This window comes from Abrus precatorius, unplaced genomic scaffold (genome assembly GCF_003935025.1).
Source record: "Abrus precatorius isolate BTA unplaced genomic scaffold, Abrus_2018 Scaffold6, whole genome shotgun sequence".
NCBI lineage: Eukaryota > Viridiplantae > Streptophyta > Magnoliopsida > Fabales > Fabaceae > Abrus > Abrus precatorius.
The window spans coordinates 6045487-6117575 of record NW_020874406.1 but is presented as its reverse complement, the minus strand read 5'-3'; the positions used below and the strand labels follow the sequence as shown (position 1 = coordinate 6117575).

General features: G+C 28.9%; 1 protein-coding gene and 1 pseudogene across 1 annotated transcript; both read right to left on the bottom strand.

Moving 5' to 3' along the window:
* Positions 1–36877: 36877 nt before the first annotated feature.
* LOC113870070 lies at positions 36878–51962 on the bottom strand (annotated as a pseudogene).
* A 2975-nt stretch (positions 51963–54937) lies between these two features.
* Positions 54938–62108, bottom strand: LOC113870069. The gene is made up of 12 exons (XM_027506668.1): positions 62022–62108; positions 59390–61585; positions 59122–59239; positions 58920–59002; positions 57547–57791; positions 57310–57396; positions 57085–57184; positions 55885–56092; positions 55663–55786; positions 55235–55277; positions 55040–55125; positions 54938–54950 (listed from the first exon to the last, which is right to left on the bottom strand). Exons 1-12 carry the CDS (start codon positions 62106–62108, stop codon positions 54938–54940), a joined length of 3390 nt encoding a protein of 1129 aa, XP_027362469.1.
* Positions 62109–72089: the final 9981 nt, after the last annotated feature.

Below are 72089 nucleotides of genomic sequence, written 5' to 3'. Positions count from 1 at the left end.
AGGATAGATTCAGTCTAACTGTCACCTCGCTTAGGAGAGCTGGGATCTCACTCAGGCGAGATTTGTCGCTCAAGCGAGGACTCATAGGAAAAATATTTTGCTCTCTGGACGTTATCTCACTCAGGCGAAATGGAGCTCATTCAAGCGAATATATCAGAAAATATAAGGCGAGACCACTGCCTACATATCTTGCTCAAGCGACATATCCCTCGCTCAAGTGAGCTGTTTGTAACATCCTCATTTTTCTAAACAGTTAATTTGTTAATATAATTATAATTTAGATTATAATTCTTCAATTTTGGAAATAAAAATAAAAAATAAAATAATAATAAAAAAAAATAATTGCTCATTTATACCGGTTAAAATTGCTCTATGAGGAGAAAAATAACATTTTTAATTACGAAAAATTATTTTAAATAATAAAATTTATATTTTTAATTAGAAATAATATTTGGAGTGTAAAAATAATTATTTTGGTAATTATTGCTTATTTTTAGATTTTGGTTGATACTGTTTTATGTGTTAACAGGAACTGTGTGATTAGTTTTTTTTTCCTTTTTCTTTTTCTTTTTAAGTGATAACCAAGGAGATATTGATGTCAAAAATTATGTTATAATTATTTTAATTGTTTGGCATCAATTATTTTTATTTTTGAGTTTTATTCATAATTATTTTATTTAATTACATTAAAATAGCAAAATAATTGATTATTATATTATTATTTCTTTACCTATTTGACTAAATTGACCACTTTCTTACGTGAACCTTCTTCTTCTCCAAGTCCATAACCCCTTCTTCTCCCTTTCACCATTTTCATTTTCTTCCACTCATTTAAGCTTGTTTTAAGGTATGTTTTTAATATATATCCTTAATTAAGCTTAATTATTTGTTAATTATCATTTCATCCGATTAAAATTTTAATTTTTCCATGTTTTTTTGGCTGTCATGAACAGTAAAAATGGGTCTTACTTTGCTTCAAAATTATTGGTTTTAAACTTGCTTTCTTTTGTACTATATGTAGACTATGCATGGTTTATATTGTTTACATAATTAGTTTTTCAAAAATGTGATTAAAAAGCACTAAACCCTCACAAGGGTTGGCTGCCATGTGGTTTTAGAGAAGGTGAAGTGAGTGTTTTTCACTTCCATTTTATTCCTTTTATATTAGTTAGATGATAGAAACTAATTTTGTGTTAATCGGACTTTTATAGCAAAAGTTAGAAAATTTCAATTTTTACATATACATATAAGAGTATAAAATTAGCATCTCCTTAGTATTAATTATGTTTAGGCATGATTAATTGATTAGGTTGATCGTTTCGAAGATTGGATTGTTCGAGTTTTTCTAAAGAATCAGAAAAAAAAATAAAATTCATCCATACCTTCATCAAAGAACATCCGTAAGGTAAGGGGTGGGATGATTTTATTTCAATAGGTGGCATTAAGAACCATAAGGGAATAATTCTCTATTGTTCTAATCAAATAAAATGAATTTGGGTTGTTTTAGAGCTAACCCATAATTTTTAGAAGATTTTGTTATAGTACTGTACATGTATGAAAGGTTGCCTTAGACCAGGAAATTGATTGAACAAGGACTCTCCCTTATATGTGGTCCTTTGTGTATTTAAATTAATGTATTGGAATGATTTATGGTTGAAGTGCTGTATTGAATTATTTCTTTATAATTGGTTGAATTCTCATTATGTGTTTGTGTAGATATTCTTGTTGGTATGAATGCCATATAATGGTAAAGATTGGAAGTAATTTAGTTTTATGTGATGTGAGCATATAGATTGACATAATCAAAATGTCCATTCAGACTTGTTGGAGAGAAGAAAATATGTTTTTAAGGTATATATATATATATATATATATATGTATATATATATATATAATTATGTATTTTATATATAGTGCAAGTATCTTTTGACTTCTTTGGAAAATGGATTTAATAAAAATAAATAAATAAATTATATTACTGAGAAAGTAGTATTGGATATTTGGAAGGCTTGAATCATTTTTTTTTAAAAATGATTAAGTCCTCAATTTTTACGCATGAAAACATATTTAAAGAAAGAGGGGAAGATACGATTTTCTTGGATTTTGAGGTGATGGAGGTGGAATTTAATGAATTAGAAGTATTCTGGATTTTTTTCTGGTTGTTTTACAGGAAGAAGAAAATTTTGGAATATTTGATTTATAGAGGAGACTCTGTCGAATTTCATTGAGAAAAGAAAAAGTTAAGGATTGTACTTAACAAAAAAGAAAAATTAAAATTTTTCTCTAATTAAATTAATTAGGAATGAAGACATGCATCATGAACATGTGATAGTGTGATGAGTGGACAGGAAGTATAAGAAATCTAGGAGCAGCTCCAGGGTAGTCTTGGGGATAGTGACGTGTGATTGAATCTGACAGTGGCCAAGGCTCGCCACCTTGTGCTGTGGACTCTCACTGCAAAACTTTACTATCCTGACTGGTCCCGAGAGATTCTTGTATTAGTAGAGCTGTTACTATATTATGAGATTAACAAAGTTGGCAGTTAAGTAACAGTGAAACTCCTGATCCTTCCCTGAGTAAAAGAAACAGATTGATGGTTTTGGGCCCACATGCATGTGTCAAAATATACTAAGTTATAATAATAGACTTGCATCATTTCTCATTCATGGCATATGCATTTGCTTGGTAGATTATAGGTGTTGATAATTAATTGTGTGATTGAAACCCTTATATGTCTTTTGCTGCTGGAGATTGAATCGAATTGTCTCACCCTTTTATTGCTATGTGTGTTGTGTATGAATATGTTTATTAGGTAAGAACATTGATGGCTCGACCACCGTACCAATTCAGCGTCTCGATCAGATATGATCCCGAGAGAAGATGGGTGCACGACTGGGAGCAACAACGATTCACCCACACTGGATCTATTACCTTTTTGTTAGATAGAAATGGGCCAAGCCCACGAGCTTACCCTATCACCATCTGAGTACCCATGAGACTTACTTTTCCATTTCCTCCAGATGTACAGTTTGTGCGACCCCCTACCCCACCTCCTGTCCTTGTATTATCACCTCCGGTATTACCCCCAGGTTTTCTTAGACCTTTGCGTCCTTCTATACCATATTTACCACCTGTTGAACGGACTAGTTTAGTTGACACACTTTTAGCAAGACCTATCTCTATCTCATCCACTTCCTCTTCATCTTCCTCTAGTTCTTCAGACTCTCCTGATTCTTCTCACTGTTCAAACACCTCTACTGCTATCGGAAGAAAGAGGACTGCTTCTCAAGCAGGACTCCTTCCTAATTTTACCTCCTCTGAGTAGGAATCTAGTGGAAAAGGAGAGTAGGATAGAGTCGAGTAAGGAATAATCTATACATATACGTAGGTGTAAGTACTTTTGACTGAAAAGAAAAAGGGATATATAGGAAGCCTAACCTTACCGTTGTTGAATTTTGGGAGGAAATGGGCACTTTGGTGATCATGGATTCAGGGGAAAGCTCGTGAGGTCTTTGTTTTGGGTTGTCATCTCTGATATCGTGACCCCACTTTATTTCGTATGTAATTCAGTTATGTATATATTTAGATAACTGGATGATTGTATAAATTAACAGATGACGTGTATGTATGAAATGAAGACTTCTAGTAATGGTAATGTATTTAATTTCACTATATCTGAATAAATATATATATACCCATGCATGTGATGTTCTTACTGCTTAGTTATTTTATGATTGTATTTATATTTATTGCTTAGTAAGTAGTAAGGGTGTCACACTATTCCTCGCTCAAACAAGAACGCGCGGGGCTGATGAGTATTTAAAAGATTTCTAACATGAAAATTTCATTTCATTCCAAAATCACGTTCCTCCACTGTTTTCTCTAAACTCTCTTCTTTTTTCTAGAGAAAAGCTTCAAAAACTTCGATTACTCTTCAAATCTGAGCTTGGACGTTGAATCTAAACAATTCCAAGTAAGTTTCTCTAGATTAAATTTCATTTTCTCTGATCGTTTCTTGTATTTTTCATTCCTTACAGATATGTCTTGGTACTCAAGAGAACTTCCATCTTTGATCTCTAATCTCCTTCAATATCTCTCCGTAAACTTGTCTTTAAGGTAAGGAGAACTATATTTTATCATTATATTAAAATAGTTATTTTGTGCTCCTTAGAGCACTGTTACATGAACATTTCATAAAAATATGTAGTTGAAATATCTATTGTGTGAATAATGGATGAAAAGATGCTTGTTTGATTATTTAGACTGATTGGTTATTTGGACTGAATGGTTGTTACATGCTTATATTCATTATATGATGAGCACTTAATGTGAAATATTATTAAACTTGCTAAGTGATTATGATGTGATTTTATAGAACATGTCTAGATGAAATGGTATGATAAAGTGCGATACTGATATGACGGATTTAATAGTTGTAACTACATTAATAAGGGTATGAGTGGAATGAATTTAGTCTGGAAGTGTTTTACTAAGCACAATCTTATGAATGGAAAAAATGATAACTCTAAGAATGACTTTATGTCGAATATAGATTGGATCAGTGTGAATAGTTACAGAGATACACTGGGGGTATAGTGTCTGAAGACGATAAAAATTTGGGGAAACGTAGGGTGATGAGCGAAATTCGTGTATGTGTACACACTCTTTCTGAGAGCGAATGCAACACATGGCCTCACACTCATTTCCTGACTATGCCTTTGCTAAGGGGTCCAATTATTGTATATGTTATATCCGTGTGCATGGGCTAACCGACGACTATTTGCCTAGTTGAGTAAGACTTCAAGAAATGCTGGAGGCATCGAGATTTGTGATCACAGTGCACTGAGAGTGCGTATGGGAATGAGAAAATGGATAATGTATAATAAATTATTGAATGGGGTATGTGTGAATATGTTTGCAATATGAATAAGTGTAAAAATGAATATATTGTATTTATATTATAAACTATGATTCTATGATATAATGTTTTGTAAATGATAAAATAGACACTCATCCTTACTAATATTTTCAAGAAAACAAGATGACGGAGCCACAGGAAAGAGTTAGATTACTAGATAGCTCAGTATTTAATAGGCTTAATTATGTATTTAATGAATATCAAAGATTATGTTATTTTAAGTTTATTGTTCTTGTTGAAGATGTACCTAGGACTTTTGTAATGTTAGTGATGGATTTCTTTTACAGTATCCCTTTTGAGTTTCTTAGGAATAGAATACACCAGACCCTATGTATCTATATTTATAGTGGTAGTGTTAGAACTCCAGCAGCCCTCACTTATCTATTTACATACCACGATCACAACTATCTCGGAAGACCGACCAGATGGACCTTTGAGCGAGTGACTGGCACAGAGGTCATAGATGACTCAAGCGATCGTTACCTTGTATCAAATGATGATCTGGATTTTGAGGATTTGACTAAGATAGAGAACTAGCATGGAATCGACTAGTACTGAGTTCTCAAGGTTGGAATGTATTTTTGGGGACTGCTCTGGGACTTAAATCTTCATATATGTTATAATTATTTTGGTAATGTAAATATTATTAAGTCCTATATATTCTTATTATACTTGAAATATGAAATGCATGTTCAGCTTCTCAAATTAGAAATTTGATTATGGTTTATAATAGTTTTTAAATGTATTGTGGTTTTCATTAATATTGCACGTATAGGAAAATTTTGTTTACAACAAACCCATTTATAAAGTGACTTTTATTAACTTGTTGAAATAAGATTTATCATATGCGAAAATGGCATTTTTATCCAAATTGATAATAAAGAATGCAATTTTTATATTTTAAAATTTTAGGGTGTTATAGAGCATGCGGGCCTGGAAGGGTATTTAAGGAATCACAATGCAGAGAAACTTTCATTTCTCACCAGACAGTTTTCTTCTCTCATTTTCCCTTCGTTCTTTCACCTTTTTCCCTCAGAAAAGACCCTCTTAAGGCCGAACTCCTTCACAATCCAAATGAAAACCTCTACTTAGTGCGGATCTAGGTGAGTTTTAGGGCTTGGTTCCCTTATTTCATCCCTATTTTCTTGATTTCTCTTCTCAAGTGTCTTTATTTTGTGGTAATAGGAAGATTTGAGGACCTTGAGCTTTATTATCTCTTAGGAGCTCATGAAAGTTTTGATCTAAGAAATCTTGTTTCAAGTAAGGGGTGCTTACCTAAGCTAGCCTTTTCATTCACTAGATGTTGAGATATTTATATGTATAGTTTCGTTTTAGCTGGGATTGAGTTGATATAGAGACAAACCCTCAGGTACAACACCAACTATCTATGTGAAAGTTAGATTGTTGTGCTAAGACATGTAGGTTGAAATATCTAATAAAGACCGTGAAATATTTAACACATGTTATGAACCCAGTGTGCCAAAATGAATGTATGAGTGCTGATGTGACGCTATAATAAAAGTTATAAGTGTTGAGCTGTTAAATACATAATTGTGGTTGAGTTGTATTATCATGCTGATATTCATCATTCTAAGGCCTAGTTGAATATTTAGGTAGGATAGCATCCATTGATTAGATAACATATTGAGCTGTATTGTGCTGTATATTTGGATCCAAGTACCGGGATCGTGCTCCCAGACCGAAGAATTGTAGGTTCCTTATGAATTACTAGAGCTGTGAAACCAGTTGGAACTAAGCTATTGCATTTTGCATTAGATGGGTTGCATGGCTGTGTTAAGTGCTGAGAAAAAAAATAATGAAAGAATAAGTTGTATAAACATTTGTTTTCATATTCTACTTTTATAGCTATGGTACGTGAGCAAATGTGGCAGGTTCTGTAGCTACTTCTCAAGCTAGAAGATTTGGTTAAGCAACGTTGGAGTCAACATATTTTTGAGAGAAAATTGTAACCTTAATTATTTTTTCAATCTAAGTCTTAGTGATAGGTATAGACTGTTAAACTACAGTTTTCAAGAAATGTAATTATCATTCAAAAACTTGTATGTTAAGCTCCTCGCGGAGTAACTATTCTAAACATATATATATATATATATATATATATATATATGTAAATTTTTGGATTATATGAAAAAGCCCTCAGGGCTTTGTCATTCTATTGATTGAGATATTGAAGTTCAATTTCTGAAAAATTATATTTCCTATTCTATGCATGTACTATCTTATAAATGAATTTGAGTTAAAAACGGTAATGGTGGATGTCATTGATCCTTTATAAAAAACGGTCATGACACTCTACAAAAATGATTCTTGCATTCACTTATTCAAAACATGATTTATGCATTCATTCATATTTTCATATTTTGAAAATAATGTGTATTCACACAATATTTTAGAAGAATACTAAGCATTTTTCTTAATTCTTTTTTTCTTTTTAAAATTTACTTTTTGGAGTAAAAATATTTGAAGTTATTCAATGTTCTAGTACCAAATGAGAAATGTCAAAATTATGTTTTGAGTTTGATTTAGACAATGTCTATTGATGAACAGTAGTCTTTTGATTGAAAGTATATGGTGTTATACATATTACTACTAGATACACTTTATCTATTAAGAAGTGGATACTTCCTTAGAATAAGTCTCTAACCTAAGAGCAAACATACTTCTAGTCCTAGAATTTAGGAAACTTCTTTAAATAAAAATAAATGTCTTTTACCACTAGTTCCTTTCTTTTTTTCTGAAAAATATATAAAAAAAAATCAATTTCAAGTCTTACATTCTTACATAGTACGCTCACAAATTGTATGTCCTATTGAGACATAAGATATCTTTTCGGTCTATACTCTCACAATAGTTATTAACTTTTCAAACAACAACTCACCAACCACTTAACCACACTCTGCCTGTAACAACCTAGATTTTCAATTTCATATTTTTCATTTTCAAAATGGAAGATTTTTCTAAAAAAAAGATTTCCTAATTAAAAAAAATAGAGAATATCTCTTTTAGCCTAGGAGAATATTCCTTTTAGCTCAAGCGAAAATTTTTCACTCAAATAAGAATGGATCAAATTTTCTCAATTGTATTCTTGCTCAAGAGAAGATTTGCAATAGAATTGGGTAGTTCTCCGCCGTGTTTTCGCTCAAATGAAAATACTCTTGCTTGAGTGAAAATATCAACAGAAAATTAGCAACTTTTGTTTAGTTTTCTTGCTCAAGTTAGAATTCGCGAGTTTTAAAGGGTATTAAGAGATTTTCACTCTAAAACTTGTATCATGAGCCAAGGAACCTCTCAACCACTTCTTCCTCTATTCTCCCACTTCCTTTCTTCTGAGAAACCTCTCTTAAACTCCAAAGTACTTCCAAATCCAAACAAATATCTTTTCCTCTCAATTCTGAGTAAGTTCCCTAGAGCTTAATCCTTCAATCTCATTTCTATATTTCTCTATTTTCTCTTTTCTCAAAAGTACTCTACTTTGTATATATAGGAGAAACTTGGTCTTTCGACAAAATCTCCTTCAAAATGTTGTACTTTCCTCTAAATCCTAAGCAGATCTTGGTCATAGAAACATTGACTGTCATTCCTTTGGTTGTCAGAAACTCATTTCTAAGTAAAGGGAGTTGATCTCAAATCCTAACTCTTATTTTCTATTTTGTCTTAAAAAACTTTAATATCCTTGCTTTGAATAGTATAACCCTAATGTTTATTAAGATCTCAATGCTAAAAGGGGATTTTTTAGCATGAAAATCCAATGATCTATTTTTGAAAATACATAGATAAGAAAGTTTATGATTTTTTATATTAATATGTATGTATAGTTAATGTTGGATTATGACTCTGAATAATATGTGTTAAAAGATGCTAAACCTTAGGTTAGATGATTTTATTAAGATCGAGAGTGTAATCTTCGACAATATATTTATAAACCGTATGATTGGTTTGAGTCTGAAAGTGTCCGACTTTCGACACATTACATTTATTTATATGATGTGAAATTGATTGTACGACATTTTGTATTTTGAGAAACTTGTATGAAAGGTATCAAAATGTGTAGTATTAAATGATATGTTACAGTGATTTTGGATCTTTATATAAAAATTGATGCTTGTTTTAAAAGGTTAAATTCATGTTGTGATAAAAGAAAATTATAGAAAGAGAATTGATGAAAAATGTTTGACTGTCTTTGAAGAAAAATGCATTATTAGTGAAAAGTGATGAAAGGAAATAGACATGAATATTTGAGAAGTATTAAGGAAATATGTGCCATAAAAACTTACTAAATATATATTGTAACATCCTCGTTTTTGCTAAACGATTAATTTATTAATATAGTTCTAAGTTAATATATAATACTTGATTTTTTGGGAAAAAATTGGGATAGAATTAGCATGAGATGCTTTAGACAAAATTGTTAGGTATATTTTTAAGAAATTTTTGGTAATTTTTAATTTTAAAACTTTTAAGTTTCAAAAAGTGTCAATTTGTATTGGTTAAAATTGCTGTATAATGCTAAAAATAACATTTTATTTTAAAATAATAACAATAATAATAATAAAAATTATAAAAATTTATATTTTATTTATAAATATTATTTGGAATATAAAAATAATTTTTTTTTGTAATTAATGAGCATTTTTGGATTTTCTGGTTAATTTTATGTAAATTAGTTTATGCTCAAGCAGAAATTTCGTGTAAAAATTTTGGACACCAACTAAAGGATCAATAGTGTCAAAAATTATTTTATAATTATGTTTAATATATTTCATGATTATTTTTAAATTTTGGGATTTTTATCTAATTATTTCAATTAATTATTAAAAAATTAGTGAAAATTCTAATATTATATTATTATTTTTACTATTTAAGATAAGATCAATTCATCAATTCATCCAATTCACTCTTGGCTGCCGTAAGTGCTCTTCTTCTCCTTCCAAAAGCTTTGAAACTTCTTTGGCTCTAATCTTTTGATTTTCCAAGTAAGTTCATTAATTTTTTTTAATATTCCATCTATTTTCATCATTTTGAACACTTTTAACCGATTAATTTTTTATTTTCTTCCTCTTTTGGGTGCTGGAACAGTGGCATGAGGGTGAGATTTTGTCCAAAAATTTTATTTCTAAATTATGTTTTAATTAGCTTAATCTTTCTATATTTTATAATAAATAATTTTGGTGCTTTTTGTTTTGTTAAAAATACATATGGGGGTTTAAAACCCTTGGTCTAGAGGTGCTGTCCCAAGAGTGTTATGAAGGAAAAATAATTATTTTTAATCACCTTTAGGCTTATAGTATTCCATTTACATCATAGAAAACAATTGTAAGACCCGTAAGCCATTTTTGCGAAGATTAGAAAATGATAGTTTCAACTCACTAGTAGTGGGTTGGGTGATTAATGCCTCTTAACATTGATCATGATTATGTGTGATTATTTGGTTAGGATTATGGTTTGAGAAGTGGTGGAAAGAAGTCGTTGGTGAGAAAAAAAATCGGTATACACTTCAAGGTAAGGGGGGGACATATCTATTTTCACGGGTATAGTAGAAAAATGTTGAGAAATGGGTGTTTTATTCTTTGCTATGTATATATGAATTATTTGAAGGAATTTATAATTATTTCCATACTTAGTGTACAATTGTTTGATATTCCTTTTTGAAATTGATTTTATGTGTGATGATGTTTCTATGATAATTGTTTGTTGAATTCAGTATAAATAATTGATTACCTAAAATACTTGAGGAATGAACTATCATTCATGTGGAGTGAGCATATAGAAGGTCTGTTGAAAGTTGAAAAGAATTGGAGAATTGCAAAATAAAGATATTAAAAAAAAAATCTTCTTTAATTTCAAGTGGTTTGATCAAAATTTATTTAATAGTTTTTATATATTTAAAATATACCTATATACATATTTAAATAATTTAAAGGATTTTAATTCATTTTAAAGAATTGTTTTAAATGGGTATTTTGAAATGTGGTGATAATTGGAAAAAGGTATTTGAGAGCCATTGAAATGAAAGAAAAGTTGTGAAATGTGGTGGTAGTGAGGCTCTGCTTAAAATTCGAAGTGTATTGGAATTTTCTGGCTGTTTTGCAGAGAGAAGAAAATTTAGAAATATCTAAATTATAGAGGAAACTCTGCCGGATTGTCGGTAAAATTTTGAAATATATGTTGTTGATTAAAAAGAAATGTTTAATACCTAATTAAAAGACTGAAATTAGGTTCATGCATCATAAGCATGTAATGATGATGGTGTTGGATGGGAAGTATACGAAATCTAGGGGAGACTCCAGGTTAGTCTTGGGGATAGTTGGGTGTGATTGAGCCGGGCAAAGGCCAGGGCTCGCAACCCTGTGCTGTCGGTTCTCACTGCAAAACTGGACTATCCTGACAGAACCCGATGGATTATCAGAATCAGTTGAACTATATCTTTGAAACTATCTAATGAGATGGTTATGACCAAGAATGATTGGTGACAGTGAACTCCTGATCCTTCCCAGAAAGAAAGAAAGAGAAAAAAGAAAAAGAAAATGGTTTGGGCCCACATGCATGTGTCAGTATAGCAATTAACTAGGTGATGCACAGAATCATACATGGCATGTACATTGTGTGTTGAGTTGTTGCTAATTGCTATAATGATTGCAAATATCTTGACGTATTTTCTACTGTACTTTGGTTGAAATGGATTTGTCTCACCCTTTTAGCATATATGTGTGTTGTATGTGAATATGTTTAGTAGGTGAGGACACAAATGGCCTGACCACCATATCAGTTCAGCGTCACAGTCAGATATGATCCTGAAAGAAGATGGGCGCACGATTGGGAACGACAACAGTCCACCCATACTGGCACTATTACCTTTTTGTTAGATAGAAATGGAACAGGCCCACGGGCATACCCCATCCCTATCAGGGTACCCATGAGACTCACTTTTCCATTTACTCCTAGAGTACTGTTAACTTTTGGAGGAAATGGTATTTTTGATAATCATGGGTCTAGGGGAAAAGCTTGTGAGGTCATTTTTGTTGTTGTTGTCTCTGATATCGTGACCCCACTTTATTTTGTATGTAAATCAGCTATGTGTATATGTTTATATGACTGGATGACTGTATATTTTGACAGATGATTGCTATATACGTATTTGGATAACTGATGCAGATGGTGTATTTAGTTTCTATTAATGTGAACAAATGTAAACTAATACATGTGGCTTTCTTACTGCTTGGATTATTTTAATATTATATTTATATTGATGGCATAATAAGTAGTAAGGGTGTCACATATATCGATAGTTATAGAAATACACTGGGAGTATAGAATAATGAGCGATTTGGGAAATCTGGAGAAATGTAAGGTGGTGAATGGCATTCACTTATGGGTGCACAATCTAATTAGTATGAATTCATCACATGGCCTGATACTCATTTTTTTACTAGACTTTTAACTATACTTTTGCTAAGAAACCCTCTATTGTATACATTGTATTTGTGTGTGTAACACCTTAAATTTTAATTTTAGTAAGTAGTAATTTCACAAATTCAAAATAATAAATGTTTCATAAAGCATTTCAAAATAAGGGAAGGGTTACAAGTTTCACATCAAATCATTGCTACAAGACTAGTTCATTTACAACGTTTTTCAAATTAATTTCCTATGCCCTAGCAGTTCATCTGTCCCTTCACTGAGTCCGGTGCTGATCGTCTTGATTACCTGAAAAATGAATGTAAGGGTGAGTACTCTACACTACCAAAACACAATCAAACATAGAGTCTCACCTTTAACTCATTTCCAATGCATTTATACAGATATAACACAAACAACATCATTATCCAGTACATTTCAATTTAATATCAATGCACTCACGGCACCAACAACACTTCACATTCAAAATTATAATTAATAACAAATCTCGTGCACGCACACGCCAGCCACACTCACTGTGGCACTGTGATCACAGATTTACACCATGAATGATCGCCGGTTACCCCCGCCTCACGGATACCACGTGGGCAGTCACAAGTCGCTCAGCAAAGATAGTAGTCAGAGGTCTAGTTAGGAAGAGAGTGTGTGGACCGTGGTGCACCCATTCCATAGTCGGTGTCACCACCATTCCCTCTTCCCCAAGATATTTCTACCATTCTCATCTTCCACACCCTTAGTGTATCGCTAAATCATTCATAGCACATTACAACAGCGCTAATACGCCCCAGTCACGCATGCGATATTCATGCTTCACACGGCACGCCGCCCACATTTCATTCATAATATACGGCACTAGGCCCACATTTCATTTCACAGATCACAACACATAGCCTACAATTATCCATTCATATTACACGGCCCTCAGGCTCACATTTGTTCACAATATTCATTCTATCATGCAGCATCTAGCATGCAATTCACATTCATCCATTTCGGGTAAACACATACAATATTCACATCTCATGGCACATGGCCCTTATCACATTTCTGAACAATTTCCTACCCTCTAACTCAGTTACATCACAATATTCAATAATTAACAGCAAATCACACATAATAGAGTAGGATAGAGTCCCCCTTACCTTAGATTGAAGACCCACACTCGGATTCGACCACAGACGTGCTCCTTTCACAGATTGCGGCCTAAACACATGGAAGAACTCCATCAAAACCCAAGGAAACCCAGACACAGTGAAAAGGGGATGAGAAACGGAACCCTAACCATTAAAACTCACCTCCAAGCGTTTCTCACACAGATTCAACCTTCAATCAAGCTCCCGAACGACTTTGGAGGCAATTAATCGGTGGAATAGGGCTTTAGGTCGAGAGGATTGAAGAGATTTGGGAGGAAATTTGAGAAATAAATCTAAAATCCCTAAACCCCATTTTAAAACCCTTCTGATCACGACACTCTCGTTACAGCAAAATTTTCTTGCTGCAGCAACGCCTTCTGTCGCCATAGTGAAAATCTTAGACGAAACTGCACCCTAATTTCTACAGAATCTCGCTACAGTGAGATCCTCTCGCTACAGCGAGACTGCACCCAAAAATGCACTTTCCTCTATCGCTCTCTCGCCATAGCGAGGAATTCCCTTGCTACAGCGAGAACACCCTGCACCTAGGCACTTTGCCCATTTCCAGCTCAATCTAGTCATGCTTACACACATATATATACACATCCACACCATATATCCAAACAAACAAACACACACACACACACATATATATATATCAACGATTAATATTATCAAAAATTCAGGGCATTACAGTGTGCAATGGCTAACCGGAGACTAACTATACTTATGGAAGACCTCTAGGGATCCCAGGGATAATGATTGTGAATTGTGAGATGTGTCATTATAATAGGTGAGTTATTACAGATTGATTAGTATAATTATAATACATGTATTGTAATATATTAGTGGATGTAATTATAATGCATGTATCGTAATGCATTGATTAATATGGTTATAATCCCCTTATTATGACATGCTAATCTATGAAATAAATTAAGTGGTATGGAATTAAGGATGGAATGACTGAATTTGGTTATGTGTGAAATGTTACGTCTTGATATAAGAATATATGAAATGTCATGATGTGATTGTTATGATCCTTGATCTGTTGTACATTCATTAATATAGTACATGAGTTAGCATTATTTTGGTATATATATTCTATATTAAATAATGTTTTATGTATTACTTGATTTATTTATAAAATAAAAAATTTAGTAGGGCAAAAAATACTCACCCTTATTAATTATTTTCGAAAAGTGAAATTGAAGGAATTAAAGAAAAGTTGATCCGTTCTATAGTCATATCCTCAGTGAATTTTAGAAAGACTACTCTATTAGGATTTAAAAATTTATTTTGAAGGTTGTAATATTTTATAAAGTTTATATTTGAAATTGATAAGAACATGTAAATGTTTTAATGTCAATTTTAGACTTTATAATACTTGGTTAAATTTTGTTGTAACCAGTAATTTGAAGTATTTGTAATATTAATAGTTAATTATTTTGGTTCTAGTCTACATTAATTCACTTTGTAAGATACAATGTTGTTTATGTCTTAAGCCTATACGTGTATAATATGAATCAACTAATTTATTCAGATGGAAATCTTACAATAAATTAAAAATTTTGAAACTATTTCCTTTTAAAAGTTTTCAATATGGTTGAGTTTTCATAAATTGAATAATAAGAATACAAATTTTACTTTTCTTCAATTCTTTAAGCTATAAATATTCAAGAAATTCACTTATTTTCCATTTCTGATTATAAATCAATATCTATATTGAATAAGGAAATAACGATGTTACACTGTCCATCCATAAGACTTATCCTCAAATTTAACCTAAAAAAATAACCCATCTTTCCTTACCACTCCATTTCACCATATGTCATTTTCCTCATACATCATTCTAAGACACTTCATTCTCGTGGAGACTTACCAATAACAATCGAAAAATTTTCCTTTTTCCATCCCATTTCCACCAAGTTCCAAGGAAATTTCAACATAAAGGTGCAAATAATTTATTTTGAAAGTAATGGTGAAGAATAATAGAAGTCGACTAGATTAGATAATATAGAAGTTGTGATTGAAAATTCTCTTGATGCAATCTATTTGACATTTTTTTTCAAAAAATTTGAGTTGAGTCCCAAAATGAAATGTCTATTCCCAATATAGACATTTTTCTGTGCTTGTTTGCTAAATACAAAATTTAACAATTGAAAAATCATCAGTCTTCCTTTTGGTAAATACAAAATTCAACAATTGAGAAATCATCATCTTCCTTTGATTTTTAACTCAAGTAAAAAAGATTTAGTGCTTTACCCAAGGCCTTAGGATATTCTCCTTTCTAGAGTTGGACTAACATGCTTCCTTTTTTTATATGGATGTTAAAATGTGTTTTGAACTTTATTTCCTTACCCTTTCTTTTTTGTAATTTTAAGTTCACTTTCTCCATAATTTTTATCCCATGATATATTCCAGCACCCTTCATTCATCCTCCTCTTTCTAAGTCCAAACAATGCAACAATGGCAGTATCATACTAAATAACTTTGATTGTCTCATTATTCAAGCGAATGAGAAAAGTGAATGTATTTGGAACTTTCTTTTGAGATATGAATATTGGTGTAATGAATGGTCACAAAGATTGGATAGCAAATCCCAATTGGGACAATTGTTTTGGAGATAAAGAAAGAGGTTTGAATTAATATTATTATAAGAGAAGAATAGTTGCAATGGTATCATGTACACCCTTATTTTTATTTCCCTTGTTTTCAGAGAAAAATAGGAATTTTAGTAAAAGGTTTCTTGCTCAAGTGAGACATATATTTCTGAATTGGGTTCTGGAGGATTCTCACTTAGGCGAGATAAGTCTCACTCAAGCGAGAAGGGGTCTCACCTAAGCGGCCTTACAGGAAAAATTTAGGAACTCTCTAGAACCATTCTCGCTTAAGTGAGAATTGGTGAATCCACATTTTGTTAATATTTTACTTATCTTTTTTTATAGATTTTTAATGGAAAAATGGAGTCAAAATGTAAATACCATAAAAATTTTAATTATGTCATTAATTCCAACTTTCTTAATTTAGTTCAATTTGCATGAGTTTTTATAATTATCTTTTGTAATTTTGCTAAGTAGAATAATTGTGCAGGAATTTTTGAACAATAATCCATGGGATTTGAGCTCTAAAGAGAAAATTGGGTGAAAGTACTCACTAGCGCCCAAAGTAAACACTCTAGAGCCATTTTAGAGAGGTGAGGCAGCGCGTAATCACTTTCACCATTCATAATGATTACACGCAAACCTATTTAGTTGATGAAGCTTACGCATGTTTACTCCCATCATTCATAGTGATTACGCGCGCTCTACATAATCACTCCCAACACTAAAAATGATCACTTAAGAGAGGAAGTAGTGCAATGGACTTGCGTGTAATCACTTTCACCATTCATAGTGATTATGCCAAGAAACATTAAATTTACTATAAATACATTTTCACTTATAAGATAGGGATCTTTTTGCCATTTTATTGTACTTTTCATTTTTATACACTTCCAAAGGATTAGGTTAGAGCTCTGGGCTACCAAGAGCTTATTTTAGGGTTCTTATTTCTTCTCTCATCTCTTTACTTTGATTTTCTAGTTTTGCTGAATATTTAATACTTGCAATGTTGAACCACATCTATATAGAAGGCTAGTTTTTGCATATTAATTCCTAGCAAGTTCATAATGGTTCTTGAAATCTTGGTTTAATTGCTAATACAAATTTCCTTCTTATGAATTTCATTTCCCTAATTTCTTGAGAATTAAATTAAGAATTGAATGAGGATTGTTGCTTAATCAATCTACATTCCTTTCTTAATAAGGGTTTCAACACTCAGTTTACTTAATTCTAAGGACCAGAAATTAGAGCTTATGCAAGTAACTTAATCTCGCATGGGAGATTAGGGTTAATTGACGCTTGTTCCAATTAACTAAATTTTGTGAAGGGAATAGTTACTAATTATTGGTGGATTAATGATTGAACCAATATGGATGAACTAGGGATTAATACGTTTTATTAACTAATTTTTCCAACTTAAACCAACAAACCCCTCCTTTTTGTTTTCTTAAACTTGATGCACATTTTGTGTTTGATGTTTAGTGTCTCAACTAATGTCACAGTCTCTCAACTAATGTTCACAAGAGGACGACCTAGGTTAGCTTAGCCTAGTACACATTTAATTTAATTATACTTTGATAGAGGTATCGATAATCCATTCTTCAAGAATATCAAAAAAGGGTAGAAAACCATTATCTGGCTTTCTCGCTTAAGCGAGAAAGAGCTCGCTCAAGTGAAAGCTCATTCGCTCAAGCGAGAACGCGCAAGATTGAAGGGTATTTAAGGGAGTTCGCATTGAGAAAATTCATTTTTCTCCAAAACCACTTCTTACTCTCGATGCTCTTCATTTTCTCCCTCTCCCTTTTCAGAGAAAGCCTTTTATAACTCAAAATCCCTCTCGAATCTGAGCTCCAATATATATTTCACTCAAATCCAAGTAAATTTTTGGAGCTCAGCTCTTGGATCTCGTTTCTATTTCTCTGTTTCTTCTTTTTATAATAGTACTTTACCCTATGATGTTAGGAAGAATCTAGTCTTTGGGTAGTATTTCTGGTCAAAGCGTGGAACTTCTCTAGAGAACTCACGAAGAACTTAGCCTTAAAGATCTATTTACAGGTAAGGGAAGTTGGCCTTCAATCCTAAGTTCTAATTGTATATTTAGCTTGAGAAATTTGAAATATCTATTTTGAAAGGTAAATCTTAAGTGTTTTTCTTAGAAGTATAGTATAAAGAAAATGGATTTAAGGATGTGTAAAACATATATGTATTTTTATTACTATTTGAGTAAAGTTTTATAGAAAGAATTATGAAAGGAACCTATTTTTTAGAAGTTCCATAATTTATTTAATGATGATTATGCATGAACTGTTTCAGAGTGTGAATTAGTATTAAAAATAATAAGTTTACTAGGAAAAGATTAAACCTCAAGATAGACAATTTTTATTAAGACCGAGAGATTGTGATATCTAGTAAAATACTTATGAACTGCATGACTGGTCTGAGTTTAGAGGTATCCAACCTTTGACGCATTGTATTGCTCTTGTAATGGTGTGTTTTCCTGTTTTATAATTGTATGTTTGATTCAAAAGTTGATTGTTTGTGAAATTGATATAAATGGTTTGACAGTCTTTGCATGATAAAAGATATTGAATTACATATGTGTGAATTGGATGAAGTATGAATGCATGTACTTTAGACATGAGTCAATCAAATGAACAAGGTAAAAGAGATGAAGGAAACTTGATTGATTATTAATAAGATTGATGTGAATATTTGTGAAATGTTGAGAAAATGCAAGAAAAAGAGAAAAAAGTAGTTTATAAGATCTTCCTACATCTATAAATAAATGCTGGTTTCTCAAGAATACGCAAGAAAAGCATTTTGAATTGTTGATTCATTGCCAGAGATGGCTTAGAACCAATAGTTCATTATCTAATGGATTTTTCTGTTCTAATACTCTATCTGAGAGTTATCAATATTTATCAAATTTGTTCCTATCTAACGGAATGCTATTGGATCAAATGACAAAGACATTGTTGAGAAAAAGATGGCTTTTCCCAGATGAGATGGTTTTTGCTATCTACTCCAATAACGAATCATTGGTTTAACTGAATAACTCAAAAAAATGGATTGACCTTTCTTTCTCTTCGTCTCAGGTCGATGGATCTTCTCAATTGAAAGATCCCCTATATCGATAATACACATTCCAGTTTACCGAGCCTAATTCTAATTGTTTTGTTCCGAAGCAAAGAGATCTACAGGGCGGTTTGTCCTATTCAGATATTCATGACCAAGAAGTACTGAATTCTCTTTCTTTTCGGATAGGTCCCGAAAGGAGAAGGAAGGTTTGAATGCCAACAGGCGTCTAATATTGAATTCACCCGACCTGAGAGTACAGTACCCATTTTGGGAACGTCCGGTGCCAAAGTCATTGAATGGATAAGCCGCCAATCCCTAAAATGGACTATGTAATGTACTTTATCCGCTGGGTTACGGGTGGGCATTTTACCAAATGTTTTTATTGTATCAATCTACCCCTGTGTGATTCTTCTCCCCAGATTTTGAAACGATATATTGATTTATTAATATGAATGTATGTGAATTGCTATGTGTGTGTGTGTGTGTTTAAGTTATGTGATGATGATGTGTATCGAATTATGGTGTGAATACATGTGTGTGAATATATGTGGATAAATATGTGAGTATAAATGTGAATGTTGATTTTGAGTTAAGATTGGACATGTTTGACTTGTGGTTGGTTTGGATTGATTGAGAAAAATAGGCTAAATGTGTGTGATGCAATGGCATTCTCGTTGTAGCAAGAAGGCCCTGGGCGTGGGGCATGATTCGTTGCGTTCTCACTGTAGTAAAATTCCCCTCGCTGTAGCGAGAGGACAATAGAGGAGAATGCATTCTCACTGTAACAAAAATGTCTCGCTATAGCGAGATTCTGTAGAAACCACAATACAGAATTGTTTGAGAATTTCCCTATAGCGAGAGTGTCGTGACTCATAGGGTATTTGAGGGATTTAGGGTTTGGGAAATTTATTTCTCACTCCTCTCTTCAAAACCTCTTCGATTTTCTCAACCCTATTTCACCATTTAAATTACCTCCAAAGTCATTTGGGTGTAAGGTTAAAGGTTGGAATCACGTTTTGAGTGTTTGGAGGACTAGGTCTACGTGGGGAGCCTTTTCTTTATGCCTATAATTCGTTTATGTGGTTATGTTTCTGAATGTGAATGATTGGAACGTTGAAACATGTGTATTTTAAATGAAAGTGATTGGTTGTAGTGATATTGTGATAGATGTTAAATAGTGTGTGTGATGAAATGAATGATTGTAGGGAGATTGTGATAAAAATTGTGATTGAATATTGTATGGTGGAATATGGGTGTATGTGCCTTTGATAGAGAATGAATAATATACAATAAATGAAATATATGTGTGGAAAGCATGATGAATTGTGAATGTGAATATGTTTGAAATGGTCAAAAACTATGAATGGTTCAGTGATAGACTGGGGTGTGGAAGATGGGGGTGGTAGAAATATCTTGGAGAAAAGAGGGTGGTGGTGACACTAACAGTGAGCGTGGGTGCACCACAGGCTACACACTCTCCTCATGACTCGACCTTTGACTAACACCTTTGTTTGGGTGCTCAGTACCGCACACATTGTATACGTGGAACGGAGAGCTATTCGACGACCATCTATGGTATGAAACTATGTAAATCCCTGAGATTGAGGGCATCAGGAATCTGTGATCACAGTGCCACAGTGAGCATGACTACATGCAGTGAGCGCACGTGCGTGTAGATTGTCTGATGGTGCAGTGAGCGCACCCGTGTGTGAATGAGAATGGATTGATGAAATTATTACCTTATACTAGTGGATGCATGTGTCACGACCCCTTTTATAAGGAACTGAGAACATTATTTCTACACCACATACTTATTTAAGATAGATAAATAATAGAGAATATAAGTATAAAATTCACTTCTCATTCAAAAAAAATAAAATAAAGTTTCTTACAACAAATATCCAATAGAACAACATAATATTACATTTAGTTTATAATATTCATAATATATAAAATTATACTACGTAACTCCCTCTACATGAGGTCTCAAAATATAAAGAAAAATGACTTTGATGCAAAATTACTCGACTCCAGTTTCTAACATTTTTCTACTGGCCCCTCAGCCTGTGAAGTAGATGAAACACTTGCTACATCTGCTCACGTACCACCGTACGATCATCATAGTACACACGCACACAACGACATAGACAAAAATGCAAGGGTGAGCTTACCAAAAATAAAATAAAATCATATATAGAGAGCAAAATATTTCTCACAGCAATAGCCCCATGCATTTCCAGCCCAACTAATGCACAACATGAAAATGGTTTCTAACTGGTTTCACAGCCTAAGTAATCTATAAGGAACTGAGCCAGTCCAGGAATGACCCATTCCGGTATCTGCATCTAGACAGCACAGCACAACAGCTCAGCATGAACTTACCATTACACGTCTACCCACCTAAACATGTAACTCGGCTTTATAATGATGCAAAACATATATCTCAGCATGATGCAACACCACTAAAATTGTTTTAACAGCTCAGCTAAAATAAGTTTATGATAGATCAGTCAAAATCTCAGCATTTTAATCAATTAACAGCAGTTACAGCTTAGAAAATAGCTTTTATTCAACAGATCTAACAAAATCATATCAAAACATCTTGAAATAGCATATTAAACTGTTCAAAACATAGTTCATAGGTTAAAGTAAGCTCCCCTTACCTCAAAACGATGATTCACACTATATCTACCGAATATTACTTGTTTTAATGCAAGATTTAGCTTTAGAACAGATTTTTTCCTAAGATATCATCAACTATCTATAAGAAAGAGAAGAAGAAGAGAAACAAACAGTAAATCTAACTTCAAACTTATAGAAACATACTTCAAATCCCTTAGAATGGACGCAGAATCACAGATCTGGAGAGAAATCTAAGTTTAGGAGGTTTAATATGAAAGAAAATGGTGGTATATGGCCTTGGAACCTTTACGAACCTTGGATAGGAGTGAAGAAATGAAAATTTCGTGCGAAGCCCCCTTTTTATAGAAATTTTTTGAAATTTACTGTTCATCGCCTTACTGTTCACGCTGAAAACACTATTCAGGATACTATTTAAGCCAAAAATATTGTACACGCGTACTGTACATGGATTTTGATGTCAGGATGACGTCATGGTATGTCACTGTTCACTGACATTGTTCACGTCACTGTCACTGTTTTTTTAAAATAAATAATTTCAAACTTTATCTAAATCTATTCCAATAGCAAATAATTCTTCAATTAACATTAGCAAGTATGAAATATTATAGATTACTCAATAATAGATTACAAGCCTGACAACATGACTTAAATTATGTTAGAAAATGTGTGGAATGGGCAAGGTGAGACTCTGTGCTTGTGTATGTGTGTATGATAGCGTAGAATACTCACCCTTACATTTATTTTTCAGGTGACTAAGACGATCAGCACCAGGCCTAGTGAAGGGATGAATGACACTGCTATAGGGCCTAGAATATTTATGTTTGGAACTGAAATGTATTAATTAAGTCCTATAGCAATGATTGATTCAAATTTGTAATTCATCCTTATTTTGAAATACTTTAATGAAATTATGCAATGGGAACTATTTGAATGAATTTTATTATTCCCATTTATTGTGAAATTGATTTATTTTAGAAAATTAAAATTTAGGTGTTATATAGCTAATATATGTGTCACAAAGACACTAATTGATGCGATTATAGTATATAGTTGTAATACATCGATGAGTGAGATTATAACACATACTTTGTAGTACATTGATTAGTGTGATTGTAACAAGTGTATTGGAATATTATGATTGTGATGTGCCATGGTTGAGTTACCGTATAGATAGTTCAGAGATACATTGGGAGTATAGAATCCAGAGACAATTTGGGAAATCTAAAAGAAATAGTTTATTTGTACACAAATGGTAGCAAAAGCATTAAGAAGGCCTCACACTTATTTCTTGAATGATCTCCTAACTATACCTTTGTTATGAATGCCTAATAAAGCACACATTGTATTTGTGTGTGGTGGCAAACGGCAACTATCCATACTGGCGTAAGTTCATCATAACTAGAAAGAGTATATTTGCAGCCAATTAGGAGCCCGTGAGTACCTAGAGTACTATTATTTTATGAATATTTCAGAATTGGGATGATTAAAGTGGCATGAGTTAAGAAATTGAATGATTGTGTTGATAAACGAAAAATGGATTTTATTTGAGTAAGTAATGAATGATGTGTGTGAATGCTCTCTATTTGATTAAGATGATTTTGTAAATAAAATTTAATTTGACGCATAATGTACTAGAAAATATTTTCAATGTTATTGAAAGTATAAACTCACCCTTATAAACATTTTTACGTAACAGAAGAATTTAGAGAAGATGGATCTATTTATGGGTCATACTTGCATGGGACTGTAAGGAAAGGAACAGTTCTGTTAGGATTAGTTATTCTAAGAATTGTAATCATATTAATTTAGTTCCTATTTAGAACTTATGACATTTCAATGAATCCTATTGTAACGATGGTTCGAGTTTTATGTGTAATATTCAATAATTAATTGTTTGTATTTTTATTTTATATTCAGTTCTGTCATAACATCATTTTATTGAAGTTAGTTTGTTTTTATCATGAATTCAAAATATGTGTTACAAAATAAAATGTAAAATTTTAGCTTTCATTTTATCCATAAAATTTGAGTTATGAAACATATTTTATTTTGTCATGAATGAAATTTTATGTAGATAAAGTTTCTTTTAAATTTTGCTGATTTTTGTCAATCTATATTTATATATCTACACAATGTTCCAAACTATCCAAATCTTTTACAAATCCCATTAAGTTTTATTCAAAATAACATAAATTAAGGTAAACTATTGGAATTGTATTAAAGATGTTACATATCATACTTTTGTACACATCAAAATTGGGGCAACTTTGTATGGATATAAAATCATTTTTGTCGAGGAAGACAAAATCTTGTTATTAAGAGTACAAATGGAAATAAGGTTTGAAAATAAAGAATATGTTCATACTCATGAATTAGACTTCATTTGGACAATAAAGATTAAATACATCGTGCCACAAGGACATTTTAGCAAGACTTTATATATCACAGATATGGATGGTGGAGACCCCTTTAAACAAAAAAAAAGAAAGGAAAAAAAAGTTTGCTAGGTTGGAAACTCAAAAGAGTAATCTAAGCAAAATTTAGGACAAAAAAGGGAGATTTGATTGCTAGATTTGAAAAAAAATACAAAATACAAAAGAAAAATGTTTTATGAAATGAAAAAAAAAAAAAAAAGTTACCGAAAAGAATAAATGTTGATGAAAAGCATGATAGAAGCTTAAGTTTGCCCAATTGACATGTTGAAATTCAAACAGGGGTAATCAATATGTTTTAGACCCTAAATTGGACTAAAGGGTGTTCCAAGCTTTCCAACTGGGAAACTAGGGCAATTGATGAATTTAAGTTGGAAAAAATGAAGTGGCATGAATGTAAATTGGGGCAAAAGGTTTCACAAAATAAAAAAAAATTGCCAAAAAGAATCATAAATGTTAGGGCAATTGATGTGTTGTAATTCTTCAAGTAGGGCAAATGGCATGACATAGATTCAAACAAGGGCAATTGATATGTTTTAGACACTAAAGGATGTTTCAAGCTTTCAAACTAGGACAATTAATGAATTTAAGTTGGGAAAAATGAAGTGGCATGGATGCAAGATGGGGTAAAAGAAAGACAATCAATGTGCCTAAAGTTTTTGAGACAATCAATATATGCAAGACCTTAAATTGAGATAATTGATGTATCCAAGATTTCAAACTTGGTCAGTTTACTTTCTTTGAAGCTTGTTAATGAATGGTCAAGGTTACTGACATGTGCTACTAGCATTGTTCAAAAAAAATACTCAAGTATCATTATAATCACTCATGTTACATTTTGATTCTATCTACTTTAAAGTATATACATTTTATTCTCACCCACCATACATTAGCCCTCTTTACAATGTGTTTCATCTCTCTCTTAAATAAATTGTTGATTTTCTTTGTTCTATTAGTAATTCATTTTGCCTTTTGGTAAACATATATTGAAAGGAAACATATGTACATATAAAAAAAATGAACATTGCGATTATTTTGATTTGTCTTGAGAGTCATAGTAAGCTCATTGATTTCTTCACAAATACAACATGGCAAAATAAACATCATCATTTAAGCTCATTAAATGTTAGCAAAAGCTAATTTGAAGGCACATTGGCCAAGCGTTTAGTCATAAGTCAAGCAAAGAAACCACAAATTCTTACTCATATTTGATTCATAAAGTGCATAACTTTGTAAGGATGATAGGCTTCAAACTATTTGAAAATGAAAATAATTTGTTTTGCATCATATTTTCACATCATCTTGACTACTTATATTTGATTCATAGAGTATATAACTTTGTAAGGGTGACAGGCTTCAAACTATTTCAAAATGAAAATAATTTCTTAATGTTCATTTTGCATTTTTTGTTTTTTACATTTTGCATCATCGTGACATCCTGCATTGTTGGCATTATCATACATCAATTAATTCAACAAGATTGCATTTCATGTTGTTTATTGATGGTCTTGATCTATTAGCCATCCATAGTTTTAGCTTCATACATCATCGTGCTTGCTACATATGTTAAACATTCGTGTCAGTTTCATTTCACAGACTCACTTTTGTTGCACATCATAAGATTTCATGTTGTTCAAGTCTTTGTGCCCACTTCCTATCGAGGATACCGATGACTCCTAGTTCAAAGAGTTGCATCTCATAAGCCTTTGTTATTAACCGTTGGAAGGTCTTTTTCCTACTTCATCCCATAGCACCTTGTGCTTATTTCTTCTTAATGACTCATGTGCTTGCCACACCCCAAGCTTCGCACCTCTCATCTTATTGGCCTTTATACATGTTTTTTCTCATAGGTTGTCATATTTTCTTAATCTTATAGGTCTCTGTGTTTTGTTGCTGCATCTGACAAGCTCTAATTAGCCTTTTATGCAACGCTTGTTAACCACAGAGGACCATGTGCCTACTTCATATGATAGATTTTAATGTCAACTTTTTCTTAGGCTCATGTAGTTGTTTATCTTATAAGCCCCGTGGCTATTGCATTTCATAGGCCCATATATCTATCTAATCTTATGAGCTCTAGTGTCCACTAATCTCAAGTTGTTGTGCATACTTCTTCTCATAGGTTCTTGTACATTCTTCATCCCACATACTTATGTACCTACCCATCTCATAGGTTCCAAGTAGGGATGGGAATAGGCTAGGATAGACTAGGCTTTGCATAAATAAGCCTATCCTGTCTATTAATTTTGAAGCCTAGGTCTAACCTATTACCTGTCATAGGCTTTTAATTAAGTCTAGACTACCCTTTTTAAAAGTTTGACCTATTAATCTTTTTAATGGCCTGTTTCGTATCAAGACATTCAATAGGTCATTAAGCTTCCTCATAGATAAACTATTAAATCATCCAAGATTTATATCTAAATAAACTATTAAAACAAGTATTCAATACCTTGAATATGTATAATAAATAAGTAAATCACTACACATACAAAAAATACATTGAAATAAACATCAATTTATAAATCATTAAGCAAATTTAGTAGCATAAAGTCTTGCAAATTCAATTAACAAACACAATATAAATAAATAAGTTTTAGACTTAAAGTTAGCAAATGCAAGAAACAAATAACAATATTTTTTCATATAAGATATGCAAAAAAAACTCTAGCAAGGTGGACTCTCTCTCTCTTAGAGTGTATGTAGTAGAGATATTTTTCAACTCTAACGAAAAAAATTAAGATTTTTTATTTAAGATTTTTTTATTTTAAAATTTAATTGATATAATATATTATTATATTATAATTTTTATCTAAAATTATTTAATATGTTATTATAAATTTTATGAATTTTAAATAGGCTATTCTAATAGACCTAATAGACTTTTTCTTAAACTCAAGCTTAGCCTATTTAATTAATAAAGTTTTTTTAAAAGACTAAATTAAGATTATTAATTAAATAGGTTAGGTGGGACTAGGCTTTAAAAAGGTTAGGCCATAGGCCCCTGTCGAACAGTCTGACCTATTTCCATTCCTAGTTCCAAGGTTATCTCATTTCACGAACCCATGTGCTTACCTCATCTTATGAGCTTTGATGTCAACTAATCTCGAGCTCTTGTACTTGTTTCTTCTCATAGGTTATTGTGCATTATTCATCTCACATACTTATATACCTACCCATCTCATATGTCCAATGGCTATCTCATTTCACGGGTCTATGTGCCTGTTTCACCTTATAAGCTTCGATGTCAGCTAATCTCAAGCCTTTATGCTTGCTTCATCTTATAGGTTCTCATGCCTTCTTCATCTCACAGGCTTTTGTACTTACACACTTTCTAGGCTTTCATGGTTTATACTCTCATAAGTCTATATCTTGTCTATCTTGTAGCCCTTTTTGCGCCTACATAGGACCCATGCCTAATTAGGTCTCTGTGCTTATGCATTCCTAAGCTTGCACACTTCATTAGTTAGAGTGCTTGTTCTAATATTTTTCGTGCTTACACCACTTGATACAGGTCACACTTGCTCACCTCATAGCCCTTATACCTAGTATGCCTCACAAGATATCATGCTTACTTCATAAACCTTCATGCTTGCTACATCTCACAAGCTTTCACACCTACTCACCTTATAGCCTCATACTTGTTATAGGTCATAAGCTAGCATGCCTGTACTTGTTCACTTAAGAGGATCACATGCCTATATCATTTTATAGGCTCTGATGTTAAGTTCCCATGCTTACTTTAATTCATAGGTCTCTGAACCTTCTTCATATTTTGTACTCACATTTGTAGCCTTATTGCGTCTTCCAAAATATCTTTCCTTCTTTATTTATTTCATTTAGCATGTTTTTCCATTTCTTGCATTAAATTGGAGTTTTCATGAATACTTGTTATCATTACGTTATATTTCATATTTTCGCTATTATGACCTTTATCCACTATTTCAACCATAACTTTTTCTATAGATATCTTTTTTGGCTGATTCTTTTTGCAATGGATTCCTGACTTTCTGGGCTTCAATTTGGACGTATGGATCATGTTGTTTGGAGTTTGAAGCTATTTTCTATTAATTTTTGAAGTTCAGACTTAAAACATACCTTTTATATTTAGGGCTTTTATTATAATTACTTGTAGAGGCCTTGGCCCATTTATTTTCGTTTTCATTTAAGATCAGTATATATAGAGGTCAAAAGGTTGATTTTGTATCTCTCTTTTTCCTTTCATAATTTTGTTTTTCTGTAAAGACTTTTTCCCGTTTTGAGAGAAAACCTTTTTCATTCCATTCACGTGCCTCTTTTTGAATTTTGCTACATTCTCGATTATTATTTTCTCACAAATCATCTCGTCTCAAGCGTGGATTGTAAGATCGATTGATCGCTCCAAGTTTGTCTTTTTTACTTTTTTACAAATCTTGATTAAGATTAGTGCATGCATAATTTGATTGAATTTGATTTTATTCTTGAGTGAAATATTGATTGATTGAATGCTTTTACATTTAAGATTTAAGCAAATTTGGTATAGTAATCCTAGTTTGTATCTATGATTCGTGATTTCAATTTATGGTTTTAATTCTCGTTTTCGTTTTCTAATTTGTTTTGCATTTTGTTTTCGTTTTCTTTCATTTTGTTTTTTGTTTTCATTTTTGTTTTGTTTTTCATTTTCATTTTCATTTTCATTTTGTTTTCAATTTGTTTTTTTGGGGTTAAATTAAATTCCTTTTTATTTTTAAATTCTTTTTTATTTTTTAGATCTGTTTTCAAATTTCAAATTTGTTTTCAGTTTTTAGATCCGTTTTCAAATTTTAAATTTGTTTTCAGTTTTGGATCTGTTTTCATTTAAATTCATTTAAATTACTTTCATTTTTAATTCATCTTTAAATCACAAAACCCCCCCAAATTAACCACCATTGCATGTTTAAAATTGAAGACAAAATAAATTTGTGTCTGTGTGAGATGACCTAGGTTTGCTCTCTATATTACAAAATTAATTGAAAAATCTAGTTTCATTTGACACCATTACGACGTGGTTGTCACTTCTCTATCTCACAAACTTTATGTTTCTACATAAACCTTATTGGTTCTCGTGCTTTGTTAATCTTATAGGTCTTTATTTCTCGTGACATCTAACATACTCCTACTTACTCACCTTATAGGCTTTCATGCTTGGTGCTTTCAAAAATCTATCTCTTGCCTATCATGCAAGCCTTCGTGCATACATAAGTCCTATGCTTACTACATTTCTTTGACCTTTATGAACTCCTAAGCTCATCGTACCTCATAAGTTAGCACGCTCGTTCTTATAAGCCTCATTCGCTTACCAACTAAACCCTCACGCAAGTTTATCTCATAGGTCTCTATGTGCGCTTCATCTCCAAAGTCTTAATGCCTATTTTAATTTTAGGCCTAGTGCCTATTTTACTTCGTAGGCTTTTGTGTTAGCTCATTTTAAAAGGTATAGTGCCTATTCATCTTACAAGTGCCCATGTTCACACATCCCTGAGGCCTAACACCTTTTACACCTCATAGGCCAACACGTGTGCTTATTCATAAGCTTTGTGCATTTTGTGCATCAAAGAATCTTGTGTGCATCTCACAAGTCTCATGCTTCACATTTCAGGAGCACTTGTACCTATTTTTCTTAAAGGCCCACATGCTCATCCCATCACTTATGCCTCTTATATCTCATAAACCTCTACTCTCATTCTAGTTGGATCTAGCAAGGCTTAATATCTACATTGTCTCACATGTCTATGTTCTATTCTCATCTTATAGCCATGCATGTTTGATTCATCTTATGAGCCTCATACATGTCTCATTTTGTAAGCCTTGTACTTATTCATTTCATATGCTCTCATGCTTAGCGTGTCTCATGGATCCTTGTTCCTACTCCTTTCCAAAGCTCTCATCCATTGCTTCATACAAAAAGTCAAGACTTGATCAGCCTCTCTATTCCATTTTTGGTTAAGGCATGAAATCTTATCAGCCCTTTTACTTTCTATCAAAGATTGGAATCTGACCAGCTTCTCTTTACTTTCTTATTAAAGCTTATTAGCTTCTACACTTTCCTCCGAAATCGGTTCACCTTTACTTTATGTCAAAAGTTCAGAACTTGACTGGCACATTTACTTTATGTCAAAAGTCTAGAACCTAATTAACACCTTTACTTTTATCACAAGTCCAGAACTTGATTGATACCTTTACTTTTATCAAAAGTCCAAAAGCTGACTGCACCTTTACTTTTATCAAAAGCTCATAAGCTAATTAGCCGCTATACTTTCCTCTGAAATCTGACTAATACTTTACCATTCTCAAAGTCCAAAATTTGACTGACACCTTTATGTTGTCAAAGTCTGGAATCTGACCAGTCTTTTTTTAATTTTCTAACAAAGCCTGGAAGCTAACCAGCACCTTTATTTTCAGTCAAAACCTAGAGTCTAAAATTGAAACCCACCATCACCTGACTCTACATGTAATGCACTCTTTATCTTTAGATTATGTGTTTCATATCAGACCACAAATAAAATTGATTCACTTCTTTACCAATTTGTTACCATAATAATATAAAAAATCTTATTATTCATATTATTTTTTAAGAAATAAATAAAGAGGGACAACTATGAATACCCAATTTTATTCGAGTCTCATCTAAATAAAATTTTGAAACATAAAATAAAAAAACAAAATTAAATAAAATAAAAATTAGATAGGATTTTCAATTTTAGATCTATAAGAGGTTAGGATGTTAAATTTAAATTTTAAATAGGTAAACATTTTGGTTAGTGAAAAAAAAAAACAATCGAAGGGTAGATTTTAGGAAAAGTGAATGATACGGTTGAAACAAAAAAGTGATGGGTGGTCATCGAGAAATAAGGAATCATGGGGAGTTGGAGTCTTTTATCTAAATTAAAAAATAAATAAATAGGGAACTAGAGTTTTAGAAAGTGCCTATAAATAGGAAATTTAGGTCTCCAGTAAAGAGACTTTTTGAAGACAGTGAAACAAAAAAAGAGACAACTAAATCCTTTTGGAGAGCACGGAAAGAGAGAAAATTCAAGAAAGAGAATCCAAAAAACAAAGACGAAGAGAAGGAGACCAAAGGAAACCACAGCTTTGAGAGTAATTGAACTAAGAGAGAGGAGACAGTCATAGAGAAATCAACATTCAAAGAGTGTTAAAGCACATTCCTAGAGGTCAATTAGAAGGAATAGATCTAGAAGGCTAAAGGAGAAATCCAATCAAGAACTTCGGGTCATCATAAAAGAATCAACAAAAGAATAGAATCAACTTATCTTAATCTTTCGATAAGAACTATTATTCTTTTTGTTGTTCCTTTTTACTTTTGATCCTCTTTATTTATTCTTTATGTGTTTTCTATTTTGTTCGTCTTAATAATTTCACTTCTTTGTAAAACCTAGTTTTTTCTAACCCAAAAATACTTTCTTTTCTTGTAAACTTAGAACCCTAATTTTCTTTTTAACCCTAAAATTTTCGTATTTGTAAACCTAATTTTTTCTAACCCAAAAATACTTTCTTTTCTTGTAAACCTAGAACCCTAATTATTTTCAACCCTAAATTTTTTCTATTTGCAAAACCCTATTTTTTTCTTACCTAAAAATTCTTTTTTTTCTTCTAAACATAGAATCCTAATTTTCTTTCTAACCCAAAAATCTATCCTTTTTGCAAAAAACCTAAAAGACTAATTTTTTTTTTACCCTAAAAATCATTCTTTTTGCAAAACCCTAAAATACTTAAATTTTTTCCCAAAAATCTTTTTTACAAATCCTTAAAAATATTTGTTTTCTTGCAAACACTAAAAAATCTATTTTTTTTCCTAACCATAAAAATATTCCCCTTTCGCAAACCCTAAAAGCCTAATCTTTTTTTTAACCCTAAAAAAGTCTATTTTTTTGCAAACCCTAAAAAATCCTTTTTGAAAAACCCTAAATCCTAATTTTTAAACCCTAAAAATATGTCTTTTTTATAAATAAAAAATTGCTAATTTCTTTGCAAAACCTAATAAAAAAAAATCTAATTCCTAACTCAAGTAAGAGTTATTTTCTCTTATTTTGTTTGATTTTGTTTTTGTTCTTTTTTTCATATGCTTCTCTTTTGTTTCCTCTTTACATGCAAAAATCTAATACTAATACGTACATAAATCATTTGTTATCTAAAAAACAAATTGTTTGAATCTACACAACGGTACATCAATCTTTTGTTATCTATAAAAAAAATCTTTTAAATTTAAACGACGGCTAAATAATTTTAATAAAGTGGTGGATCTATCTTTAATGTTGCTTGAATCGTAAAAGTTTATTAAGTAGTTGTGTGCTAACCTAAACCCCGTATAAGAGTGGATTTACTTAAAAAAATAATAATAAAATAAAAATCAAATTTAAAAAAAAAATCTTTAAAACTTACCTTAAAACCCGATTTTCAATAGAAAAAAATCAAGTTTTACTTTTAAAAAAAAATCAAACTTTCTGAAAAAAAAAAAAACAAAGAAAGAAAGAGGTTTGAAACTTATCCAAAATCTAATTTAAAAAAAATTACATGACTTTGATTTCTCCGTTATACACTCAGATACTTAGCGGAAACGTGACCTATCAAATTCAAAATCTTTTTAATTTTTTTAGATCTAAAATAATTTTGAAAATTTTTAAACTGGTAGTAATCTCAAGCACTTCTTCTTTATAAAAAAAAATAAAGAAATGAAATTATTATATATATTTTTTATTTCAAAAAATTAAAAAAATAATAAAGTATCAAGATAAGTTGTTTTTTAAGTAATATTTCTTTAATACAAATGAATATTGATTCTCACTATAAAATGGAATGAATACAAAATGCTGCAATGCTTCATTACTTAAAAATGTTACATTTTATTAATTGATTCACTATCTAATCTGTTCACTGTGTTCAGATAAAACGAGAAGAAAGACGAATTGAGAAATTGTGCTAAGGAGGGCCTTTGATGATGAAGAGCATCCTTACCTGCCAAAGGAACACTTATTTGTTTCAATGTTTGTATACTGCAGTATGTAGAGCTATGCAAAATTAATTTATTAAACTAACATCTAATAATTTAATATCATGCAGCACATTTTATATTGACAGAAATAACAATTTAGTGATGGAGTTGGCTATGGTAGGATTGATGGCCTAAAAGCCCATGCTGCAAAACATGTAAACATCTTCATGCATGATATTTCATTAAAACTTATCATTTCATTATTAGCAAACATGAAAATTAGTATTTATCAATTTCTTGTAAGTTTATTGACAAAATGATGCTCAATGCTGCTCACATTTTATCTTTGAGAAGTTCTTTCCTAGGTAACTTAATCAAATCAACTATAGATTTGGAACCAGGAGTAGGGATGGAAATAGGTTAAGTCAGGTCAGGCTTTACTTTAAACAGGTTTGTTCTGTAAACATAATTATTAGGCCTGAGCCTAACTTATTACGTATTAAAGACTTTATTTTCAACTTGGTCTGGTATGAAGTCTGTTAACAAAACTTGCTACAAAAAAAAAATATTTTAACATTAATGAAAATATAAATATTTTATTATCAAATTAGTTTACATATTTTTTTACTTTTCACTGTGTTATTGATAATTATTAAATAATTGTAATAATTTTTATATAATTTTATAAATAATTTTTAAAATATTATTTCAACACTAATTATAAATGTTTCATATTAAATAATTTTTTATTTTTTATTTTTCTTGATTTATTTTTAAAAATTATAAAGTATTAAAGATTTTAGTTTGTTATAGGATCATATTTTATTTGTTTAAAGACATCTTATATTTAATAAATAAAGTTATAGTAAACACATAAAATTGATCATTAAAAATAACATTCACACAATTTGTTGAATCAACTGAAAGAAAATTATTATATTTTAAAAAATAAATAAATTTAAATTTAATGTAATATATATATATATATATATATATATAATGATGATAATAATAATAATAATAATAATAAGTATTAAATTAAAAGAAAAATAAAATAATTATAAAATATTTAATTTTATTTATTTCATTAATTTGTTATTTTAAATTAACAAATACACGTAAAATTAACAACATTATAACATTAATGTAATATAGAAAAATATTACTGATATAATAAATTAAAATATATACTTATATATAAAATATAAATTGATAAACTATCCAATAATTTAATTTTTTATTTATTTAAATATTTGAAAATTATTAAATTTCAAATGTATGTTAATAACTATAATTAAAGTATTAAAGATTTTAACTATTTTTTTATGATAATTATATTTTGTTTGTGTAAAGACATCTTATATTCAATAAATAAAATCACAATAAACACATAAAATTGATTACAAAAAATAATACTCACAAAATTTGTTGAATCACCTAAAATAAAATTATTATATTTAAAAAAGTAAATAAATGGTCATTGTAAAATTATAGATAAAAAAATATTTATATTATAAAATTCAAGGATAAAGAAAAATAACATATGAGCATAGTAAGAATTAATAAAATTTATATTTAAATTAAAATAATTTATATTTCTAAACTTTTATCTTAATCAAAAAATATATAATAAAACTTTATATATATATATATATATATATATATAATGACAACAATAATAACTATTAAATTAAAAAATAATTAAAAAAATATTTTATTTTATTTATTTTATTTATTTTATTAATTTTTATTTTAAATTAATAAATAGATATAAAAATTAACTACACTATAATATTAATATAATATAGAAAATATTACTCATACAATACATTAATATATATTATAAATTAATAAATTAATTAATAATTTAATTTTTTATTTATATTTTTTATATAAATATTTATTAATTATTAAATTTTGAATGTATATTAACAATTATATTTTTTAAGAAAAAATCTATTTATATTTATGTCAAAATCATGAAAAATAATTATTTAAAATTTGACATATTTATAATTAAGTGTGTTGTTGTGTGCTATGTATCTAATATATAAAATTTTTTTATAGGTACTTTATTCAAAAAATTTATACTAATAAAAATAAAATACATATTAAGTTACAAAAAATATTATTATATGTAATTTATTTAAAATTATATTATTTATATTATTTACTATATAGTCCTATTATATATATATATATATTTATTTATTTATTTATTTATTGTATATGAAATTTTTTATTTTATTTTCTATATTTTTTTATAAAATTTTGGTTTCGAATAACATATAATTTATATTTAAAGAAATTTTATTTATTATAAAAAAGAATTAAACATAATATATTAATATAATAATTAAATAGTGATAATAATAAAATTAAAAATATAAAAAAAATATTAATATAATATTATTATTTTAGTTTTTTATTTTATTTTATTCAGTTTTGATTGCGTTTTGTTACTATTTAAAGATTTAACCACTCTTTAACTTATTTAAATGTAATAAATATGATAATTTATTATTAAATAAATTTATTATTTAAAAAGTGTAATCGTGTATAAATATTTTTAATAGAATATAATTTCTATTTATTATAATTATAAATAAAATAATTATAATATAATATATTAATTTAATATAATAAAATAAAAAATATATTATTAAATAATTTTATTATTTAAACATATTTTGACAATTCTATTTTTAAATTATACACACACACACACACACATATATATATATATATATATATATATACAGGCAGGTTTGTCAGGCTTAATAGACTTTGAAAACAGCTCGGGCCGGACTTGTTTACTTAAACAGACCTTAAAAAAAAGCTTAAGTCTTATTTATTTATTAAAAATGTCAGGTCAGGACAGGACTAAGCTACAGGCCCCTGTCAAGCGGCCTAACCTGTTTTCATCCATAATCAAGAGACATCATAATTCCTTTATAGATTTAGAAAATGATATCCTCATTTTTCAACCTAGAAAATTATGTCCAATGTGCAATTGTCTCTTTTATGAAGAGAGATAGAAATGAAAAAAAAAAATTTCTGCTTATTTGGATGGGTAAAAGTGAGAGTAAAATGAAATAAAAAATATATATAAAAAAATGTTTTTACATTAATTTAAAATTTGAACTTAACAAAAATAATAATAATATTTTTTACAATATACATTTTTATTACATTAAATTTTTTAATTATTTTCCATAATTTTTTCATAAAATATTTTATCAACCTTCCAGAGAAAGAACATAGCGCAGAATAAGGATCCCTTTTATTCACATAAAGAAATAAGATGAGTTAAAAGATACGAACAATGTAAGCGAGCAAAATTTGTATGTCACTCCCATGTCCAATCAAATATTAATCTCTCCAAAACCATTCAAAAACAACATTTCACAACTTACCAATCAAATTCACAAGTAGACACACACACTGTATATGTGCCTCCATCACAGAACAATTGACCTCGCTCAAATCTAACTTTTCTATTTACAAACTAAATGAAAACAAAATGTGCAACCGTGTTGTAAAATTATGCATGGCATGAACACCAAATAAGTCACCCCTTTATGCTGCTATTCTTGCTTTGTACACAAACTGATGGAGAATTAATCATCTTCCCTGTGCTTACTAATTTAGTTCCCTCCAATGCAAGTTCATAATGACATTCTAAACCCTTCACATGTTTTTCCCACTTTCCTTCTGCTGTAGTATTTACACAAGCCATTATACCTGTTACCAGCTTGGTTTTCAAGAGAAAACTGTGAGCTGGTTCCATTCTGGCACTGTTGATGATCTCTAGGACTTGGTTGCTTCTCCTAAGAACCAATAAAAATATCAGTCTTAACTGAAACAAGAAACTATGCAATAAAAGAAATAAGGCAATAAGAGGGGAACAAAATGTTACACATTAAAACAATTAAGAGAAGTACCATGGTGATGGGGTCAATAGCACCATAACCATGATGACCACAGCTGCCAGCACAAGCACAGAAAAAATATCACATCCATTAGATACAATATTGCCATCACTTCCCAACAAAATCTCTGAACAACATAGGTACACTGACAAATAGCATATCAATAACATTCTACTATGAAATTGATATATATAGGATATTAGGACAATACTGGTGCACAAGTTTCACTCTTGGGCATGAGGAGAGTGTTACAAGAAGGAAAACAAAGTATACCATACTAAGCTACTAAGACTACCTAATTGGATATGTATAACTTTTTACTACCTACTTGCATGAAATTGCAACTATGAAACGAATACACACCCCCTAAACACCAAATAGTTCAATCATAATTTGTTTTCAAAAAAATGTTTAGGATTAAATGGACAAAGAATAAAAGATAATAGACATACCTTCCCATTTGTTGGTTCAGCATGCCTCCTTTGTTAATATCCTCTTCTTGGTATACTTCAGATATTTGACTAGACTTATCGTAGTTAGCACTGCAACTTCCAGAGAAAACATCACATTTTTGTTGTGAATCTGCAAAAGGAAACATTGAAGTTGTAATAAACTTTGTGTGGCAGAAACTTATTTACTTGTCTCCTTTACAAAAACAAGAATCATAAAATTTACAAACCTATTAAACATACGGAATCTGGAGATTGAATCTTCATCAACAGCTTCTGGCACATGATGGTACCCTGAAAATCTAAGAAAGTATAGTCCAGAAATTGAGATCTCTCAGAACTTGTCATCTTTGCAAAGCCAAAAGATCCAGTCCATGTTTCTAGCATGCTAGGTATAGCAGGCAAAACACACCTAACTGCATGAGCTTCTGCAGAAAGAAAAATACAAGGTAGAAAATGAAAACATAAAAAATAAGTGTAACTGTAGGACTTATCTTAAGAAAAAAAAAACAATGTGTTAGAACTAATTCAATATAGATGGAAAAACAAAACCACAGATTGTATTTATTCACAGGAATGCCCCCGATCAAGGTGACCAAGAAACAAACATGTTACATTATTCACAGGGTATTCAAGAGACCCTGGACTCTCCCCAACCTTACAATGATCTTTTTCCCTTCTCCCTTCCATCCTGTCATATTTCCTTTTATATACAATCTCTTACTAACCACCTCCAACTAATTTAGTTAGTTGGGTTCTGACCCCCTACCCCTCTTTTACTTCTTTTAACATATACTTGCTTTATTATAGGTTTGCTATCACAATGATGTTGTAAATTTGTAATTATTTACACCTTTTATCTACCCTTATCACTTACAAACAAATTCAACATCAGAACTGAATACAGACTCCAAAATCATTATGCGTTACTACATACAGGTTGCCATATTGGTAAACTTTTTAAAAGTAGCCAAATGAGTTTCCATAAATGAGAAATTGAAACAAAGGACCATAGAAAACAAATTAACTAATCCATTTCCTTATCAGACATGTAAAGTTTGATGAAATAATCAATGTTCAATTATGTCAGAAATGTAGCTCTAGCTACGAACTAAAACCAAAATTTGGACCATTCATCAACATGGGACATATTTGATTGTGATAACAAAATATTATAACTATTAATTTCTTTGATTATAGTCAACATTGGAAGTGATTAAGATATAAAGTAAGAATACAAGTTTTCTAGGCCAATATACATGTTACATCATATATTATTATGATAAAGATGTACTGATTATTATTGCTTAAAGCCAAAGTTTCTTTGAGGATTGAAGTTTTCACACAAAAATATTTGAACGAAAAGTTAATACCACCTAACACATTGCTTTGTCCTGAAATCGCAGTATCATTTTAAGGACACCATTACCTTTTCAAGCTCATTCATTAAAATGCTACACATTCCATGTCGACGATACTGTAATCTGGTACCAACAAGGGGTACTTCTGTTACCTTCTTCCCATAGACCCTAAAAAATTGAGAAAGGAAATGAATATGACCAAAACACAAAACTGCACAAAAATCCTTAGAACATGCAACCATAGAATCAAACAAATCCTAGTACTTGATGGTAACAAATCCTATACTCACCTAATAATTGCCACACTAATTAGTTCTTCATTTCTCTCAAGTAGTACAGTATAGAAACCCTGGAAATTTAATCGGTTAAGCTCTGACCTACAAAGTTCCAAAGTAAAGATATTAGGTATAGACCAAGAGATATAACAATAATGCAGCACAATAGATACCATGATCATGTACAAAGTAAATATAGTAGATATTGCCATAATACATTATGGCAATATCTTGAAGGATAACAATTCTGACCAACTGCTGAACATAACATCTTCCATGAGATCTTTGCTAGTGAAAGGTTCCTTTAGGGGCTCAAAACATTCATGCATCAGAGATAGAGCAAGATTGAGTTTGCTGAAACTTTCTGCCGCTAAGTGACTTTCAGTACTACCAAGATCACAACTCTCGGAGTTGATGAACTTCACCAATGTCCATGTTAAATTGTCCACACCCACTGAAACAGGAACTCCTAGTAGTTTATGAAGGCCTTCATATATCTGCAAAATATAGACACAATAATGTAGGGTAAAACCAGTGTTCTAAAAGACCCTCAATGAAGAGACGGCCTAATATGCTACTCTGAAACTAAATTCGTATCTTGTTTGCTTGTCAAGTCATAATCAAGTACCAGAATGAAACAATATTCTATGAAATCTCATGATGATTAACTGTTGACCAGAAACATATATGTAAAGGTATATTGACAATAAATATACTTTTTATATATTATTAAAGTATCACAGGATAAAACTTAGTTGTTGTTATTGTTAATAATTAAAGTAATGTCAAATAAATATTTAAGTACTAATTAAATGAGTTAATATTTGTTTTTTAAGTAAGTTTTAATATTTTATTAATTTAAATATATACTTAACATTAGAAAAAACATTTAATATTATTAACAAAACAGCAAAAATTATTAATATAAAATAATCTAAATACAATACTAAAGATATCTTTTACTAGACTTGTCGTGACATTATTTTCTTTTTTTTTTTTGTTATCTTTTTATTTATATGAAACTCTATTTTTTTAACCGGATTAAATTTTTAATTTTTCTCTTATTATTATATATTTATAATTTCAATCATTAAAATAATATTATAACAATTTTAGGTAATAAATAAACAACTTAATATTTCTTTTGTTAGTAAATTTTAATATTTTTATCAAAAAATATATACTTAACATAAATAAAAAAAATATTTAATATAATTAATAATACAATATGAACTACTAATAATAAAAAAAAAAAAATATTAAATGTATTATAAACCAGTTCATCGCACATGTCTTACTGTAATACGTTCCAATGAAAGTAAGAGCAAAATAAATTTAAAGAGAGAGAAAGAGAGTTAGAGCTTGCAGGCAAACAAATAGAAACAAGCAATTTTTCAATAAAATTATGGCTATATTTTTCTTAAAAGATGAAAAAAAAAGGGTAATAGTTTTTTTTTGTTCCTTTTCACAGTCTTTACCACAGAACCAGGTTTTCCGATATCTTGATATATATGCAGCTCCATTTTTAAGGCACCTAACGTGATCTACATAAATTTGACAAAGTTGACACCAAATTTAAATATGTACACAAATGCACACTAAGAAGATATCAAGGCATGGATGAAATATTAAAGTAAAAACACATAATAGCTTGCATTTATGTTCACACTGAGCACAAGTACGGAAATGATCATCCTCGTCTTCATGGATTTTATTTTGGCCATAAATCCTACAACAAGAAGATGGACAAACCCAAACCCAAAAGGGACATTCTATACAGAAACAATAAGACAAGGCAAAGGAAACAATTCAAATTCAAGATCACATATTGGTATGAAAATACTGAATTGAAGTAATATAATGAGTCAAAATAATATAGTAGTAGCACAAAATATAGCATGATTGAGAAGGAAAATTGTAATACCTTCAAACCAAGGCACATATTATGGAATAAAGATGGACATTGATCACATAAAATAAGTTCACCACCATCATGGCAAACAGAGCAAATGTAGTCATTGTCTCCTTGACACAACTCACTGAATGGTTTTTCACTAGTTTGGCTTGTTTTATGATATTGCATTATTTGCATTTGGCAGTCCAAGAGTGATCTACCATCTTCCAAAAAGATACTAGAAGATGGCCTGCAAGTACTAATGCCACTAGCATGATGTTCAAAGCCAACAAGACTGTATATTTTCATGCAACAGTTACACTTGATTCCATCGCGAGTTATTTTCCCTACAGCAATTGTATAAATCGTACGCTGCCTTCCTTTTGCCTTATAATAAACCTTAGACCTTGGTAAGACTACGTTGCTGTCTATCAACCAAGACATAACATTTAGAGGTTTATGTTGTGATGGACAAGGAACAGACACATTTTGAACCCTCTTATTTGATCTTAGCATCCTTAGAGGCAATCCATTGCTTTGACACTCAGGTAGATTGGATTTTGAATTCCTCGAGCATATCCTCTTTCGATTTGAAGTTGATCTATTTGAAGGAGCACCATCCATAGCATGTAACTCAGGGTGTTTTGGAAGAAATTGGGATACTCTATGTGATAAGTCACCACTCCAAAGCTGATAAACATTTTCCTCATTAGTGCCAGAGACATTTGAAGGCTTCATATCAGATATAGCCCATTCAGGAATACCCTCTTCAATACAAAATCTGCATGCTGCATGAAGTGTTGTGAATCTCTTATTTTGTGGAGACACGTATCTTATTCCCCTTTTTTTATTAGTTGGAGATGGATATTCAAAATTCCATCCTTCTGCTAACAGGTGATTCTTTGCTTTCAGTATCAACTTTTTTTTATCAACCTTATTATTGTTGGATTGATGTGCATAATAATATTCCACAACAGCTTGATGACAAAACTCTGGTTCAACTTCACTGGGAGGAAGGATATTTAGATCCTGATTTTTTTGGGATAGATTAGGAATCACATTGGAAAGATGAGAGTCAACTGTAAGATGCATTCTACTCTTTTGGGACTGCAAAGAGTTGTTCTTGTTGGGGTCCTCTAGCATACTTTTACAAACTTCAACCAGTGACAAGTAAACCTTTTGGCCCAGTTCATCAGGCGATTTATACCTGTAACGACTGATATTAAATCTATATGACCACTCAATTTCCCATCCAAGATATGCAAGATGCTTTTGTAATCTTTCCTTCCAAAGTTCCCTACTTCTCTTGCTTGAGACAAATGCATATTGCCTAACAGCATCAGGACATAATTCAACTTCAGAAAACGTCAGAGGTGTCCAATATGTGGACCTTAAATGGGTTGAGGATCTACGTTTTCTTTTCCTTCCAAAACAACTAGCACCTGAAACTATTTCTTCCAAAACAAATGCAAATTTAAAAAATTGTTTTAAAATAATTTTTTTAAAAGTAAAATACAATAGAAATAAACAAATCCTAAATTCACTTTATTTTTTTAGTCAAATTTATATTGAATCTCGTTTAATAAATTCTGATTTTATTTATAAAACTGGTTTATTTGGAGAAATAATAAGTATAGATAAATAATTACTTTTTACTAATAAATATATTTGTGCGTTGCACGGATTTATTTTATTTTTATTAAATTAATTTATTTTAAAATATAAAATATATAATTTAAATATAAAAATTAAATAAATATTATAAAAATTTTATTTGTTAAAATAAATTATTATTTAAAATATATTTAATTTAGTATTTTTTTATATAAAAAATAGCATAAAATATTTAATTTTTAAAATATACAAATAAAATTTATATTGTTTCATAAGACCATGAGTCATTCATCATTATAAAATTTTAAATAAATAATTATAATAATAATTATAAATAAGATTACTTTTATTTTTATTTTTTTATTAGTTTTTTAAAATAATTTTTAAAAAAATAAAATAAAATAAAAATAAAAAATCCTAAATTCACTCTATTTTTTTAAGTCAAATTTATATTGAATCTCGTTTAATAAATTCTGTTTTTATAAAAACTGGTTTATTTGGAGAAATAATAAGTATAGATAAACAATTATTTTTTACTAATAAATATGTCCGTGCGTTGCACGGATTTGTTTTTTTTTTATTAAATTAATTTATTTTAAAATATAAAATATATAATTTAAATATAAAAAGTAAATAAATATTATAAAAATTTATTTGTTAAAATAAATTATTATTTAAAATAAATTTAATTTAGTATTTCTTAGTATAAAAAATAGCATAAAATATTTTATTTTTAAAATATAAACATAAAATTTATATTGTTTTATGGTAACATAAATCATTCATTATTATAAAATTTGAAATAAATAATTATAATAATAAATTATAAATATAATAAATTTTTAATATAAATTATAAAATTTAAATAAAAGGCTTTAGAATTTTTATTTATGTATTTGTTTATATTTGATGAATTAAATTTATATGATAAACTATTTATTTATAATTATAATTTAAAATTATTAAAAAAAATTACTATATAATTATTTAAGCATGATATCATATTTTTAAAAATAATTTATCAGACTAATATAAACAAAAATAAAGTTGTATTTATTCAACCAATATATGAAATTTTAAAATTATGTTTTCAACATCAATATATACAAAATTATATGTTAATATTTAAAATAAAAATATATTAAATTTTTTATATATAAATAAAGCTACCATACAAAGTTATTATAAATAAAAATTCATAATAATATAATATAATATAATATATATTCCAAATTAAAAGTTTACTTTTTAGTAAAAAAAAAATATAGAATTGAGATTTTTAAAATGATTAAATTATTCTATATTTTTTATAACTTAACAGAATTAATATTGATTGACATTATAAATAAATTAATTTTATTTAATAATTAAGTATAATAAAATTATATTTTTTGGGTCATAAAATTAAAATAATAAATTTATTAAATTTTTTATATAATTTTTTAATTTTTAAAAATAATTAATACGGTTTGTTTATTATTTATCATTTTAATTAAGAATCAATAAAAATAAATATATCTATAAATTAATTTAATAATGAAATAATATTTTAAAAAATTTATTAAAAGAACAAATATTAATTTAAATAAAATTTAAAAAATGAATTTAAAATACTATATAAAAGGAAACATGTAGATTGAATTAAAAATAAGTAAAAAAAAAGTATATTATTATTAGGTTTGTAATTATTTTAAAGGTATATAAATATAACTTAAATATAAATATATTAAAATATTTATCACCATTAAAAAAATAGATGTGTTCTAACCACTTTGCCGTAGATCTAGTGAATTTGAGATTTTATTTTTACTTTTAGATATATATTTTTTGTCTATTTCTTTGATACATTACCTAGTTCTAAAAAAAAATGTCAATATTCAATGAACTTGATTTAAATATTTTTTAAATTAAAAAATGTATAATTTTAAGAATATAACATAATAAATAATTATATTAATAAAAAAATATTTGTGGTGATTTCATATTTTTATGTATAATATCTGTATTTTGATTTATATTTTGGAAACTAATTGTAAGTCTACAAAATGTCTGAATTTTTATATTAGGCAGCACTGTTCTTTGCTTTTGTAATTGAATGCTATCAAGAAAATTTTCAAATTAAAAACTCTAAACCCTAAACTTATATTTCAATCTAAAAATTTTGAATAATCATATAGTTAGAATATGAAATTCTAATAAATAAATATAATTTGATAATTTAATATAAAAAAAATTATAACATTTTAAACATTAACATCTATCTTTCTCAGATTGGTGATAGTTATAATAATTTAAACTTTATATTCATAAAATCTTAAAAGTACGTAAAGAGAAATGTTTGTTAACTTTTAAAACAAATGATATATATAGAAATTAAATATTACATTTAAACTTAATTCAGAGTTAAAATTTTATATTTTTTTTACTTATTCATTCATTATAATATAAAATTATTAAATATAGAAATAGAATGATTAAATCATATTCATTTTCATTGTTATGATATTTAATAATATTTAATTTATTTCAATTATTATAATTAATTAGTTTTAATTAGAGAATTTTGAATTTATTATTATTATTATAATATTTTATAAAAAATATTGCAACAAATTATTAAGTAGAAAATTTGTTAATTTTTTAATTTAAGAAAAATTAAATTTGTCATCATAATTATTATAATATAAAATATAAAAATATTATCTACATTGATAAGTTATACATAATTATGATATATCAATTCCTATTAAATTATTTTTTAGAAAAATTAAAATAATAGAAGAAAAGAAAAATTTAGGTAAAAACTAAAAGAGAAGAATAATTGTGTTTAATATAAAAATTAATCTTCATATCAATTAAAATTACGGATGTTGATATAATATAAAATTTATAAATTGCATATAAGATTTGTCTAAGAAGAAAGTCAATACATAATATATATAATAATAAAGTAAGAGAGATATATAATAAAATAACAAAATTATTTTATAAATGACTTAAATATTTGGTGACATTTTACTTTTCAAATTCTATACAATATTAAAAGTATTTATACAATACCGCAATAAAAATATCTTTTAAATTTTCTATTGTTGTTCTTTGTTCACCATTTTTTGCTTGTCTTCCTCAAGTTGCAACATAAAAGAAAATATCAAATATAAATTACTGCATGAGTTAAGAAATTTAAATAATACATTATAAAATTATAATTTATACATTAATTTTTCTTTTTTTTTGATAAATTTGGTGTTGTCACAATTGGAGATATAGGTGAACAACTTATTGCTAAGTCATTTTCTTTTGTTTTTGCATTTGTATTGTCTAAACTTTCTTTATTCTCAATCTATATATATCAAACAATGAAAATAAAGTTATTCATCATTGTATTATAAACATTATAAATGAAAGTAATAAAACTCCAATTTAACCTCCTATATTACTTTCACTGTTGGCTTCACAATTTTTTTTGCAGTGAAATTTTGTCTTTTACAACTTTTAAAGTAAATACTCATTTTTATTTGAAAAATATGTGAAGTGTCAATAATCTTTAAAAGTTATGGAGGCAACTTTAACCCTTCATCATCACCCTTAAAAAAAATTATCACATAAAAAAAGTTATATGTTTTAATATATTTTATTATATAATCAATTATTAAATTTTTTAATAAGTTAGAACTTAACACATTTGCTTACAATTTCAAATGTTGCAATAAGATCTTTTAACTTTACTTGTACTAATTGTTCAACAACTTCATCAAATAAGACAAATATAGTTAAATCCGTGAAATCTTTAACATTAAGTTCAAGACAAAATATGTAATATATATAAATTAAGATAATAATATATAATTCAGTTTATTTTAATATGAAAATTTAAAAATTAGAATACATAGTGATGAATTAAGTACCTTGTTATTAGACATTTAACGTTTTTATAACATGATTCACATTTAAAATTTGTAGTTGTGAAAGAAACTTCTTGTAATTGGAGCAAGAAATATAATACCAATCATTTTTATTTTTAAGTAATATATTATTTATAGTTGCAATACAACCAATTACAGCATTCTAAAAATTAATTAAAAAATTAGTTTAAAAATTAAATAAGAATAATAAAGTATAAGAGAAATTAAATTTAACATATCACTCTTTGATTTTGCTATTGTCAAAAGTTCAGATATGTTTGTGAAATTTTCTAATTTAGGAAGAGTCATAGATCTTGTGTATTATCAACATTATGAGAAATATACATATCATTAAAATCCCTACAATAATGTGATAATGAATAATTGAAAATGTAATTAAGATAAAAAATAAAGAATTAGCAATAATTAACGTAATAGAGGATTTTAAATAATTTTAATATTTGAATAAATCTACAAAGTGAGTAACTTCTGGTATGTCAATATTGATATAAATCTTTGTTGATCATGACATGGAAATAGAAATATATATCTATAATGCATATATTCATACTTTTATAATTAAATATGAAACATATATATATATATATATATATATATATAATTTATCTAAATAAAATATTTTAAAAATATAATAATACAATTACCTTAAATTCTTTTACAACAATGGATGTGAATATTGTAACATTGATTTTTGAATTCTTAGATACATTATCTTTTATTATTTTTTCAAACAGTGCAATATAATCATCTCACGACGTTACTTTCACTCTATTTTCCCTACAAATGATTTAACCAAAATTATAATATTTTTTAATTAATAATAACTTTAAAATAATTATTTATACCTCATGTTTTGTAATTGAAGCGTCATGGCATTAACCTTTCTTAAAGAAGTTGTTTTTTTTCTTTAAGAGAACTTTTGTGCATGACCACTTGAGTCACATCTATTCATAAAATAAATAATTTTAAGAAACTAATTGATAAATTAAATATAAATTATATACCAAATTTTAGTAAAGTTTCACTGCAAAACACTTATTAAGACATTATTTTCACAACGACTTTTCAAATCTTCAAAGTTCACAAACTTAAATATATGGAAAGAAATTATGTTATTATCATTTGATTCCTTAATAATAGTTGTTGTATAGAATTACAATATAAAATGATTGTTTTGAACTACAACAAATCTATCTTTATTCTTTGTCACTAAAAAAATTGTTATGAAGTATATTTTTTCATCCTTTAATATACCTTTGAAACTGTAAGAAATACCCGTACTATAAAAGCATGTATGTAATTGTTCTATAGAAAAGAAAATTAATTAATTAGAAACTTTAAAAATAAATTAAGTTAGTTATCATATAACAACATATAAAAGACAATATAATTATAATTTATTAAAAATAATAAATTTTTAATAAAAAAATTCAAATCTAATACTTTTTCATCAATTAGTACCACATCAGTACTAATTAACTCTTTATTGCGATATATATTTAATGTATCTCACAGTTGTGATATTTGCATTTTTATTTTTCAATTATCTATTGTTAAATTCAGATCGTTAAGAAAAGTCTATTTTTCTTTGTTGAAACTTGTTGTTCTCCTACAAAAGTATGGAAAACATAAAAATAAATAATTACTTGTGATAAATATAAGAAAATAATAATAGATTTGATACAAATTAATCAGTTAAAAATAAAATTCAATACATAATATAATTTAAACATAGTACAACTTTATGCTTACTTAAAAAAATAAATTAAAATATATAACACAATTTAGTGAAACAAAATAAAAAATATCAAACTTGAAAACACATGTACTTATGTGGACAGATAATTCTTGACTGCTAACATGATTGCAAAATACAAAGAAAAAAATGACAATAGAAAAAACGGTGATAAATATAAGAAAATAATAATAGATTTGATACAAATTAATTAGTTAAAAATAAAATTCAATACATAATATAATTTAAACATAGTACAACTTTATGCTTACTTAAAAAAATAAATTGAAATATATAACACAATTTAGTGAAACAAAATAAAAAATATCAAACTTGAAAACACATGTACTTATGTAAATAGATAATTCTTGACTGCTAACATGATTGTAAAATACAAAGAAAAAAATGACAATAGAAAGAACGGTGAACAAATTTTCAAAATTTATGTAAAAATGACTTATACAAATAGAGATGAAGTCCTACTTGGAGATATATGAAAAGTTAAAAATAAAAAAATTAATATAATAAAAGTTATCTTTTCATTTGTATTATAATTTACTTGTCTTTTCATTAAAAATTTAATTTAATAATATATAATATAAAACAATAATTAACATTCAAATGTCAATTTTTATTTTTAATTAAAAGATAACTTGAGAACTTCATCAAATTTTTTTAAAAATATTTTTATACAATTTAATCGATATTTTTTATTATTTTTAATATTTGACATAGAAAATATTGAAATTATTTTATTTATAATAAATTATAATAAATTCTTCTTAAATATATTTTATAACAATAAGAAGTAAATATAATTTTAATTTATAAATTATAAAAAATATTATAATTAATTTTAATAATTGATAATGTAAGGTAATTTATAATATGAATATTTACGTCACTGTTTATAACATAATATAATAATCAATTATAATAAACTTTCTTTAAATACAATTTAAAAATAATAAGTATAAAAAAATATAATTTCAATTCATAAGGTATATGTTTTGAATTTTAATGCATAATGAAACAAGTAAGCGCAGTCAATAAGAGTGACTTTATATGTTTCGAATTTTAATGTAATAAAATATAATTTCAATTCATAAGTTATACATTTCAAATTTTAATGCATAGAGTAATAAGTAAGTGCAATCAATGAGAGTGACTGTATAAATTTCGAATTTTAATGCATAAAGTAATAAGTAGGTGAAGTTATGTATATTAAAAAGGACAGAAATTTTTTACACCAGTGTAAGTCTAAAAATTCTTACACTCAATCTGAACCTTTTATTTAACTTAAATCTAACGGATTATAATTTATTACTTTACTAGCAGTTAGACTTAAGTTAAATGAAAGACTTATATTGAGTGGAAGAGATTTTAAACTTATATCAGTGTACAAAGATCCTTCTCCATATAAAAATGACTTTATACGTTTCAAAATTTAATGTATAGAGTAATAAGTAAGTACAGTCAATAAAAGTAACTTTATAGGTTTCAAATTTTAATGCATAGAATAATAAATAAGTACAGTCACGTATGTAAAAATAATTTTAAACGTTTTAAAATTTAATACATAATAAATAAATGAAGTCAATTTTACATATAAACACATATAAACGATTTATTCAAATAAAACAGAAACCTACAAATGAGGTGAATGTAGGCAAATCCATGTTCACCGTTACAAGACGATGTTACAGAAGCATCTCGCCAGTTTCCCGCGCTATCTCTCTCCTTCCACAACTTGAAACACAAAAACTCTAATTAAAATCATACGTGTAATCCTCTCTTTTTTATTGCTTAAAAAGATCATTTAAATACACAGAAACAGAAAAACTTTATCTAAAGTCATAAAGGTAAAAACACCAAAAACAAGTTATAAAAATAAATAAATAAAACTATATTCAAATTTAAATTAGCATGCATTTTAAAATATTATATAATTAAAAAAAAATTAAACACATCAATACAACAACATTTGTCTCAAATGCTACTTTACAAACAATTTGTTTATATTTAACCAGTGTTGACACTCATCTAATACCCTTTATTATGTTTATCTCCATTTTTATCCTCCTATCGCATCTATATCTTCTCTTTCTTCTATTCCTATTTCTAACAAATATTTTCTTTTTACAAATGATTATTTTTGTTCTTTTATAAGATTTTTTTTTAGTCCTGAACTAAAACACATGATTGTAGAGCGTTGTAGTTTACTATGTGCAACATTACACCAAAGCCCACACATATGTCTAAATCTAGTAATTTTTACTTTTTGCCCCTCTTTTTTTTTTTTAATTAAACTACCCTATTTTTTAAAATTATGTTTTCTTCTAAAAGATATTAATCTCTTCCGACAGAAACCACAAGTTGATCAAAGGATGTTTTATGTAATGGACCGAAGGAACCCCATGGTTTTGGTTTGATGTGCTTATGAGGAGTTTGATTTTGCTCCGGTTTCAAGGGTTATTGGAGAGCATTTCTCAAGCCAAACCAATTAGAAGAACAATTCAAATGTTGCATAAATAATGAATCAAATGCCATGAATAAGCTACAACGAACATGAAAACCACAAGTTGAAGCCTTACTACTTTCCCTCAAATTATTTTCCTTTTAACATATCACTTTTGATTTTTCACTATTTTTATAGAACTAGTCTCTTTTATTCTTTATCAAATGCATTTGTCTCATATAACCAAAAAATATCGTGTCCTATAAAAGAAAGCATTTCAAAAGATATTTCCTTATCGATAGTTTTGAGGTAATGAATAGAACTATGAACAATTGGCTACTTTACTTCTTTCTCTTCATAGATTGATAAGCCTTTCGCAATTTGTAAATCTGATTACACTTTGTTCATATATATTTTTTATATAAAAAACACTAAGAGATCAATGGTTGGAACTTACATTTTTTAAAGTATAGATACATGAAATTAATTTCTCTAATCCCAAAGAGTTACATGTTGCATTTGACAAGGCATACTTTCTCTATCTTTAACTAAGACACTATTTTCTCCTAGATTTTTTATAATAGAATTTTTATTTTTTTTCCATTTCATTAGCATATGTTTACAAATTAAACAGTTGCTGCTATCATGCAACCCTCTCAAATGCATTACCTACCAAGAATTATAAAAAATAAGAAACATATCGAAGCTGAACTGTGTTAATTAGAATAATGACAAAAATAAAAACAACAAAAAAAAACAGTGAAGAAGAAGTGTGCTACTTTACTTAGCCAATAAAACACAAAATTAGTAGAATAAAGCAGTATAGAATAGTTCATTTCAAGTATCTGGCAATCCAGGAAGGCACAAATGACTGCAATCAGAGTGATCAGGTTAGCTCTTTGTTCAGGACTCAAATCACCACCATAAATGGAAGGATATGCATCCTTCTTATATGTTGATAGCATTGTGATGTCAAGAAGAGATGCAGGGTTGTTCATTTCCCTTATCACCATATCCACAACCCTCATTTGCTCATGGAATGCACCAGGGTATGCTGTGCCAGTGCCAATTATTGGTGCAGTTTCACCATAGCAATTCTTTGTAGTCATTGTTGTCACTCCAGAATTCCATTCATTTGGACTGCATATCCATGCAACTGAGTTTTAGCATAGCCTATAATGAAACTATTAATGAAGCTTGTACAATATGTTAAATGTGACATTTGTAAAACACAAATCACTGTTTACTTTGTAGTGCCACATATCAATGTCCCAACTTCTGTATTTACATCCCATGTTAAAAAAAAATTGGGCAAAGGACAATACTAGCCACATTGGTTGAAAAGTTGTGTTAAAAAAAATTAACATTTTTTGGTATGTTATCATATGACATATAAATATATGTTATATGAGGTGAACAAAAATTATACATAGGTTATATTGAGAAGTTATAAAAAATGTGTAATGTGGTATGAAATAAGTGGGTCGAAATGTTGACCCACAAATATATTGCAGTTTCAATTGTTTCATTTTGTAATGACACTTCATTCTCAACCTCACTGTGTTCTCCTACCACCGCTCCTTGCTCTTCTTTTCAGTTAAGTCACAGTAAATTAATTATCATTATAAAATATTTACTGTCAATCTTTTAAAATAACTTTTATATAAAATATTTTTTATTGATTAATTAAATTAATAAGAATTATATTCTAATAAAAAATCTTAAATAAAAAGTGATAATAGATATTTTAATAAAATACACTCTCCAAAGGGTTAAAAAAGTACTCTAAATCTATTTTTCAAAAATGCCTCATAAAAAGTACCATTAAGATATCGTATCACAGGATGATAAATATTTATTTAGAGTATGTTTCTTTTAAGCAGTTTTGTTAGGCAAAAAAATAAATTTTGTTTGTTAACATAAATTTTACTTTAAAAAAAAAACAAATTTGTAAAATTATTTTAAAATATAATTGTAAAAATAAAAAAAAAATAAAAAAGTCCTTGGACTGCGCAGAACTCTGCATTTTGTGATTTGTTAAATATATGCAATGTTGGAAAATATTACAAACCTTTATCCATGCGGCATGGGACATTAAATTTAAATTTAAAATTGGTATGTCGAATAAATGTAAAGCTACATTCACAAGATTTCAAATCTTTAATTGTCTGCGCGGTATGGGGCATTAAATTTAAATGTAAAATTGATGTGTTAAATAAATGTAAAAGCTACATTCACCAAATCCAAAGTGATTTCTTATTTATTAAAATAATATTATTTAAAAAAGCTATTTAATAAAGTAATATTTTAAAAAAATTATTTCTTTGTTTATATTTTTTACTATGTCATTATTTTAAATTTCATTTTTATTATGAAGATGAAACTTATCACACATTTAACATGTGTCAATTAATCTCATATCTATAGTATACAATAATAATTGTCACAGTTTTAAATTATTTTACCAATTTTATGGAGATTTTAAATCTTAAGTAAATTTATTTTCGTAATTAAATTTGCCCATATATTTAGTGAGACTAATTATTATCTTTATTAAATATTTTAAAAATTACGATAGTTTTAATCTATCACTAAATATCATCAAATTAAATTGCAGTATTAGCAAATTAAATCTATTAAATTTTAAGAAAAAAATTGAAACCGGTCATATTCTCTTTATCCACAAAATTCTATGAAATTTCACAAAATAGTAAAAAATTAAATCTACCAAATCCTCGTCATCAAGGAGATTCTAAGAAAAACAATATTAAAATCTATCAGATCTTCTTATTCTATCATATTCTAAGAAAATTTTCAGAATATTAACATATTAAATCATAGTATCATTATTCTTTATTTTTTCCTTTCTCCCTCTAAGTCATGACACCTCATCTCTGCTGCATTATTCATCATCATTTTAAAGTGTTATATGTGAAATAAATTTCGCACTCTAATAAAATTTAAAGTGACAATAAAAGTTTAAAATAAGAAAATATTTTTTAAAAAAAATATCATTTTAGTTAATAATTTTTTAATTAATATTATTTTAATATTAAAAAAACCTAAACAATATATCTAGACTGTCTTGGAAAATATATTTAAATAAATAAAATGCAGGCATCATGCCAGGCCGTTATAAGTTTAGAAAATCCCTCGTCAGGTACAATATTTGCAAAATAAGATAGCTAGCTATCCATATACATAAAAATTAAAGCTTTTTACTCAAGCTCGAACACTCAAAATAAATACTCTCAGTACATGTTTAGTTTTACGATACAAAATTTTAAAATGCATATTTACAATATAAAAACTATTCATTATTGGGTTAATATGATTCACATTTAAATAAAATATATTTCGTTCAAATATATACTTAATCTAATATTATTGATAGACGTACATCTTAGAAAAAGATATCCTCTTTTTTCCACTTAGAAAATGATGTCTAACATGTGATTGTCTCCTTTAAGAAGAGAGATAGAAATGAAAAAAAAAAAAAAAATTATGTTTATATGGATGGATGAAAATGAGTAAAAAGAAATAAATAAAAAATATAAAAAATTATATTAATTTAAAAATTGAATTTAACCTAAAAAAATAATATTTTTTTACAATTTACATTTTTATTAAGTTAAATTTATTAATTATTTTCCATAATTTTGTCATAAAATATTTGATCAGCCGTCAAGAGAAAGAACATAGTTAAGCAGAATAGGGACCCCTTTTTTTTTTTACATTAAGAAATAAGATGAGTTAAAAGATATGAACAATGCAAGCGAGCAAAATTTGTGTCACTCCCATGTCCAATCAAATATTAATCTCTCCAAAACCATTCAAAAACAACATTTCACAACTTACCAATCAAATTCACAAGTAAACACACTCACTATATATGTGCCTCCATCGCAGTACAAATGACCTCACTCAAATCTAACTTTTCTATTTACAAACTAAATGAAAACAAAATGTGCAATCGTGTTGTAAAATTATGCACGGCATGAACACCAAACAAGTCACCCCTTTATGCTGCTATGCTTCCTTTGTACACAAACTGATGGAGAATTAATCACCTTCCATGTCCTTACTAATTTAGTTCCCTGCAATGCAAGTTCATAATGACATTCTAAACCCTTCACATGTTTTTCTCACTTTCCTTCTGCTGTAGTATTTATACAAGCCATTATACCTGTTACCAGCTTGGTTTTCAAGAGAAAACTGTGAGCTGGTTCCATTCTGGCACTGTTGATGATCTCTAGGACTTGGTTGCTCCTCCTAAGAACCAATAAAAATATCAGTCTTAAACAAGAAACTACGCAATAAAAGAAATAAGGCAATAAGAGCGGAACAAAATGTTACACATTAAAACAATTAGGACAAGTACCATGGTGATGGGGTCAATAGCACCATAGCCATGATGACCACAGCTGCCAGCACAAGCACAGAAAAAATATCACACCCATTAGATACAATATTGCCATCACTTCCCAACAAAATCTCTGAACAACATAGGTTCACTGACAAATAGCATATCAATAACATTCTACTATGAATTAATATATATAGGATATTTGGACCATACTGGTACACAAGTTTGACTACTGGGCATGAGGAGAATTTACAAGGTCAACAAAGCATACCATACTAAGTTACTAACACTACCTAATTGGATATGTAGAACTTTTTTACTACCTACTTGCAGGAAATTGCAACTATGAAACACATACACACCCCCTAAACTCCAAATAGTTCAATCATAATTTGTTTTCAAGAAAATGGTTAGGATTTAATGGACAAAGATAATAGACATACCTTCCTATTTGTTGGTTCAGCATGCCTCCATTGTTAATCTCCTCTTCTTGGTATACTTCAGATATTTGACAAGACTTATCGTAGTTAGCACTGCAACTTCCAGATTCACATTTCTGTTGTGAACCTGCAAAAGGAAACATTGAAGTTGTAATAAACTTTGTGTGACACAAACTTATTTACTTGTCTCCTTTACAAAAACAAGAATCATAAAAAGTTACTAACCTATTAAACATACAGAATCTGGAGAATGAATCTTCATCAACAGCTTCTGGCACATGATGGTACCCTGAAAATCTAAGAAAGTATAGTCCAGAAATTGAGATCTCTCAGAGCTTGTCATCTTTGCAAAGCCAAAAGATCCAGTCCATGTTTCTAGCATGCTAGGAATAGCAGGCAAAACAAGCCTCTCCACACCTAACTGCATGAGCTTCTGCAGAAAGAAAAATACAAGGTAGAAAATGAAAAACATAAAAAATAAGTGTAGTTGTAGGACTTATCTTAAGAAAAAATAAAATGTGTTAGAACTAGTTCAATATAGATGGAAAAACAAAACCACAGATTCTATTTATTCACAAGAATACCCCCTAATTAAGGTGACCAAGAAACAAAGATGTTACATTGTTCACAGGGTATTCGATAGACCCTGGACTCTCCCCAACCATACAATGATCTCTTCCCCTTCTCTCTTCTATCCTGTCATATTCCTTTTATATACAATCTCTTACTAACCGCCTCCAACTAATTTAGTTAGTTGGGTTCTAACCCCCTACCCCTCTTTTAATTCTTTTAACATATACTTGCTTTATTAATGGTTTGCTATCACAGTGATATTGTAAATTTGTAATTATTTACACCTTTTACCCTTATCACTTACAAACAAATTCAACATCAGAACTGAATAGACTCCAATATCATTATGCGTTACTACATACAGCTTGCCATGTTGGTAAACTTTTTAAAAGTAGCCAAATGAGTTTCCAGAAATGACAAAATGAAACAAATAACCATAGAAAACAAATTAACTATTCCATTTCCTTATCAGACATGTAAAGTTTGATGAAATAATCAATGTTCAATTATGTCATAAATGTAGCTTTAGTTAGGAACTAAAACGAAAATTTGGACCATTCATCAACATGGGATTTCTCTGATTGTGATAACAAAATAATATAACTATTAATTTATTTGATTATAGTAATCACTGGAAGTGATAAAGATGTAAAGTAAGAATATAAGTTTTCTAGGCCAATAAACATGTTACATAATATATTATTATGATAAAGAAGTACTGATTATTATTGCTTAAAGCCAAAGTTTCTTTGAAGATTGAAGTTTTCACACAAAATATGAACTGAAAAGTTAATACCACCTAACACATTGCTTTGTCCTGAAATCGCAATATCATTTTATGGACACCATTACCTTTTCTAGCTCATTCATTAAAATGCTACACATTCCATGTCGACGATACTGTAATCGGGTACCAACAAGGGGTACTTCTGTTACCTTCTTCCCATAGACCCTAAAAAATTGAGGAGAAAGGAAATGAATATGACCAAAACACAAAACTGCACAAAAATCCTTAGAACATGCAACCATAGAATCAAACAAATCCTAGTACTTGATGGTAACAAATCCTATACTCACCTAATAATTGCCACACTAATTAGTTCTTCATTTCTCTCAAGTAGTACAGTATAGAAACCCTGGAAATTTAATCGGTTAAGCTCTGACCTACAAAGTTCCAAAGTAAAGATATTAGGTATAGACCAAGAGATATAACAATAATGCAGCACAATAGATACCATGATCATGTACAAAGTAAATATAGTAGATATTGCCATAATACATTATGGCAATATCTTGAAGGATAACAATTCTGACCAACTGCTGAACATAACATCTTCCATGAGATCTTTGCTAGAGAAAGGTTCCTTTAGGGGCTCAAAACATTCATGCATCAGAGATAGAGCAAGATTGAGTTTGCTGAAACTTTCTGCCGCTAAGTGACTTTCAGTACTACCAAGATCACAACTCTCGGAGTTGATGAACTTCACCAATGTCCATGTTAGATTGTCCACACCCACTGAAACTGGAACTCCTAGGAGTTTGTGAAGGCCTTCATATATCTGCAAAGTATAGACACAATAATGTAGGGTAAAACCAGTGTCCTAAAAGACCCTCAATGAAGACACGGCCTAATATGCTTCTCTGAAACTATATTTGTATCTTGTTTGCTTGTCAAGTCATAATCAAAAAAATTCACCAGAATGAAACAATATTGTGTAAAATCTCACGATGCGTAACTGTTGACCAGAAACACATACGTAAAGGTATTGACAATAAGTATACATTTTATATATTATTGAAGTTATTTCGTTCAAAGTGTCACATGATATTTTGTTTTTCTTTTATTTTTTTTTAATCTTCCACCAGAAATTTCAAATAATATTTTTTAAATTATTGAATTATTTTTAATTTATTATTTATTTATTTCATATATATGTAATTTGATTTTTGACCGAGTTTGTCGTGTGATTTATATAATTAATCATATTTAATAGGATAAGGCTTGGTTGTTGTTATTGTAATAATTAAATTGATGTCAAATAAATATTTAGGTACTAATTAAATAAGTTAATATTTATTTTTAATTAATTTTTAATATTTTGTTAATTTAAATATATACTTAACATTAAAAAAATTATTTAATATTATTAACAAAATGGCAAAAATTATTAATATAAAATAATCTATATACAATATTAATGATCTTTCACTTAGACGTGTCATGACATTTTTTTTCTTATTTATTATTTATTATTTTTTTCTCTTTTTATTTATGTGAAACTGTTTTTTAACCTCATTAAATTTTTAATTTTTCTCTTATTATTATACATTTATATTTGTGTTCATTAAAATAATATTAAATCAATTTTAAGTAATAAATAAACAACTTTGTTAGTAAATTTTAATATTTTTATTCCAAAAATATATACTTACATAAATAACAAATATTTAATATTATTAATAATACAATATGAACTATTAATAATACAAAAATAAAAATATTAAATATATTATAAATCAGTTCATCGCACGTGTAATATGCCTCCAAATAAAGTAAGAGCAAAATAAATCTAAAGAGAGAGAGAGAGCTTGAAAGCAAACAAATAGGAACAAGCAATTTTTCAATAAAATTATGGCTATATTTTTCCTAAAATATGAAAAAAAAAAGGGTGATAGATTTATTGTACCTTTTCACAGTCTTTACCACAGAACCAGGTTTTCCGATATCTTGATATATCTTCAGCTTCATTTTTAAGGCATCTAAAGTGATCTACAAAAGTTTGACAAAGATAAAACCAAATTTAAATATGTAGACAAATAGTCAAATACACACTAAGAAGATATCAAGGTATGGATGAAATATTAAAGTAAAAACACATAATAGCTTACATTTATGTTCACACTGAGCACAAGTACGGAAATGTTCATCCTCATCTTCATGGATTTTGTTTTGGCCACAAATCCCACAACAACACGTTGGACAAACCCAAATGCCATCAGGGACATCCTATACAGAAACAATAAGACAAGGCAAAGGAAACTACTCAGATTCAAGATCAATTATTGGTAAGAAAGTACTGAATTGAAGTAATATAGAGTCAAAACAATATAGTAATAGCACTAAATATAGCATGATTAAGAAGGAAAATGGTAATACCTTCAAACCAAGGCACATCTTATGGAACGAAGATGGACATTGATCACATAAAATAAGTTCACCACCGTCGTGGCAAACAGAACAAATGTAATCGTTGTCTCCTTGACACAACTCACTGAATGGTTTTTCACTAGCTTGGTTTGTTTTATGATCTTGCATTATTTGCATTTGGCAATCCAAGAGCGATCTACCATCTTCCAAAAAGATACTGGAAGAGGGCCTGCAAGTAATAATGCCACTAGCATGATGTTCAAAGCCAACAAGACTGTATATTTTCATGCAACAGTTACACTTGATTCCATCGTGAGTTATTTTCCCTACAGCCATTGTATGAATCGTACGCTGCCTTCCTTTTGCCTTATAATAAACCTTAGACCTTGGTAAGACCACGTTGCTGTCTATCAACCAAGACATAACATTTAGAGGTTTATGTTGTGATGGACAAGCAGACACATTTTGAACCCTCTTATTTGATCTTAGCATGCTTGGAGGCAATCCATTGCTTTGACACTTACGTAGATTAGATTTTGAATTCCTCAAGCATTTCCTCTTTCGATTTGAAGTGAATCTATTTGAAGCAGCACCATCCATAGCATCTAACTCAGGGTGTTTTGGAAGAAATTGGGATACTCTATGTGATAATTCACCACTCCAAACCTGATCAACATTTTCTTCATTAGTGCCAGAGACATTTGAAGGCTGCATATCAGATATAGCCCATTCAGGAATACCCTCTTCAATGCAAAATCTGCATGCTGCATGGAGTGTTGTGAATCTCTTATTTTGTGGAGACATGTATCTTATTCCTCTTCTCTTATTAGTTGGAGGTGGATATTCAAAATTCCATCCTTCTGCTAACAGGTGATTCTTTGCTTTCAGTATCAACTTTTTTTTATCAACCTTATTGTTGTTGGATTGATGTGCATAATAATATTCCACAACAGCTTGATGACAAAACTCTGGTTCAACTTCACTGGGAGGAAGGATATTTAGATCCTGATTTTTTTGGGATGGATTTGGAATCACATTTGATAGATGAGAGTCAACTGTAAGATGCATTCTACTCTTTTGGGACTGCAAAGAGTTGTTTTTGTTGGGGTCCTCTAGCATACTTTTACAAACTTCAACAAGTGACAAGTAAACCTTTCGGCCTAGTTCATCAGGCGATCTATACCTGTAACGTTTGATATTAAATTTATTTGATGACTCAATTTCCCATCCAAGATATGCAAGATGCTTTTGTAGTCTTTCCTTCCAAAGTTCCCTACTTCTCTTACTTGAGCCAAGTGCATATTGCCTAACAGCATCAGGACATAATTCAACTTCAGAAAACATCAGAGGTGTCCAATATGTGGACCTTAAATGGGTTGAGGATCTATGTTTTCTTTTTCTTCCAAAACAATTAGCACCTGAAACTACTTCAACTGGAGGAATAGGTTCTTTCAGCACATCAATTTCCTTATCAGTCAAGGTCATGTTGAAGTCAACATTAGCCATAGCTTCATCTGAATTCAACTCTCGTGTTTCATTTATTAAATTCCCTGGAAGGTTTAAGATTGAGATAACATATTTTACTGTAAGAGTTAAGTAATCATTTACTACCTCCATTACCAAGTTTTTCCACAAGTACTTCACATTATATGTCCAGTCTCCAATCATAGAAAATTCCTCTTTTCCTTGTACATCATACCAAATTTGCTTAGCTGAAACAGCAACAAGAGATTCCCTCTCACACTCCTCAACCAATTCAAGAAACGCCCAGTTCCCTCGTTGCTCCCACTCTCCTGTAACTTCATCCCAGTCCTGAGTAATCCGCAATTGATGAATTTCAATTTGCATTTCATCTCCCAAATCAGGGAAAAACACACTCCTTGTTTTCATTCCATCACAATGATCAAATATGACACCTTCCCACCAAGCTTCCTTATGGATCACATCAACACACAGCCCAAATTTAAGGTCCAATGTCCCAAAATCAACAAAAGGAGGAATTGGCCTAATGAAGCCACGCTTATAGCAATACGAAGATTCAATTTCACCGTCCAAAGCTTTTGGAACATTCACCACGTCCAAAAGATAATTCAACCCATTATTTTCCAAAATATTCTTATATTTGATATGGCGTTTCAGCTTCCCACAATAGATAACTGTCCCCGGGTGCCATGATCCTAGCAAGCCCTCCTCTTCACTCCTCACCTGAAAATTTTCAAAAACCTCTTCAATTCTATAGATGACAATTTCAGACGAACAAAAAAATCACTCATTTGTCTTCACTACCAATGCAAGTGATTGTAAGAGAAAATATTGAAAGTATGCAAACAAAAAAACCACACCATAATCCCATAAAACTGCGAAAACTCAAATTCAATAATGAAAACAACAATAACATAGGCAATGTACCTAAAAATATTCAAAACATAGTAACGTGAACACCCAATCAAAGATATTAATAAAAGTCAAAATTAACAACAACGAAAACAAAAATTGAAAACACAACAAGGGTGCAACAATAGGGTACTCCATATTTTTTTTTTTCTCCTTTTTGAAAGACCCCAGAAATTCAAATAACAAGAAGATCACATCGTTATTATAAAAAAAGATAAAATAAAATAAAATAAAAAATTGACATTACCTCCACACTTTCATTGACTTGAAGCTTTTTTGCAAACCCTCGTTTACGCTTTTTACTCCCACAATTATCGATACCCTCCATCACCATTGGAGGGAAGGTTCAAGGATTACTATTTCTCTTGAAAAATAAGTCCAAAATTGAGATAATTGCCTCTTTCAAGTTTGCCTGTAAACAAGTTAGAGAAAAGAGAATAAAATGGGTTAAAAAAAAAAGATTTGCTATAATGAGCAAATCAAAAGATTAAACCCAAATTGTCACAGGTATCTAATAAGATCATGTCTTTGGCCCCAAGTAATCCTACATTCTAAACTAATGCATAAATAACATGACAGAAACCATATATCATATAATCCGAAGATTCTACAAACTATAACATGCTGCACACCTGTGCTAAAATGAACAAATCCTCTAGATATAAAGCACAACGAAATATAGCAATGCACAAAAGAATTAATTTACCAATGGACACTACATCAAAACAATAACACACTACAAATCATAATTAAAGTAACACCAGAACCAATTTATGTTCCCACATGATATGTAAACCAGAAGTGTGCCAGTGAAGACAGCATGACACCTATTAAAATGCAGCAAAACCTCCAACAAAAACAAGTTTTCAGATTCAGTCAAAACTGTAGACCCCTAATTATTCCAAGAACCAATTCGAACTCCAAACTTATCCACAAATAACTTGTTTGACCTGGTGTGCTTAACAAAATTTCTATAAATAATCTAGATTTACATAAACCCATCTATAACAAAAGAACATCACTCCAAGTGCAAACAGAATCAATTTCATGGGCTCCCTTGTCTTTTCCGCACCGGTAAGAAGCAGATAACAGAAAAATGCACAAAATTACCATAAAAATGTTAAGGTTAATAATGAAATTAAAAACAGAGTCATTAAGAAATAAATTCGTTTTGTAATCTAGAAACGATGACAGAAATAGATGAAATTTTTTAAAATGTTAACATTATTAGACAGAAAAATAAAGGATTTGAAGTCGGAACAGTAATGTATATGTAAAACAGTTTTTTCCTTCATGAAAGTAAGTGTTAAGCAAGCAAATGGTTCACTGAAAATATTGCAACATAAAGAAAAAATAATATTGTAATGCATCCAATCATATGACTGAGATCATCCTTCAGACACAATTCTTGACCATTTCAGTTAGGCATTTCTAATGATATTAACTCGGAAAAGAAGTTTAGCAGACCAGAACATGTCACCTAATTAGAGTTAAAATTATGCTCATTCATTAGTATTTTAAATTAAGAGAAATTAAGAGTGATAATTGTATATGTAACAGACAAAGATTAACAACTTTCAAACAAAAACTAAAATTCTCCAAAATTGTGGAGATAAGAACTCATCAAGCTGTTATGTTGTAAACCATTATCTGCTTAAAGCAGAGATTAGATTTGATCATATCTTGAACCTATATTTAACATAAACCAGAGCATCATAGCAAATCTTGTTGACGCCATGATAGTTATGCAATTCACCAGGTAAAACACAATATCATCACCATGACTACAATATACTACAAAATTTTCCGTGGGACCAATTCCCCTACTACAAAAACAAGCAATCCCCAATACTACAACAATTTATTTAATTTCCAACAGTACCAATGTCTTAATTACTCTTTCGGCTGAGCAATTTTAAAATTGGTTAATTTCTCAGTGTGCCAATTCCGGTGTTACAGGCTATGTAATTATATCTACAAATCACTAAATTAAAATAAGCTATTAACCTTCTTCATCAATTGATATAGTATATCCACCAATCAGATTGAGACAGATTTCTGCTCCTAATTCATTTTTTGCTCTACTGTATCCCACATTAAAAGATGAGCCGTATGAATTCATATTGATTATCATTGGTGTTCGAAAACATCTTAAAAGTTTTGATAGAGAAGAAACCCACAACATTGAAATCTAAATGCTACCGATGGATAGAGAACAATGAAAACCCTCACACAAAAATGCAAACCTTTGACCAAGTAAAAGACCTTGTCTTCGAATGAAAATTGAACTAAGCTCTTCTTCTCTTCAGCGCGTTCCAACTACTCCTTCAAAGATCGGCAGATTAGGCAAGAATCAAGCGCAACTTTGGATTGGATAGCGAAATTAGGGTTTACAGTAAGCAAACGCAATTGCAGTATTAGGATTTGGACATTACGAGGTTGGCGGGTAAGATTTTGGAATGTTTTTAGGAGGGAGGGCTTACTCATGATATTTCACCCTAAACATTCAAATTTTAAATAAAATCGGATATTTTTAGAATTTTTATTCTTAAAAACAGTTTTCACTTTTTTAAAAGTTAAAAACAAAATAATTTTTTTAAAAAAAATTTTAAAATAAAATTTTTAAAAATTAAAAAACAAGACTCTATTTTTTTTATTCAAATGTATATTGAATCTCATTTAATAAATCCAGATTTTATTTATAAAAATTGGTTTGTTTGGGGAAATAATAAGTACAGGTAAACGGTTACATTTTATGTACAGCCAAACGATCTATTCGAATAAAACAGAAACCTAGAAATGAGTTGCATGCAAACATCTTAGTAACAAAATCCATGTTGATGTTACAAAACGACGTTACGGCAGCATGGCCAGTTTCCCGCGCTTTCTGTCCACTTCCATAAGAGACAGTTATTTAACAAACACTTGGAAACACTAAACCTCTTTAAAATCATATGCGTAGTTCTCTCTTTTTTATTTTTCAAAAAATATCATTTAAATACACGGAAACAGAAAAACTTTATCTAAAGTCATAAAAATAGCAAAAAAAAGTCATAAAAATAAATAAATAAAACTATATTTAAATTTTCATTGCCATGCATTTTAAAACATTAAGAATACTGATTAATTTTTTCAAATAATTTTTTAAGAAAATTATATTAATAATATTTCTAAGTCATCAAAAACATGTTCTTTCAAAAAAATAATTTATAATTAAAAACATTATATAAATAATATAAAATTAGAAAAATTAACTAACATATTAGTTATAGCACACCAAGTCAGGATCCAAAACTAATTTAAACAGTATTTGATTTAAAATTGATTTTAAATTAAATTTAAAATCAGTTTTAAACTAATTTAAAAAATGTAATGTATTAATTTAAAAATCAATTCGATTTAAAACAAATCCAATTAATATCCCAAGCACAGAATCTCATGGAAAACATGCCCAATCACCTCAGGATCATCTTAGAGTCCCCAAAGCATTCAAATACCCAGAAAGGTAAATATTATATAGGAAAAATGTTAACCATTTTTTAAATGTTTACCCTCTCTAACACAATAAAATTCAATAAATAATATTTTTTATTAAAAATTATAGCACATTTTTTAATTTTCAATCAAAATTGTTCTTATTATATTACTTAAAGCCAAAATTAGCAATAATGTAAACAAACATTGAATATACGACAAGGGTGCCACAATAGGGTATTCCATTTTTTTTTTCTTCTTTTTTCGAAAGATTCCAAAAATTCAAATAATAAAAAGATCACATCATTATTATAAAAAAATTCAGGTGTCTAATAAGATCATATTTTTATCCCATAAACGCTTCACACTCCCGAAGTCCCGAATTCAGGTGTCTAATAAGATCATATTTCAATTGGTTCATGTCATCAACTTTTGCTTATGTGAAGATCTTAACAGCTCCACTATTTTCACTATTGTGCAGCTTTCACACTTAGCATAGTGATCCAATTAAGATTACTTTTTAATTTAATCTTGACATAAAAAATTATATATTTTAACTTTCATAAAAAATTATAAATTCATTATCACTATTTATTGAAAATATAATAGTATTATAATATTTTTATAGAAATTAAAGAAAAAGATAATATTAATATAGAAATTATAATGTAGTTTTTAAGGTAAAAACTTAAATAAGATGTAAATTTATTTTATAAAAACTAAAATAAAAAATGTTAACTCTATTTACTTTTTATACAAAACAAATTAATGGAGAGCTACTTATTTAATCACACACTATTTGTAGACCTGCAAAATAAGCTAATTTATTTAAATTTATTAAAATATTAACCAATAATTATACTCATGTATTTCACAAATTTGTTTATAATTTTTAAAAATTGTTTTATTTAAAATTAATTAAAAATATATTTAAAATATTAAAATATATTTTAAAAATAATAAATTTATTATTTATTAAATTATAATAAAAATATTTCACACAAAATTATATTAAATATAATTATATTGAAAATATTATAAAATATACTATTATACTGTTAATTTTAGTTTTGGCATTTGTTTAAATTTTTAATCAAATTTAATACAGTATATTGATTATTTATTACTTTAATCAATAATTATTGATAAAAATTAAACTAAATAATAATTAAATGATTAAATAACACATTCCTAAATAAGTAATTAAAGCAATAATAATTAATTTAGGTAAAAGAATAACAATTAAATTTTAAATATAATTAATACAAATGTATTATTTTATTATTATCATAAATTTTATAAAAAAAATGATAATAAATATAATTCTAATATATATACTTAATATATATATATATATATATATGCAAATGAGTATAAACATAATATAAATTATTTCTCAATTAAATGAGATGTATTCTAATAGATGCATAAGTGAAATTTATTTAAGTAACATTTAATTTAATGGAGTTTATTTTTTTTTTTTTAATCAAATCGATGTGAATATTAATATACTTTTATTTAATATATTATAAATAAAATTATTAACTTATAGTTTTAAAAAGACATATTTGACGGTCGATATAAAATTTAGATCCTAATAGATATTTTTATTTTGACTATTTTGATGTAACTATTATTTAAAGTATTCTACAATCACAATATTTTTATTTTTATTTTTTAATTATTTATCATAAAATTAAACATTTTTAAAAAAATTATTAACCATTATTAAAAGATGTTTTTCTTAACACTAAAATTTTAATTTTCATAATCGTTTGTTTTGACTCATGTAAATTTAATATAAAATATGAATCTCTTCAATAAATAACAAGCATTACAATTGTGGTTAAATAAATATTTCTTTACGGATATAGTTATTTATAAAATAACTGAAATTTTTAATACTAAATGAGTAATAGTGGAATAAAATTATAATCAACTAAAAATAATTGTAATATATTGTAGTTACGAGCCTACATGTATATTGATATGAGTATACAAAAATTCACATTTGTATATTAAAACATGTGAAAATTAAAATAATAATTACATGACCAAAACATATACAATCCCAAAGCAGTATCAAATATAACCCAACATTGAAATCTGGCCCTATTCATCAACCTCGTACCAACTCTCTATATCAGCTAAATTTTCATAATCAAGATTATCGTTTGATCCAAGGTAACGATCGCCTGAATCAGTTGTAACCTCTGTGCCAGTCACCTGGTCAAAGGTCCATCTAGACAGTCTTCCAAGATACTTGTGGTCGTAATAGGTAAATAGATAAGTTAGGGCTGCTAAAGTTCTAACACTACCACTATAAATATAGATACATAGGGTCTGGTGTATTCTATTCCTAGGAAAATCAAAAGGGATACTACCAAAGAAATTCATCTTAAACATAACAAAGGTCCTATGTTCATTTTCAACAAGAACAACAAACTTAAAATAACATAATCTTTGATATTCATTAAATACATAATTAAGGCTATTATGTAGCTATCTATTACCCTAACTCTTTCCTAAGACTCTGTCATCCTATTTTCCTAAAAATATTAGTAAGTATGAGCATATATTCTATCATTTACAAATCATTCATCACAGAATTATAATGTATGATATAAGGAAAATATATTCATGTTGCAAATATACTCACATGTACATAATTCAACAATTTATTATACATTATTCATTCTCTCATTCTAATACGCACTCCCAGTGTACTGTGATCACAGATATCGATGCCTCTAGCATTTCTTGATGTCTTACTCTACTAAATAAATAGTCGTCGATTAGCCCATGCACACGGGTATAACGTATAAAATAATCGGGTCCCTTAGCAATGGCATAGTTAGGAGTCTAGTTAGGAAACGAGTGTGAGACCATGTGACGCATTCACTCTTAGAAAGAGTGTGTACACATATGCAAATGTTGTAACAACTTAAATTTAATTTCAAATAAATAATAAGTTCGCAAATTCGTAATGATAAAAGTTTCATAAAATATTTCGGAATGAGGGAAGTGTTACAAGTTAATATCAAATAACTACTACAGGACTAGTTTAATACAACGTTTTTCAAAATAATATCTAAGTCCTATAGCAGCTCATCCGTCCTTTCACTGAGTTCGGTGCTGATCGTCTTGATTACCTGAAAAAGGAATGTAAGGGTAAGTACTCTACACTACTCAAAACACAACAAGCATAGAGTCTCACCTTGCATATACTTCACACAATATAAATATAAACAGCATTTTCACACATTTCATTTCAATTTATCACCGATGCATTCATGGCACCAAACATTTATGCACATTCGCGCGCTCACGGCACACCGCCACGCTCATGGTGGCACTGTGATTACAGATTTTCACCATGAATGATCGTCGGTTACTCCCGCCTCACATATACCACGTGGGCAGTCACAGGTTACTCAACAAAGGTAGTGATCAAAGGTCTAGTCAGGAAGAGAGTGTGTGGCCCGTGGTGTACTTGGTTCCATAGTTGGTGTCACCACCACTCTCTTTTCCCCAAGGTATTTCTACCGTCCTTATCTTCCACACCCTCAGTGTATCATTGAACCATTCACAACATATCACACCGGCATTAATCACACCTCATTCACACACATTACAATATTCATTCATATTACATGGCACATAGCCCACATTTTATCCACAATAACATTAATTCACTAATCAATGGCATTCCATCACTCACAATCATCTCCACAGGGTCTAACTATTCCGACACACATCACATTGCACATCAAATTCTATCAAACACACAATCTCTATCCTCTATCTCAGCCATATTGCAATAATCAACAAAATACACAAGAATCATAACACATTGAGATAGGGTAGAGTCCCCTTTTACCTCGAATTGAAGACCTACACGCTAAATTCACCAAGAAGCCCTCCCCCATACGGATTTCATCCTAAACACATAGAAACTCTATGAGAACCCAAGGAAATCATGAAAACAAAGAAAAAGGATGGAAAAATGAAAACTTTGACCATTAAAACTCACCTCCAAGCGTTCTCAACACGAATCCAACCTTCAATCAAGCTCTCGAAAGGCTTTGGAGGCAATTTAATCAGTGGGTATGGTTTTGGGTTGAGAGAAACAAAGAAATTTTGAAAGGAAGGTGAGAAATAACCTGTCTCGAACCCTAACCTCCTTTAAACCCTCTCTGGTCGCGACACTCTCGCTATAGCGAGATATTACCTCACTGTAGCGACTCCCTCCCTCGCTACAGCGAAAAACTCATAGAAAACTGAACTCCGGTTTCTGCAGAATCTCGCTACAGCAAGATTGCACCCAGAAATGTAGCCCAAACTGTGGCTTTGTCGTTACAACGACAAAGAGATAGTTTCATCCTTCTCTCCCAATGCCCTCTCGCTACAGCAAGAAAGGCACAATTTCATACCTCATGCCTAGGGGCCTCTCGCTACAACGAGAATGCCCTGCAGCAGCATACACACTTAGCCTATTTTCAGCCCAATCAATCCAATCCAATTATATATATATATATATATATATACACACACACACACACACATCCATATACATTATACCCACAAACATCATCATTATGCACTCAAGTGCAGAATCCAACATCCCCTCACATTTGCACGCACATATAAATACACACACACACACACACACACACACATATATATATATATATATATATATATATATCAATCAATAAATATTATTACAAAATTTAGGGTGTTACAAATGTCGCTCACCACCTATGTTTCTCCAAGATTTTCATCATTTTCAGACTCTATACCCCAGTGTCTCTCCTTAACTATTTACACTAAATTTAATCCATATGCAATACTTATGGTCATTCTGAAATCATTTCCTCCTTCATTCACAAGATCGTGCTTAGTAAAGCACTTCCAGTCTAAATCCATTCCACTCATACCCCTTTTTAATATATTTACAATTACTAAATCCTTTAAACCAATATCACACTTCATCATAACATCTTATCCAAACATTTTCCATAAAGTCACATCATAATCACTCAGCAAGTTTATTAACACTCCACATTAAATACTCATCATATAATGCATATAAGCATATAACAACCATTCAGTCCAAACAATTAAACAAGCATATTTTCATTCATTATTCACACCATAGATATTTCAACCACATATTTTTCATGAAATGTTCATATAATAGTGCTCTAATAAAACACAAAATAAATACAAAAATAGAACGATAAAATAGAGCCCTCCTTACTTTAAAGACGAGTTTACGGAGAGATATTGAAGAAGATTAGAGTTCAAAGATGGAAGTTCTCCTGAATACCAAGAGATATTTGTAAAGAACGAAAAATACAAGAAATGATCAGAGAAAATAAAATTTAATCCAGAGAAACTTACTTGGAATTGTTTAGATTCAACGTCCAAGCTCGGATTTGAAGAGTAATCAGAGTTTTTGAAGCTTTTCTCTAGAGAAAAGGAAGAGAGAGTTCAAAGAAAACAATGGAGGAACGTGAGTTTGGAAAGAAATAAAATTTCATGCTGGTAATCTCTTAAATACCCCTCAGTCCCACGCGCTCTCGCTTGAGCAAGGAACAACTTGCTTGAGCGACAGACATCTCGCTTGAGTGACGGATATCTCACTTGAGCAAGATATGCAGACAATGGTCTCACCCCACATTTTTTTATATGCTCGTTGAACGAGCTCTATCTCGCTGGAGCGAGATGACATCCAAATAGCAGGATATTTTTCTTGTGAGTCCTCACCTGAGCAAGATCTTGGCTCACTTAAGCGAGATCACTCTCGCCTGGGTGAGGTGATAGTTGGACTGAATCTATCCTATCTCGCTTAAGCGAGATAGCCCTGCAACATTATATTTCTGGGCACTCAGTCACGCTTGAGCGAAGTTTGCCTCGCCTGAGTGAGACCTCCTACACCAGAATTTTTCCAAATATCCTCCATACTCTTCTAATTACACTCTAATACTACTTAATATTAAACAAAATATAATTTACCGAATAATAAAAAAGAGGATGTTACATTTTTCTCTTCAAAATGATTAAAACAAAATTAAAATAAATGAATTTTACAAAATTATAAATATAAAATAAAATATTAACAATTTTAATACAATTCAATTAGGTTAAAAAAAATAACGTATAATACTTATTAAAAGTAATATAACTTTATGCTTATTCAACAAATAAAAAATTATGTTAATATAATTTTTATTTTTTTATTATAATGATTATTTTGATACGTAATTAAGAAAAAGAAAGAAAAAAAAACCTTCTCACCATTATAAAATACATTATTATATTATTGTACTGTTAATTTAGTTTTGACATTTGTTTAATTTTTTAATTAAATATAATACAGTATATTGATTATTTATTATTTTAATTAATAATTATTAACAAAAAGTTGCTATACAATAATTAATAGATCAAATAACACGTTACAAAATAAGTAATCAAAGCAATAATAATTAATTTAAGTAAAAGAATTATCATTAAAATTTAAATATAATTAACACAAATATCTTATTTTATTATTATCATAAAATTTCTAAAAAATGATAACAAATATAATTCTAATATAAATACTTAAAAAATTATACAATAATGAATGCAAATATAATATAAATTATATTTCAATTAAATGAGATATATGATAATATATACTTACATAAAATTTTGTTGAAGTAACGATCATTTTAATAGAGATTATTTATTTATTTATTGTAACGCCCCAAATTTTGTAATATTAATTATTGTTATTTATATAGATCTAAATGTGTATATATATGTGTATTTTTGAATATATGTTGTGAAT

What these genes read in the sequence shown, in the direction of transcription:
- LOC113870069 (XM_027506668.1), bottom strand. Translation starts at nt 62,108, where the DNA reads ATGGTGATGGAGGGTATCGATAATTGTGGGAGTAAAAAGCGTAAACGA. An exon ending in GTGGTAAAGACTGTGAAAAG is followed by an intron (nt 57,792 to 58,919) that starts GTACAATAAATC and finishes TATACTTTGCAG; the next exon opens with ATATATGAAGGCCTTCACAA. An exon ending in ATTAGTGTGGCAATTATTAG is followed by an intron (nt 57,185 to 57,309) that starts GTGAGTATAGGA and finishes TCAATTTTTTAG; the next exon opens with GGTCTATGGGAAGAAGGTAA.